Source organism: Desmodus rotundus, chromosome X (genome assembly GCF_022682495.2).
Source record: "Desmodus rotundus isolate HL8 chromosome X, HLdesRot8A.1, whole genome shotgun sequence".
Lineage (NCBI taxonomy): Eukaryota > Metazoa > Chordata > Mammalia > Chiroptera > Phyllostomidae > Desmodus > Desmodus rotundus.
In genome coordinates, this window is record NC_071400.1 from 26,407,965 (window position 1) to 26,468,912 (window position 60,948).

Here is a 60,948-nt window from a genome sequence, read left to right on the forward strand (position 1 = left end):
CCACAGTATTCAATATGTGGACAAATATTCAATATGGATAAAACCTCCCTTTTTTGGAGGCAGGTGCTTGAAAGGACTTTCATTCATAATGAGGTCAAATAAATGGCAGGTTTCAAGGCTCTTTTTTAAATTAAACAATTTTTTTTATTGTTGCTCAATTACAGTTGTCTGCATTTTCTTACAGGTTAACAGCCTTGCTTGAAGGCAATGCTGCGGGCTACAAATGGAAACCATTTGTGATTCCTAGAAATGGAATTAATTCGTAGGTCAAAGGGTACATGCATTTTAAATTTGGGTGGATAGTACACATTGCATTCCAAAGCATCTGTATATCCCTCTCAACGCCATGAGATTATGGTCAAAGCAAAAATTTTGGTTGCGATGTTGCAAGAAATGGTTGGACCCAGCTACCATGTTGAATTTACTGCTAGCTCTGGGTAGTTTAAATGATTCAAGAATCACTCTTCATTACATAATGTGAAAGTAAGTGGTGACCCCTGAGTGCTAATATAAAGGCAGCTGAAGAACTTTTGAAAACTCTAGATAAGCTGATTGTGAAGGAAAATTACTTGCCAGAGCAAATATTTAATATGGATGAAAACTTCCTATTCTGGAAACCGATACCTGAAAGGACTTTGATCTGTAAGGAGACCAAGTTAACGCCAAGTTTCAAGGGTTTTAAGGGCAGGATAACAGTCCTGTTCTAGAGCAATGTTGCAGCCTACAAATTGAAACCCTTTATGATCTGGTACAGTGAGAACCCCTTCAAGCACATCAATAAACACACGTTGTCCGTGTACTACAGGAGCAGTAAGAAGTCATGGATGACCCAGGTCCTCTTGCTAGATGCCGTCCTGAATTGCTATGCCGGCAAAATGGACAAGTGTTCATTGGAAAATAACACACCTTTTGAAATTTTGTTGATAGGGCTCCTGAACATTTTCTTTTCACTGCTGATCTTCATCCCAATATGAAAGTGATATTTCTCCCTCCAAACACTACCTCTTTGATCCAATAAATGGGTCAAGGAGTCATAGCAGCTTTTAAGGAGGACCTTTGCCTGGGCTATTGCTGTAACTGAGGAAGACACTGATGCAATTCTGGAAGGATTACAACATCTATGGCTGCATCAAGGACCTTGTTTGGGCTTGGGGTGATGTCAACAAAGAGTGTGTGGATGGCATGTGGAAGGAGACACACAACAGGTTCGTCCATGACTTTAAAGGAATTTCCAAGGATGAGGTTGCAAATCTCAACTCAGCTGTGGGTGAGATGGCAAACAACTTAACCTGGGTGTGGATCAGGATGACACTGAGCAGCTCCTAGAGGTGGGGCCTGAGGAACTGACTAATGAGGAGTTCTTGGAACTGGAACTGGAACACATAGCTGAAGAAGAGGCAAGAGAAAAAGAAACTGCAGAAGAAAAAGAAGAACCCCAAGAAAACTCACAGTGCAGGATTTAGTAGAAGCTTTGGCAGACTTCAACAAGCTCCTGAAACAGTTTGAAAACATGGACCCCCATACTGAAAGGTTATCATTAATGTTCACGAGACAGCATCTGGTTACAAGGAAATCTATGATGAAGAGAAAAAAAGAACAAACCACCACGGACATATTTTTGAAAAGAGTGACACCGCCTCAAGAAGAGCCTCATATGGGTCCTTCAGGAGGTGGTTCAGAGGCATAGCGACTATTGGAGGTGACAGCTCCACGTGTGTTATTGCCCCTGAAGAACTGTCCATGGAACAAGACGTGGAGGCGGAAGACCAATGTATTTTTTAAAGATTTTATTTATTGCAACAGCATGGATGAAACTGGAGAGCATTATGCTAAGTGAAATAAGCCAGGAAGTGAGGGACAAGTACCATATGATCTCACCTTTAACTGGAACATAAGCAATAGAAGAAAAAAGCAAACAAAATATAACCAGAGACATTGAAGTTAAGAACAATCTAACAATAGCCAGGGCGGGGGTGGGGGGTGGGGGCGGGGATAGTGGGAAGAGGGTATTACAGGAACTACTATAAAGGACACATGGACAAAACCAAGGGGGAGGGTGGAGAGGGGGGAGGGAGGTGGGTTCACCTGGGGTGGGGTAGAGGGATGGGGAGAAAAGGCATACAACTGTAATTGCATAACAATAAAAAAAAAAAAAAAAGATTTTATTTATTTATTTGTTGTTTACTTACTTATAGAGAGAGGGGAAGGGAGAAGAAAAAGAGAAAGATCAATGACACAGAAACATCAATTGGTTGCCTCTCACATCCCTACCAGGAACCAAAGCACAACCGAGGCGTGTGCCCTGATTGGGAATCAGACTGGCGACCTTTCGCTTTGCGGGACGACGCCCAACCAACTGAGTCATGCCGGTCAGTGTGGAAGACCGAAACTGATGGCCTGACTTTGTATAGGCCTGGGCTAGTGAGTGTTTTTGTCTTAGTTTTTAACAATAATGTTTAACAAATAATAATAAACAAATAGCAATAAACCTTTTACGATAAGGATACAAAGAAAATATTTTGTACAGCTGCACAATGTGTTTGTGTTCTAAGTTAAGTGTTATTACAAAAGAGTAGAAAAAGTTAAAAAAGTAAAAATTTATCAAAAAGATTACAACAGTAAGCTAAGGTTAATTTATTATTGAAAAAAGGAAAAATGTTTTAAAATAAATTTAGTGTAACCTGAATGTACAGTGTTTATAAAGTCTACAGTAGTGTACAGTAGTTCTAGGCCTTCATATTTATTCACTGCTCACTCACTGACTCACCCAGAGCAACTTCCAGTCCTGCTAGCTCTACTAATGGTAAGCACTCTATACAGCTGTGCCATTTTTTATTTTTATACCATATCTTTACTGTGTCTTTTCTATATTTAGATATATGTAGACGCACAAGTATTTACCATTGTGTTACAATTGCCTACAGTATTCAGAGCAGTAAGATTCTGTACAGGTTTGTAGCTTAGGAGCAATAGACTTTACCATATAACGTAAGTGTATTGTAGACTATCCCACCTAGGTCCGTGTAAGTATACCCTATGATGTTCACACAACAGCGAAATTACCTAAGAGTGCATTTCTCAGGATGCATCACCATCATTTAAACGATGCATGACCATATATATGTCACAAATGATGGAGAGGTGACATTTCAGCTGTATGATTATTTAAAATGGTTCCCAGTGAATTATGTCTCCCTGGGTTCATGTCCCTTTGCAATGTGATTCTGCAGTTACCCTTATCTAGTTTCCTTCTCCTTGAAACAGGGCTAATCGTGTAATTGCTTAGACCAACAAAATGCAACAGAAATGATATCGTGGAATTGCCAAGCCTAGGTAGGTCTTAAGAGAGCTAGAAGTTTTTGCCTTAGCTCTTGGAACCCAGTTGCCATGGTACAAGGCCCAGACTATCCTGCTGGAAAGAGAGGCCCTGGAAGATCAGAGACCACAGGGAGAGAAAAAGCCAGGTGTGACAGTGTCCCAGCTGAGCCCAGTCCCCAGACTGGCTGACTACAGCCCCATGAGAGAGCCCAAGTGCAACCAGCAGAAGTGTCCAGCCAACCCACTGAATCTCGAGAAATAATAAATCAAGTTGTTTTTAAGCCACTCAGTTTTGGGGGAGTTTGTGTTAGCAATAGGTAAGTGAGAAAAACTGGCAATGGAAAGGTGAAGAGGGATTCTCCAGGAAGATAACGGAAGAAAGTGCTTTTCAGTCACAGTGAATATTATGAGTAATGGCACAAATGAGTGGAAGTGCACAACCTATCTCAGGAAGGGAAAGTGGTATTGTGTGGTTAAAGGAAAAAGCAAAACATAAAAAACAAAAAAAGAAAGAAAGAAACAAGTAAAACAGGAACAGAATCACAGAATTGGAGATCACATAAAAGGTTATCAGTGGGGGAGTGGGAGGGGAAGGGGGGGAAAGGTACAGAGAATAAGTAGCATAAATGGTAGGTAGAAAATAGACAGGGGGAGGGTAAGAATAGTATAGGAAGTGTAGAAGCCAAAGAACTTATATGTATGACCCATGGACCTGAACTAAGGGGAGGAATGGGAGTGGGAGGGGGGTGCAGGGCAGAGGGGAATAAAGGGGGGGAAATGGGACAACTGTAATGGCATAAACAGTCAAGTATATTTAAAAAATGAAAAGAAAAACAGGAGGTACAGGAGTAAGTTGGATCTAAGTCTAGAAGGGAAAAGTGTTGTAACCAGTTGTAATCTAATGCTGAGCTTTGACTATCTCACATCTCAGAGCATCACACAGCAATTGTGCTTCTCTTGTATTGTTCCTTTCCTTTGTGAACTGCTTTCTCCCAGACCTCCTCAAAGAAATTATTCGGTCATTATCTAGTTTCCTTCAATGGCACCATGTAGAGAGTGCTAAGAAGCACTTTCAGCAATTAGCTGCCTGTTTAGTGCCTTTCATTTTTGTGAAGCTAGCTTAGCTGTTCATTTATTAAAGAAGCAAACATTTATTGAGTTCTTAGCATATGTCAGGCACTTGGGATTCAGAAAAAGTAAACCACAGTTCTTACCTTATAGAAGTTTATAGTTTATTTGGTAAAACTGACAGGCAGTAGGAAATGACAATACAGCATGCTTCGTTCCAGAAAGGAAGTAAAGGTTTATATATACTGTATTTACAGAGACAATTGCCATTAAGATCCTTTATTTGCTTCTGAAATGCTAGACTCCAGGTTTTCGAATGGCCATGAAATTGCGATTGGTTTGATGCAACCAGCTTTGCTTACAGACTCCCTGGAAAATTGATTGTCAATGGAAATTTTGTTTCAAAAAGGCAACTTATATGTGGCCAGGTTCCCTTTTTAGCTCCCATGGAATATTTTTCTGAAATCTTCGTTTTTAAGTTCTTAGTAACTATTTTCCCTTGATGTTCTTCTTATAGCTTAGGACGAGTTCTATGTTTTATACTTTTTGTCATTCATATGTAATTTCTCAGCTGTTTGGAGGTCTTGGAATTAGTTCTGTGCTAATACTTGCAGCCTCTGGATCTGAAGCTCCTCGTGTCTTCTTTTCCCCTTTTTGCTTTCAATATTTCTTTTCAAGTCCCTCCACCCAGTCTTTCTTCTAGCTCGTTAGAAATTACTATATTGCCCTTTAATTCTTTCATAGTGTATCTAGGTGACAGTTCCATTTTGCCTGCGTGCCTTTGAAAACCTCTAGGAGGGCAGCCCTTCCCTGTCTCCTGTGTTTTCCTCAACGTGGTAACATCGAGCCTGTCTCTGCTAAGTTATGAGTTCTCTGCTATTCCACTCTGGCACTGACATCCCTACCTCAGCCTCCAGGAATTATTTTCCTTCTTGTTTGGATGATATCCTTCAAGTCTTTGTGAGGATGGAAAATATCCTGTTGAGCCTTCAGGATGTTGTTTGCAAGAATGCTGTTATTTGCCAGGAATATTCGTCCAGTAGTTGGATTTTCAGCAGATGTATTATTCATTATCGTTTAGTCACACCTAGTCTTGCTTATTATACCAATAGGATACTAGGCAGAGATTTGACTTTGACCTGGAATTCTTCTCAGTTCTATGTCGAGGTGTTTGTTAGTTTGATTCTATACGAATTACCTCATTATTGACTCACACAGAATAATGTACTTGGAGAAGGTTTTAATACTCAAACAGATTGGCTGAGCTGGTTTTTCCTTTTATTCCCTCAGGAAAATAATTATCTAACAGAGAATACCAGTGGCTACAACTAGAGTCTCTCTCATCTCACTTTGGTCCTATCTACTGCCCCCTTTTTGGGTTCAAAATATATATACAAAACCTAGACTTTTCTTCATTTCTTCATTTTCAAAAATATCTTTATCTATAATGTTTGCTGTCACTTGATATTCTTAATGGAAAAATTTAACCTTTATGAGATTTATTTATTTCTCAAAGCATATCTGAACCAGCCATTTTATAGTGATGGCACCTGGCTTGAGGCAAATTTCTGCCAAAAATCAGCATGATTTTTCCACCCTTATTCATAAAAATACAATTATATAATAAGATAATTAAATAGGCACTAGGAAGTATAGTTATTTGTTTTGAAAGTTTATCTCTTAGACCAACATTTAAAAGAAATAAACAAATATTGTACAATTCAGAATCTTTTAATACTAATTTATAACCTAAAACCTTTACATGGAATGTTAAGTTGTAATCAGAAACCTTTTTTTTTTTCTTCTTTTCTGATTTATCAAACTTTGGTTCTGGGTCACTGAATCCTCAGAGGACAGCTCACCTCTCAGGGTCCAGCTTTCTTCTCTTTGTCTCAGCCATGGGTAGTTTTTCTCCTTAACTGTGCTATTTGAGTGAGGCCTAGAGAAGTCCTAGTTAACTTTTTTAAAAATTGAAAATGTTATTGAGATAATTGTGGATTTGCATATAGTTGTAAGAAATAACACAGAGAGATCCCCTGTACACATCGCCCCGTTCCCCCAATGGTAAACTACAGTATTATATCACAACCAGAATATTGACATTGATACAGTCCACTGGTGTTACTCATATTTCCCCCACTTTATAAGATTTCATTTATTTATTTATTTTCGGAGAGAAGGGAAAGAAGAGAGAAAGAAAGGGAAAGAAATATCAATGTGTGCGAGATACATCGATCAGTTGCCACCCGCAGACCCCTAACTAGAGACCTGCACCCACAACCTAGGCGTGTGCCCTGACTGGGAATCGAACAGGTGACCTTCGGGTTCACAGGCCAGCATACAGTCCACTGAGCCACACTAGCCAGGGCCATATTTTCCCCACTTGATTGTACTAATTTGTGTGTGCATGCACACACATGTGTATTTTGATTTATATACAATTTTGTTACTCTTGTAGATTCTTGTATCGACTGCCAATCAAGATACAGAGCACTTCCAACACCTCGAGGATTCTGATTTGCCCTTTTATTACCACACCCGCCTCCCTCTGACCTTCCTCCCTAATCCTTGGCACCCACTCATCTGTCCTCCATTTCTTAAATTCTGTCATTTGAAAAGTTATATAAGTAGATGCTTTTCAAAAGTTTTCTGCACTTAAGAGTAAGAAATATATGCAGTGCTACAGGATTTTAAGAGGAATAAAAGCCCTCTTTGTATTTTTTTTTTACTCCATTTGAAGGAAAATATTTCCTACCAGCAAAATAAAAGGGTAAAATTGATGCACTCTCCGGATATTTTATTCTGGTAAAGTTCTAGTGTACTGATGGTAACTGACACCCCTCAGAAAAGGGCTCTGCTTCAGGTAATGGTTTCTGTGAAAGGAATCTCTGCCCCCCCAGGTAGTACAGACGGAATTTACACAGTTGGGGGGAACAAAAGAAAGCTTTTACCAGAGATTCATATGTTGAAATCGTCACACATATTGATAAATGACAGAATTCAAATGGAGCTTAAGAAAAAATTGATTTATACTCAGTCTCATGTTCTATTTCATCTTCCATCTTGGTACCAAACATTCAGAAAAAATGTGCTTTTCCTTGAACATAAAAAAGGCACGATAGATCCAAGGTCATTAGGATATATAAGCTTGACCTTGTCTTTCCTGTGATGGGGAGGGATGCCACATTCTGTTGCTTCCTTCTCAAACAGCAAAAGGATTTTGTGGGAAGGTTGCCAGATTAGGGGTCAATGGTTCTTTTCTCACATGTGTCTCAATCAACTTTGTTGTTCTAGGTTTCCCCTTACACCCAGACAGACTCTGATGTTGTCACAACATCTCGCTGGCATCTGACTCCTGTTTTTTGGCTTGCCCAATCCCAGCCCCTTTCTTCCCCCCACTCAACAGCTGAACATTTGGATTTCAGCATCTCCTTTCCTCTCCTGCTGTGGAGTCATCTAAAGAATTTCACCTGCTGTGTTTCCAAAAGGCCAATTAAAATAGGGGAGAGAGGAGGAGGGAAAGAAGAGGAATAACAAGCACAAAGAAGAAATTACCAAGTATTAAGCAAAGCAAAGGAGGAGTTCCTGTTAGATTTCAGGGAAGCCATTGAGCTGATGTTTTACAATCTTCCATGGCTGTCATCAGAGAGGAGATGAGTGAGCTGACTGAAGAGGAAAAATGGAGAAATGAAGGTATACAGTGATCTGGAAAACTAAACTCCCCAAAAGGAAAGACTTTAAGAATCCTAAAGCGAAAGGATTAGTGGCCCTTACTAGTACTGTGGGCTGCATTCAGTTTTAAAGGCAACTGGTATCAGTAGCTAAATAATGTAGTAGTAACTTAAAAACAAGGAAAACTTACTTGAGCTGTATCATTTTGGAAGCTTATTAAAGAGTGAGTAGAGGAAGTCAGTCTGAGAGATTCACTGCAGTGTGTAATTATGCACTTTGAAAGTATGGTTCATCCATGGATCTCAAAGTACATTACCAAGTTCAATTATTTTTCATAACACCTCTGTGAGACCATTATTTCCTACAGGCAGATGAAAAAACAGACAGAAGGGTTACCAGGCCCCTTCAATCACACCATGAATCACCTGCTGACTTGCTCCCATTTATGATTTGTCATTTGATTTAATTGACCATTCCAAATGAAGAGGGAATGCTTGAGCTGGGCTTTGAGTGAATTTTGGCTTCAATTTTTTTGTTGTTGTTTCAAAGCAAGGGAGGCGAAATTCCTTAAAAATGGAATGCTGTTCAAAGAGTTATTATTTACTGGAATGTGTATGGAAATATATTAAAATATTATTTGAAGGGGGGAGGGGTGGGGAGAAAATACAGACAACTGTAATTGAACAACAATAAAATTATTTTAAAAATAAAATAAAATATTATTTGAGACATATGCCAGACAAACATGCAAGTCCTTCATTAAGTGGCTCCATCATTAATCTTGCATGGAAAACAACAGATATATCATACACAATCATCAAGTTTTGGTATCTAGAATGGCCTTCACCAATCTCTTTAGCTTTGATTGCACCACTTTCACGAAACCTACTCCAATTATTGGGTCACACCCTCATTTGTCTTTCTGTGTCCCACTAATAATGATAGTGTATACCACACAATCTAGCACTGTATCACACTGTATTTATACTCTTTTTATTTATTTATTTATTTATGTAATTGTTTATGCTATTACAGTTTGTCCCACTTTTTCTCCCTTCGCCCCCCTCCATCCAGCCCACCCCCCACTTCCATAGTCAGTCCCCTCGCCGTTGTCCATATCCTTCATATATGGGTCCCTCATGTTGTTCTTTGACTAATCGCTTCACCTTCTTTCAACCAGTCCCCACCACCCCCGAGCCTCTTACGACTGCCAGTCTGTTCCATGTTTCCATGCCTCTGGTTCTATTTTGTTTGTTAGTTTATTTTGTTCATCAGGTTCCTCTTATAAGTGACATCACACAGTACTTTGTCTTTCACTGACTGGCTTATTTCACTTAGCCTCCAGATCCATCCATGCTGTCACAAAAGGTAGTTTCTTCTTTCTTTCTGCTTGTAGTATTCCATTGTGTGAATGCACCACAGTTTTTTAATCCGTTCATCTACTGATGGGCACTTAGGCTGTTTCTAAATCTTACTTATTGTAAACAGTGCTGCTATGAACATTGGGGTACATAAGTTCTTTTTAGTGTTTCAGGATTCTTAGGGTATAATCCCAGCAGTGGAATAGCTAGGACAAAAGGCAGTTCCATTTTTAGTTTTCTGAGGAAACTCCATACTGCTTTCCTCAGTGGCTGCACCAGTCTGCATTCCCACTAGCAGTGCACTGGGGTTCCCTTTTCTCCACATCCTCACCAGCACTTGTTGTTTGTTGATTTATTAATAATGATAGCCATTTTGGCAGGTGTGAGGTGATCTCATTGTGGTTTTAATTTGCATCTCTCTGATCATTAGTGATGTTGAGCATTTTTTCATATGTATATTGGCCATTTGTATGACCTCCTTGGAGAAGTGTCTATTCAGCTCCTTTGCCCGTGGGTTTTTTTTTTTTTTTTTTTTTTTTTTTTTTTTTTTAAGGATTTTATTTATTTACCCAGCCTGCAAACCAGGCAGGTGCCCTGACCAGGAATCGAACCAGCGACCTTTTGGTTTGGAGGCCAATGCTCAACCCACTGAGTCACACCAGCCAGGTCTGCCCATGTTTTTTTAAATTGATTGTTTTTCTTCGTGATGTTGAGTTGCATAAGTTATTTGTCTATTTTGGAGATTAAACCCTTGTCCAATATATCGTTAGCAAATATGTTCTTCTACACAGTCGTGTCCCTTTTCATTTTTTTGATGGTTTCTTTAGCTGTGTAGAAGTTTTTTAATTTGATGAGTGCCATTTGTTTTTTCTCCCCCCCCTTTATTTCCCTTGCCCTAGGAGATATATGGCAAAAATATTGCTATGGGAGATATCTGAAATTTTACTGCGTACGTTTTCCTTTAGTATTTTTATGGTATCGTGACTTATATTTAAGTCTTTTGTCCATTTTTAGTTCATTCTGCAGTATGGTGTAAGTAGGTGGTCTACTTTCATTTTTTTGCCTGTACCAGTCTAGTTCTCCCAACACCATTTATTGAAGAGGCTATCTTTACTCCATTGTATATTCTTGCCTCCTTTGTCAAATGTTAATTGACCATAAAGACATGGGTTTATTTCTGTTCCATTGATCTATGTGTCTGTTCTTATGCCAGTACCAGGCTGTTTTGATTACAGTGGCCTTGCAGTATAGTTTGATATCAGATATTGTGGTCCCTCCTACTTTCCTTTTCTTTGTCCAGATTGGTGAGGCTATTTGGGGTCTTTTTTGGTTCCAAATAAATTTTTGGAATATTTGTTCTAGATCAGTGAAATATGCCATTGGTATCTTTTTTTAAATTATATTTTATTGATTTTCTTATTGCAGTTGTTCTGATTTTTTCCCCTTTGTCCTTCTCCACCCAGCATCGCCCACTCCCTCAGACAATCCCCCCACCATTGTTCATGTCCATGGGTTATGCATTTAAGTTCTTTGGCTACTCCATTTCCTGTACTGTACTTTACATCCCCATGGCTATTCTGTAACTACCTATTTGTACTTCTTAATCCTCTCACCTCTTTACCCATTTCCCTTACACCCCTCTTCCATCCACCATTGGTATGTTAATAGGAATTGTGTTGAATCTATAGACTGCTTTAGGTAGTATGGACATTTTAATGATGGTAATTCTTCCAATCCATGAACAGGGTATATGCTTCTATTTATTTGTATCTTCCTCAATTTCCTTCTTCAGTGTCCTATAGTTTTCCAAGTACAGGCCTTTTAACTCCTTTGTTCAATTTATTCCAGGTACTTGATTTTATTATTTTTTTTTGTTGCAGTAGTAAATGGGTTGTTTTCTTAGTTTGTCTTTCTGATAGTTTATTATTGGTGTATAAAAATCCTCATTTCATTTTATTTTTTAAATGATGCAGTGATAACAAATGACCCCTGAATTATGTTTAGAATGGTGGAATAGTGATTAAACCTCTTACTGTGAACAAGACTATATACTTCAGGAGGACCCAGCCTGAACCTCATTTGTTTTCTATCATTATCCCCCAGAACTTCTGAGTACACTGCAAGCACTCAATACACATTGTTAGTATGATTTAATAGGATTAAGAGATATTGGCGGAGACCATCAATGAAGTGAAACAAGGTTTCATTAAACTCATTAAACAGGTGGCTTCACTTCAATATATATTTCAAAGAAAAAGGAACCTATGTGAGACACATATACAGAGTTTGGCACAAATAACACCCCTTTTTATTACAAAATCTTTTCTTACAAAATCATAAGAATGTAATTCTGTAACATACAATATCACATTCAAGCACACCATAGGACATTTTAGGTGAAATGTTCAAATTAAAACTATAAATTATTACACCCATATTATTACCCAACTCAAGCAGGCATTACTTCTGCCGAACCTTGTATTCCATCGAGCCCCAGCAAAGGCTTGGAACTGATGATGGTTGCCTGATGAATGAATATCCTATCCCTTAACCCCTAACACACCTCACAAAACCTGCTTTAGAAGATTAACCTATTAGTTTCCTGCTAGAAATTCAAAACCCATCGTATCAGCTTGAATTTTTCTAATCTGTATGGGGAAAGAGACCAAATTTATCCTCATTGTGTACCCAAGGAGAAAGAGCTCTCAAGGATTCTCAATAAATGACTTCAGACCTCTCATTGAAAACTTCCATTTCAGTTTCTCAAACTTTCTTGATTCTGAGCTCTGCTCATGCTTGTCTCCTAGGCAGAAGTCCCTTCCTCCACCTCCTTGACTACTTCAAGGGCTCCCTCCTCCGCAAAAATTTCCCCCAGACCCTCCCCCAAACAGTTTGAATTAGATACAGTTCCTGTTGCCCTTCAGCGCAATGTGACGGAATGGACTCCCTAGCATCTAGCACAGAGCCTGGAACATAATAGGATTTTAATGTTTGTTCATAAAATGAATATTTTTTAGAAAATCAATATTGATTCCAAATTGTATTTGTTAATGCACAACTTTGAGATGAGGTTTTCCTACTTTATTCATTTATTAATTTCTTCACTCATTCCTTCATTCATGCATTTTAGAAATGAAAAAAATTAACTCAGTGCTTATTAATGGGCTAGACAGCATGCTCATCATTGAGGACATAGTGATTAGGAATAAAAATTTTAAAAAATTAAAAAAAAAAAAGGAAGATATGGTTCCTGACCTCCAAGGTTTGCCTTGGCAATGTAGTGAAACATTCTCTTTCTCTTCCCCTGGCTTGTGTGGCTCAGTGGATTGGGTGCTGGCCTGCAAACTGAAAGGTCACCAGTTCGATTCCCAGTCAGGGAACATTCCTGGATTGTAGTCCAGGTCCCCAGTTGGGGGCCTGCAAGAGGCAGCCATGTATCTCTCACACATTGATGTTTCTCTCCCTCTCTTTGTCCCTCCTTTCCCCTCTCTCTAAAAGAGTAAATAAATAAAATCTTTTAAAAATGTTCTCTTTCTCAGTTTCAAATTCTTGAGACCAAAAACATAGTTATAAATTTTGGTGTTTTAGAATTACTTTAACTTTTAAATTCTATTTGAGTAGACATGCTAAGAACCACATATAACTACTTATTTCTTCTACTTGGTTTTGTGGTTTGGTGTCATATAGCCAGGCAGGTCTTGCCATCCATAAAAGAACCTGGACTTGGACATATATACTCTAAGTTCAGACAGTAAGGCAGCCAATTTAGCTAATTCATGCCAAAAATTACCTAGAAACATTTTCACTGCCTATAAGAATAGCTTGACTTGCGATTCACCGTATGATTTAGGTGAGTCACATAACCTCTATGTCTGGGGATTCTCAGCGGTAAATTACAGGGATGCTAGGAATATAATGAATGAGAGACACAATGGCATAGTGCAAGTGTACCGGACCAATTATTTTATCATCCCTAAATTGATCTATTTTATATATCCTTATTTTCACATGTTAGGAAATAGAGCTAACTTGATTGCCGAAGTAAATCTATTTGAGGGACACATGAATGGCAGGGTTTATGAACACAATTTGCACAATTGTACACAGCAACAATTTCACAATGATCTCTGTACCATTACCCATATACTTTGGATTTAAACACAAGGAGTAATCATGCAGAGAGTGGAAGGCAAAGAAATAATGTATATAAAGGTTTTCGAGATCCATGGAAATGGTCAAGAAGCTGTATAAATGAATTTCATCATTATGCATCCATGATTAATCAGATACTGGTCCATGACTATTTCATTTTGTGTGAAACTAACCCCTAATCAGTCCAGTAAACCCTAATTAGAGAAATGATTCCTTGAGCTTATATGGAGGGTTTATACTTTTTGAAGCTCTTTCATGTACATTTACTAGTATAATCCTTGCAACAATCCACTGAGGTAGGTGGAGCAGGGTTTAGTATCCTCATGTATTAATATTTTTGTTACACTTCACTTCATATAACTTACTAAATACAGATTTAAACTCAAATACTTAATATAGGTCTTTTTACTTAATTCTTACAGATCACATAAGAACATAATGTATCTGGAAAGTTCACAGTATAAAACCAAGAAAGGTATAAGTACAGTAAAGTACATTCTTTCACATAATCAAATAACAAACAAACAAACAAAAATCTTCTTGAAAAAGAAACAGGTTTTTCCAGATGAGTTGGGCCATTCTCTTAATGATTAACACAGACTTTTGTTAAATTTCTACTAGGAAATCCATACAGAATGTTTATTTAATGAAAAATAAAACGATTTTTAGCAAGTTTTTCTTCACATCAGAATAATTTTATGGGGAGAAACTTGGAGTCTTTTATTTTTAATATAAGTTCCTCTAAAACATCATGTGTTCATGAACATGTCCATGTTTTTTCCTCAGTACAATTGTCAGTAATCTGGCAGAAGCGGAACCTAATCACTGCCAAACAAAATTCCAATATTTAATGAGAAAATATATTTTTGATGCTTTAGCCAAAAATGCAAAACTCCTTATATAAGCCAGTGGAATTAAAAAGTAATCCTTAGTACCTAGTAACAGAATAAAGCTAAAGAAATACAACACACAGACTTAAAGAAATTAACTCTGAAAATTAAATTTTATGTAATACATATCTATAATTTTGTATGTAGAATATATTTAACTCAGAATTAAATTTTATGTAACCGATGAATATCTGCAATTTTGTATATAAAATATATTTTTGGAACAGTAAAGTTTATTGAAACAAGAATTATGTTTTGTAGCATGATCATTGCTTTTTCTTAAAGATATTAAAGACAGAGAGAGGGGAAGGGTGGGGGTGAGAGAGGGAGAGAAACATTGATTGGCTGCCTTGCACGCCCCCAACTCTGGCACCTGGCCCACAACCCAGGCTTGTGCTCTGACTGGGGGAATAGAATCAAAGGAATCGCCCCTGACGGTGACACTTTGAGTCACAGGCTGGCTCTCAAACCACTGAGCCACAGCAGCCAGGGCAACACAATCATTGTTGAAATACTATTACCTCAATTAATCATACCCTACTCTTTCTTTTTGCAAATTTAAATTCTTCTGGGAGGGTGTGGGTTGAGGTGGAAGAGGGTATAAGGGGGGTAAATGGTAATGGGAAAAAATACAATGAAAATAAACTATTAAAAATTCTCTGGGAAATTAAAAGGAAAATCAAAGTTTCATTTCTATTAGGTGCTTATTCTTTGTTTTGAACTAATATTTTTCCAATATTTATTCATAAGCCTAAAGTTAACAAGTATAGGCCCATGAAAATATTTCTTGGGCTGTCATTAATTATAGTGTATATAGGGTCTTGGAAATCTCAAATTAAACAGTAAGATTGGAAAAAATTCTAAGCAGACCAGCCCTATACAAAGCCAAATGGCCAGTTATGAAGTATTGTATTTGTTATAAGCAAATAGTGGTTTGCAAGAAAAGAAAACTAAGTCCACTAACTTTCATCTAGCCTTAACTACCTTAAGAGTTTTGTCTTGGTGTCCCTGGCCAGGTGGCTCAGTTGGTTAAAGCATCATTCTGATACACCAAGGATGTGAGTTCAATCACTGGTCAGGACACACACAAGAAGCAACAACGAATGCACACATAAGCGGAACAACAAACTGACATTTCTCTCTCTCTCTCTCCCCCACTCACTCCCTTTCTCTCTGTCTCTCTACAGTCAATCAATAAAAATTGTTTTTAAATCTTCCATTAAAAAATGTTTTATTTTGGTAACAGAGACCAATATTGACCTATGAGTGCGGATTTATGCAACTCTGAAGGGCTTTTAGAGACCACTTCACGAGTTTTCTTTGGGTCTTTTGTGGCACAATTACTTAAAAATTTCAGACCTAAAAAAGTATTCAGAACTGTTACTTATTATGAATTAGACAGGTTAACTCCTTCTAACTCTTAAATTCTATCATTGTCGCTTAACTGTTCACATTTCACTGAAGCTTTAGCTCTTTCTTGAAGTGCAGGTCTCTTCTGTTAACAACATCAATTGATTGTTACTTCACTAGGAGTTATGAATCTTCAAATAGTTAATCGTTTTCTTCTTTAGAAATTATATTTTATTGATTATGCTGTTACAATTTTCCCAATTTTCTCCCTTTGACCCCCTCTATCCAGCATCCCCATTTCCTCAGGCAAACTCCACACCATTATTCATGTCCACAGGTGATGCGTACAAGTTCTTTGGTTACTCCATTCCCTATCCTTTACTTTACAGTCCCATGGCTATTCTGTAACTACCTATTTGTACTTCTTGTGGGAACTACCCTGTAGGTAGCTAACTGCCTAACTGCTTTTCTCCTGCTGCTTTTAAGGTTCTCTCTTTAACCTTTGGCATTTTAATTATAACGTGTCTTGGAGTGGGTCTCTTTGCATGCATCTTGTTTGGGACTCTGTGCTTCCTGGCCTTGCATGTCTATTTCCTTCACCAAATTACAGAATTTTTCTTTCATTATTTTTTCAAATAGATTGCCAATTTCTTGTTCTCTTCTCCTGGCACCCATATGATGCAAATGTTGAAATGCCTGAAGTTATCCCAGAGGCTGCTTACACTAAACTCGGTTTTTTTGGATTCTTTTCTGTTCTTGTTGTGTTCGTTGCTTGTTTTTTGGTTCCTTATGTCCCAAATCATCGATTTGATTCTTGGCTTCATCCCCTCTACTGTTGTTCCCTTGTAAATTGGTCTTTATTTTAACTAGTGTATCCTTTATTTCTGACTTGATCTTATTTATGCTGCTGAGGTCCTAAGTTCCTTGAGCATCCTTATAACCAGTGTTTTGAACTCTGCATCTGATAGATTGCTTACCTCCATTTTGTTTAGTTCTTTTTCTGGAATTTTGATCTGTTCTTTCATTTAGGCCGTGTTTGTCTCCTCATTTTGGCAGTCTCCCTGTGTTTGTTCCTATGTATTAAGTAGAGCTGGTATGACTACCTGTCTTGGTAGTGTGGCCTAATGTAGCAGGTGTCCTGTAGGGTCCAGTGGCACAGCCTCCCGTCACCCATGATGGGTGCTCGAGGTGTGCCCTTTGTGTGGGCTGAGGACACCCTCCTCTTGTAGTTGAGCCTTGATTGCTATTGGCAGGTCAACGGGAGGGATTTACCCAGGCCAGTTAGCTGCAAGGACTGGCTGTGACCACTAACCACCACCCTCCATGGAGGATCAGCTGTGTAGGGGCAGGGTGGTGGTATTCGAACGTGGTCTGTATCTGTCCACTGGGTGCACTGGTCCTGGAGTTTCCCAGGTGGTGCAGGCCAAGGTCAGCCCCAACCTGTGTTTTGCCTGAGGCCACCCTGCCTGGGCTATAAAGCAATCTGAGATGGCTGCTCCTTGTGCTGGGCTTGCAGATTCCCAGGCAAAGCCAAGCTGTGAATCTAGGCTGGCTGCTGCTAGTGGGGGCCTGGGGCTCACTAAGGCCAGCTGTTGCTTGTTTGAGAGAATTTAGGAAGTTGTGAAGCATGAGCCAAGACCAGCAATCCGTATGGAAAAGCTGGGCCCATAAATTAGGTGGGACGGAGTCACTGGGGTCTCCAGGGTGGGAGTGTTAGCCAGGTTGATGGAGTCTCAGACATGGCACCAGCCTGCTGGCTGCATGGCTCTGTGAGGGAAGGGTTCAGAAAACAGACAATGGCCTCTACTTGCCTGTCTGGGAGAATGCCACCCCTCACCTTCCACCTTGATGCCTGACACTTCAGTTCTCCCCCTGTATGCTATTGGTGCCTTTCAAGCTGCTACCCTGGTGCTGGAGCTCAGAGGGACTGAGTCTCAGTAAGTCCATGAGTGGGTTCAAGAACTTCTTGGGACTCCAGTAGTTTCTTCAACTGACTCAATCCCTACTGGTTTTTGCAGCCAGAGGTTGTGGGGGCTTATTTTCCTGGCACTAGAACCCTGGGCTGGGGAGCCTGGGATTCCTCACTCCTGATATCCCTCCCAAATTTTTATCCACCACACGTGGATGTGGTATCAGCCTGGTCTACATCTGTGCCCCTCCTACCAGTCTGGATGGATGTGGTTCCTTCAATTCTGTAGTTGTCACACTTCCATTGAACTTGAGTCCTGAGGGTTCTGAATGATGGTTGTTTTACATTTTAGCTGTAATTTTGATGTGGTTGTGTGAGGAGGTGAGCTGTGTTTACCTGTGCCCCGATCTTGAGTGTAAGTTCAAATAGTTACCCTTTCATTGCTTGACTGGAGTATAGTTTAATGACAGTGAGCAATGTGGGGCTATTCTGAACTTAGCAGTGAAAGGTCTGAAGATTGATTTTTGTTACAAAATTCAGAGACTGTACACAAGAAAGTTTGTTGAAAAGCAGAATCAGATGGGATCTTCAGGGTGCTTTATTTTATGCCTTCATGTTTAGCTAGCAGGAGAAAAGATGGGACTGGATAAGCAATGAGTGATAAGGACAGAAAGATAGGATGACAGTCATCTCCAGAGAGCAATTTAATTGGCAGGTTTCAGCCATTTATTTATTTGTGGATTCAGACCCCATACCACATTCCACTGGTTTTCAAACTAGCCTGCATCAAAACCTGCTAGAGTAAAAAACAGTTGCAAGGTCACACCCGTTTCTGATTCAGCAAGTTTGAGATGGAGCCCAATGATTTGCACTTTTAACAAATCCCCAACTGACACAGATGCTGCTGGTCCCGACTGCACTTTGAGAACCAACCAGTAGGTATCCTTACACCATTCAGTTCTCCTAACTTTTAATAAGTACATACATTCTACGGTCTATAAGCAGACCACAAATGAAATAGTGAGAAGACAGTTTAAAAGTAACTTTAAATAGTATCAGTTTTGAGGAGGTATATTTACCCTAATAAAGGGAATAAAGTTGATTTTAGTTTTAGATGTCCACTTAAATTCAGTAATAATAGTGAGTTGAAATTCACATTTATGTTAAAAAAAAACCCTTCTAATCTGGTATAGGTACATTAAGGTAATTCAGGAGAAATGACGTAACATCTAGGATTTGCTCTCAAGTACGCCAGCAAAAGTAAAGAGGGAGGGGCGTCCTAAATGAAACAATATTGATATTTGTTGGAACTCAATGATGAGTACCATGGGGTTTACTACACTTTCTACTTTTGTGTTAGAAAATTTCTGTGAGAAAGCTTTGAAAATTTACATCTTCGTCGATATTCATTGAAAATATAGTTGACATGTAAGAAGAAATGTGAACTGCATTTAAAACAAAGTCCTTATGGTAATCCCGGAAACAGTGATAACATAGTCACCGTAATAGACTAGGCCTGAAATGCAACTCCTAATTTGGAAATCCCCGTTGTGGGCAGAAATGGGTAGGATAAATAGCTACATGAAATACCTACATTTAAACTCTCTGCCTTTATGGTTCCTTTATCCCCTCCCTTTTTATGCTATCAGATTGCTTGCAGCTTCTGAAAGTCTCTGGGTCATTGCCTCCATAGACCCACAAAATCCTTCTCTGCCACCTGCCTCAAAGGGGCAGTGGCTTTTAGGTCCCCTGCTTGTTCACACTTTGTAATGGTGACTGTATTGTCTTGGGACAACCAAGCCCATCTTTGTGGGGAGGGAAGTGTTAACTATGGTTCATATTTTTATGCATTTTAAAAACCAACTTTTCATGCACTTACAGAATTCTCTAAATTATCATGAAAACAGATGTCTTCTTTAAAAAAAAAGATGACTTGATGTGTACCTTAATACCTGGCTGAATGGCATAAGGTGTATAAAGGAGGTTACATTTTAGTATTTTTAGGAGGGCTATTTTTTTTCTGGAAAAGTACAACATATTACAAGGTAATAAGATAACATTTTAAAGAATAGTACTTTATTGAATACGTCTTATTCACAGAAAAATAAGCTTTAATCTATGACTGCCAGATTATGCAGCGGAAAGTAATTTTCTTCGTTTTCCATACCGATGGAAAGATTTCTACTAAATGAAAAAAAAAAGCCATAAAATTGTATTCACAAATATAGTACTCTATCTCAAAACATTTCACACGATTATTCACAACACTAATACAATGACATATCAATCAACCATTCATTCTCTCAGGTTAGATAAAGTAGAACAGCAATGGAAAAATGCAAAATCTTCTAACAAAAATTGCATAAAAGCCTTTGTTACATCAAATAAGAAATGCAAATTTGTAACTAAGCACAGACAAAATGACAATATATACTTATACAGTAATTTTAAATGTTACATTAGTGATACACACTAAGAATGCAGTAAATGCAAAAAAATTCTATACACATATCTGCAAACTTTAGACTCCAAAATAGAATCTTACCACCAAACGTTAATGTAGTATTACAAGTTGAAGATATATGTATTCAAGATTGTCCTATAGTATTAGCGATAAAGTGTCATTTAATACGTAGTGAAAGTTATGGTATAAAAGAAAGAATAGTTGAAAAATAAAGTTTTTAGACTTCCCAGGAGAAGTAGCTTGAAGTTTTTCACCTTCAAACTAAGTCCCAATCTGGGCTGCCACTAATTAGCTATATAGCTTTGAACAAATCACTTCACCTTTGAGCCTTAGTTACCTCATCTGTAAAATGAGGGGGATGAATTAGATGCTCTCTAAGGTCACTTCTAGCTTTGATGCCCTATAATTCTATTATGCTGCCAGTGAAATTCACATCGTGCTAAGTATATGACTCGAATTGAAACTGATTATGAAGGTGGGAATAAGCTAATCATTTCTGATAGGAAAGCTCAACTAAATTTGAGTTTTTTCAAAAAATTAAATATTTTCAAGGACTTAACCTATTTATTTATTGTAATTTACCTGTTAACTATGAGGAACACCAAAAAAGATGAGTAAGAGTCACTGAAATAGTTACCTAAATTTTAGCCCACATTTCCAGAGTCAGGGCAAACCGGAAGGGTAGCAGAGTATTAGGAAGGGGACTAGTATTTATAGCAGGTATTTTACATACCTTATCCTGAACTCTCACAAATGTAAGATAGGCTTTAATCTCATATCACAGATGAAGAAATGGCTATCTCTTTTTTAAAAAGTAGATTTCACTAAAAATAACTACATCTGTCCAAGGTTCCCTCCCGTTTTCTTGTTTCTCTAATGGAAATGATACACAACCAATCCCATTTCTCCCACCCCTTCACCCTCTCCTCCCATATTCAACATCTGAGCAACCAGGAAATAAAACAATGACTTGGATCTAAAGGGTACAATACATGCAAATAATGCTGTGGTGGTAATCACCCATTCAGAGAGTTCAAAATACCAATTTTGTCCACTAAAATGAAAACAAGAAAAACAACTATCAAAATTTAAATATTAGAACAACAAAAACACAGGAGATCCCAATACACAGGGCCGTATCACATTATATACACTTGCTACACCCACCCTACTTCATCTTAGACCCTAACCAAAGGGGAAAAAAGCAAAACCACACACACATAAAAACAAATCTAGCAAAAAAGGTGATACAAAGCCATTAATTAATAAACTGGAATTTATAAACACTAACCCCATTTCTCAAAAATTAAGATAAAGCTTTTGATAACACACTAAATTGTTATGAATAAAGATAACTATTTATTACAAATAACTTGACTCTTCACATGACTAAATGTAGTAAAATAGGTGGTGACTTTGAAATCTTCATACACAAAAGGAGTATCTACATGTAGATACTGAAAACTACTCTGAGAAGGGGAGGCAGAGATTTGGGTCTGCTTATATTCTTGACCTTGCAAGTGATCATTTCTTGCACAATTAGGGAGAATCCAGTGCTTTTTAAAGTGGGAACACAAACACTGGTTAAGTCTTAACAAAGTTTGGTTAAAAGTTGGAGTGCTGAGTGATTTAAGAACCTGAAGCAACAGCATTTCTAAACAACTCTTAAAATAAACTTGTTAGTCACATCAGCTTCATGCATTAAATTTCACAAGTCATGGGGAGAAAAAAGGTCTTGCTTAATTCTAAACACATAAGTTTTAAAGAGTTTTAATGAACTGAGGCTCCCAGAACAGGAAAGGCCTTATGTTAAAACAATCCAGTCCTTGGCCAACAACTACATTGAACTAACTACCTGACTTGGAGCTGATGTGTCCTGGAAAACACATTTTTAAAAACTTTAACACTTTTCTCCCCTTGTAATTTCAATTTAAAGTTTAAACTGTATATGCAAATTTTAACTTAATAAATATATAATGGTAAAACAAAATAGGACAGTCGTTATTTTTAAAATCCTCATTTAAATTTGCAATGCTTTAAATGAATATCACTTAAAGTAATAATCAACAGAGGTTAGAAGAACATGACAATACTCTCTCTTAGAAAATACAACAATAATTGTAATTTTTAAGTCTTCATCTCAAGCTTTTCTCTGCAGTAAAATGCTTCACTCATCTCTACAACAGGTCGTTGTGAGAATCTTGTAATTAAAGCCTGGGTAGGCCCTGGCTAATGTGGCTCAGTGGATTGAGCGCCAGCCTGCAAACATAAAGGTCACTAGTTCGATTCCCAGTCAGGACACATGCCTGGGTTGCGGGCCAGGTCCCCAGTTGGGGGAGCACGAGAGGTAACCACACATTGATGTTTCTCTCTTTCTCCCTCCCTTCCCCTCTCTAAAAAAAAATAATAATAAATATAATCTTTTTAAAAAAAGCCTGGGTGGGTATTCTATGAAGGATTTTTAAACTTTCATTTTTTATCTATATTGATTTTTATTCAAGTTTTATTTTGTCTTTAATATTTAAAGAAATATTCTTCTTTCCTTGTCAATAGTTTATAATTTCCAAGAGGTTTTTAAGGATCTTGAGACAACATTTATTTCAGACTTATCTACTACTATTGCTAGTCAAGAGAACAAAAAATGTTAAGTAAAGACACGACATTTTGTCTTATATACATCTTAATCATTCTAACAGCAAAAACTTACACGAAACTTTACAATATAAGATTATGAGAATCTCAATATGGAAAGCTTTCACTACAACTACAAGCAGTGTACAAACATGCTTCTACTTTTACCTACATAAGCTGACAGATGTTTAAAATACTGGGTTAACAAACATCTTTTAGTAAAGTGACTTAGGCAGGCTTAAACTAGCAAGGATTAAGGATGAATCCTTACTAATTAATTGGAAGATCTGAGACATATTTTATATTTCATTTTACAAAATCAGGAATATTTATTTTGAAACAAGAGAAGAAGACATGGTCTACCTGTCAGAAAACTACCACTCAGAAATACTTTTCATCCACAAAGCAGGACAAACATAAAGACATTTAAATTTCACATTGATACCAAAAAAGGTTAACTGTCCTGCCTTCTTGGATTAGAAAAACTAAAGCTGAGCATCAAGTAGTTTTGCAGGCATTTGAACATGCCTAAGCCTTTAAATCAGTAAAATACTTTCTAAAAATTCTGATTACAAAAGTAACACATACTTACAAAAATTCAAACAGAACAAAATGAAAAAAAGTAGAAAGTGAAAGGCCCCTGTAAAGCCCCTCTGGGACCCACCCCCACCCCCTCAAGAGAAACCACATTTAACAGTTTGGTACCTATCTTTTCTAATCTTTTGTTCTATACATATATAAAACGCACACAACCTTCATTTGGCTCATTCGATACATGTAGGCTAGATGGCATTCTATCATTAAATAGCCTTTTAACAATGGCAAAATCATTGTGTAAAATCATCCACCCAAGTATGTATGTATAATTTTAAAAGAAAATAGACGAAATCTAAAGCATAAAGACTAACATCTAAAAATAATGTCTATCTTTCCACCAGTGTGGAACAGTTCACTCCTTTTTCACATAAAACAAATTATGTGATTGGTGAGATTAACTCTAATCTCCACATTTACACAGAATACTCCACCTGCTAGGCCTATCTGAAAAGAATGAAAAACTTAGTTGATTAATTCACTTACATTTAGAAGCTAAGTCAGTGTACTACAAATTCACATTGTGATCGGTTACAATATGATGATTCTTAGTCAAGGGTTTCAATTAATAGAAAAAAAAGAGAAAGGAGAGATAATATAGCGAATATCCTGAAAATCCAGAAATTCAAATTTTAGATTGCCAACTATAACACTGCAGTTTACAATTTTTCTTCTTGGGAGCAAATGCTAATGAATTCAATGCTGATTACTTAAATTTGGTTCACATCACACATTCAATCAGAGTAATAGGAACATAATACATCTAACTGTAGAGTTAGATTAAGACATAAAAATTTTTTGCTTGAAAGTAATGACTGTGTAGCACATGGGACATTTATCAACGGCTTCAGCACATTGTTTACAAGTGACCAGATGTCCGCAAGGAATAAACACTATAGCAATATTTCTATCCATGCAGATTTTGCAAAGCTTCTCCTCTTGCAGGAGCCTTAGCTGCTCTTCAGTACTAATCTCTGTACAAAGAGAAAAGAAATTAGTTAATTGTAGACTTTCTTAGTTGTTTAAATTCATTGAAACGATTTGAACCCCTACTATGTGCCAGACACTAATCAAGTATTATTGGGAGACAGGATGACTCACACATGGCCTCTGCTCTTAAATAGCTTGAATGCTAGTAGGAGAAGGAGGTGAGCTGAGGCAATAAAGGCAAGCACAAAATACACAGTGGTAAGTGCTCTAATAACGGTATGTACGAAGTGCTTGGGGACGAGATGAGAGGACAAGTTCTTCTGTTCAGACTAGCTGGGGAAAGCTTCATGGCTTGGCAGCTTCTGGGTGGGGGGAGCAGGGAAGTGGAGGAATGACATTTAAATCGGCCAGCAACTTGCCAGGCAGACAAGCAAGGGTTAGGTAAAAGAAATACTGCACAGAAAGGGTATGTATGGCTTATTCCGGAAATGGGGGGATAGATTGGAGGGACATTTCTGAAGTGGGACAAGTAGGATTTGGTGACTGACTGGATGTGAGGGATGAGAAACAAACAAGAAATATAGTTGATTTCAATATTTCTAGTGTGGCTGACAAAGGGATGGTGATGCCAACAGGAAATATAAAAGGAGGTACAGGCCTGGGCTTTTTAAGATACTTTTGAGGTGTTTGCAGGGCATCTATATAAAAATGTCCAGTAGGCAACTGGAGAGTCAAGTCTTGAGGTCAGGAGTCAGCATTACAGAGACTTGGGTGTCTTCAGCATATGGACGGTACTCAAATACTTGCTTAATTCAGCCTTTCCCAAACTAGGTTTTGTGAAATATTAACAAATATGCCACAAAAACCATGTTTTGTGGTCCTATATAACTGTAATGACAACATCAACAGTAGCAGCAGTTAACAGTAATATAACACTTATTTCCACGTGCCAGGCACTATTCCAAACACATTACATACTTTAACAATCTTGTGATCATTGTATACCAGTGATTTCTAAATCTGGCCTCACATGAGAATTACTCGGGGCATTTGCAACAATAGATTCCTAGGCCTCATTCACTGAATCTAAAATATTTGGGGTTGAGCCCACTGGCATTTGGGAACCACTGCTTTCAATTTCAGGGCAGTCTAATGCAGTGTATGGCCCCTCTTAGAAACTTGTAATGCATTTCCCTATTTAATAATAGAGCTCCTTTTTCATGGCATCCCTTTTAAACTCCTGGGGAACACTATCATGAAAAGAGGTTTGGGAAACAGTGGTTTAATTTTACTCAACCAATACTTACTAGACACCTGAATTGGTTCTAGGCACTAGAGATACAACAATTAGATATATATAGACCTCAGCCCCCAAATCATTCATAGACAAGTAAGGGACACAAGTAGCCAGGAAATTATAGTAGAGTGTGATGATAAAGGTAGTTAGAATGTGTTAGGAAGAACACAAGAAGGGTGTAAGTGTGTGCATGTATGAACACATAAAGGGAAAGCCTCCTAGAGGAATAAACTAGGGAGAGAGAGAAGGCCTTGGGGGATGGGGGCAGTGGGAGGAGGGTGTTCTAGGTAGAGGAAACAGCATGAGTAGGCTCCAAGGAGAGACACAGAACAGGGCCTACATGTCCACAGGTAAGGTTTGGGAACAGAATTAGAAGGGGAAACAGCATGAAATGAGGCTACAGAAGAGGTTAGGAGAAGCCTGATCCTGAAGTATTTGGCAACCCATGTAGAGGAGTTTGAAATTGATTCTCAGGGCCTTAGGAGCCAGTAAAGGGTTTTAACCTAGAGAGAGAGAGGTTCAGATTTGTGCTAAAGAAAGGCTTTCCTGACTAGGGGCGTAAGAAAGGATTGTTTATCTCCTGTTTCTTAACAGGCAACCTCCTGGGCATACTGGAAACTATAGGCCCAAACATGGAACTTACCAGAGACAAGAACATAAAGCACCTAGGCTCAAGAAGCTTGTCTAATGGGCAGGGAAAAAAAAAGGAAAGCAGTTCCAAAGTAACGTTACAAGTGCTCTAAGAGTACTGAGTAGAGAAGTGGGAGCTCTGAACTCTGCTATGGGTCCTGGGGAAAACTTCAAAGATGTGACCTCTGAGCTGAGCCTTGAAGGATGAGTTAGGTCACAAGTTGGATTTAGGGAATGGGGGAGAGGGCAAAGGGGGATAAAACCAGGTATACAAACAGGAAAAAGGCATTCAGGACAAAGGAAACAACTTAAGTAAAGGGATAGCATTATAAACGGACTTATGTCATATAAAAGCAAGAATGAAATGCATTTTCTTGCTATTGTCACAACCTGCGACAAGCAGCCTGAGTTCAACCAGAAGAATATGAAAGAGCAGAGCCACCTGATTAAGGAAAAGCACTGAGATGACGGGCTTTCTGCTGCCACTCGGAAGCAAAGGGGCTCGGAGATCAGGCAGCAGAAGCACAAAACGGCAAATGAGGAGAAACCCGAGCAGCTTGGTGGCTTCGTGTCCAACCCTCTTGCCCTTTACCTATGTGCCTGGAACCAGTCCCACCGTGCTCGTGTTTCCTCCTGTAGTGCTCCAAGGCCCCAGCACTGATGGCATTCCCTTTGCCTTGAGTGTATACTGGGTCTCTTTTGCTCTTCCTTCCCCACAGATAGCCTCTGTTCCTATGGACCATTCCTGGGGGGTGAAGGGGTTACCCCTTCCCAGTGTGTTTTAGTCCTGTGGGGTTTACCCCAAAGTATTCAAAGTAGCTTTGTAGTTTAAAAATGGGAGGAAAACAATAAAGTAATTTATACATTACTTTTGGATGTGATGCTCCAGTGAGTAGAAAAGAACAATGGGCCAGATACCCAGAGTAGTCGGTTTTAGAGAGACAGACAGCAGAATGCTGTGTACCCGGGGCTGGCAGGAAGGGGAACGGGGAGTTGCTGTTTAATGGGTATAGAGTTTCAGTTCTGCAGATGAAAAGGGTTCTGGACACTGTGTGCACAACAGAGAATGTACTTAACGCTACTGAACTGTAAACTTAAAAATGGTTCAGATGGTAAATGTTGTTATGTGTATTGTACCACAACTTTTTAAATTAAAAAAGTAACATTGGACCAGAAGTCCAGAAACCTGAATTTCACTCCCAACTGTCTGAGTGATCTTGGGCAACGACACAACTGCACTTCAGTTTTCTCACTGAAGTAATGAAAGTTATATAATCTTTAAGGTTTCTCTTGGTTCTGATTGTTTGAGATTCCTTATACAGACCATGACGGAATGAAATGTCATGCCTACCAAACTCTGATATCAACTCTACTGTTTCTACCTTATTTCAGCACTGCCTAGAGCCCCTTAGTTGAGATGGTGATGCCCCCCCCACCCCGACTAATAGTCTACCTCTGGTAATACTTCACTCTAGCCTTAACTGTTCATTTCATTTAAGTGTGATCATATTATGTTACGGACTAAATGTCTATCTCCCCAAAACTCGTATTTTGAAGCCCTAACACCCAATGTGACGGTACTTAGAGACAGGGCCTTTGGGAGCTAATTAGGTTTAGATGAGGTCATGAGGGTGCGGCTTCAGGATGGGATTGACGTCTTTACAATTAAAAAAAAAAAAAAAGGAAGAGAAACCAGAGCGTTCTCTCTCAGCCAGGTAAGGACACAGCGAAGGTAGCCGTCTGCAAGCCTGGAAGAAGTTCTCATCAGGGACCCTATCTGCCTGCATCTAGATCTCGGACTTCCCAGCCTCCAGATCTGTGAGAAATAAAATGTCTGTTGTTAAAGCCACCCTGTCTATGGTGTTCCGTTCTATCAGTCCAAGGAGACTAACATACAATATTAAAGTTTTTTAAAAAGTCCTTATCTGTTAGATACTTATTGAAGTATTTAAGGTAAATGATATGTAGGATGTTTAGGATTTACTGTGAAATGCTATAGCAAAAAACCCCACAAACATTGGGGGAAGACATGAAACAAGATTTCAAAAGTGCTGGGAATTACTGAAGCTGGCTGATGGGAGTACATCAGGGTTCGTTATAGTGTCCTTTCCACTTCTGAAGATGTTTGACATTTTTCATAATAAAATGTTACAAAATGTTTATCCTCAGGGGGATGTTAGAGGAGGGAAATTAATGGGTCACAAAGTCATATAAGATACTATCCATAATGAAGCACTGTTAGGTGTCTCTTGCTGTTTAAAACCAGCCAGACATACCTTTCTGCAAGGAAGTCTGACTTGATTCATCTTGTGTGTTGTCTTTCTGCACACTCACTAGATCTGCAACCAGAGCCTCAAGTGATTTATAGTTGCTCCTAGATGTCTGAATTTTTTCCTCCATTATTTTCTTAATATCCCTGAAATTGAACCCCATTCGTATAGCTTCATGCACCATAGGATTCTGGAGGATGGTATCATCTGAAATGAAAATCGGTGAGGAAGAAGAACACAGATGAAACAATTATTTTCATTAACACAACTCAACACAAAGTTTAGTTAAAAAAAAAATTAAGCAGCAAGAAAAAAACTCCCCAACAAACCAAAGCTGCTCTGAACAGAAGATTTTGAAATATTTAAGGCACTGAAGGATCCCTTTCAGAATTTTACAATAATTGAAAATGGAATATTTTGCAGCACTATGAATTGAGATTAGATGCTTTAAATGCTTCATGAAATAGTGGAAGATAAAGTAAAACAGGTAAGAAAAGTGTTAAATGCTTAAAAAATCTGGACATTTTTCAAATCAGATGTTCTCATTAACAACCGACCTAAGGTACTTAAAGAGCAGATGTCTTCTTTACTGAGTCCCTAGCAATTACTTTGAAAAAATAATGGGAAATAGGGGGAACTCCTGGTGGACTTTGAAAGTATCAGTTTCCTATTTCTCAGACTTAGTTTCTATAGATAAGGGGGGTGAACTAGATAAGGCAAGGGGACAAACCAAAACTCACTGTAGTGATGCTCAAAGTAGTGTACAGTTATGTAAGAAAGTGCTAAAGAGGAAATTCATACCCACTCATTCATCAATTCTACTCGTGGATATTAAAAATGATGCACATATCTACCAAAGACATACATAAGAATATTCATAGGAGCATTATTTGTAACAGCCCCAAACTGGAAATTCAAATGTCCATCATCAGGCGAATGGCTCACAGTACATTATGCTATATTTGAACACTACGCAGCAAGAAAGAAGAATGCACTACCGGCACAGACAACAGATGATGAGTCTCACAGAGTAAAATGTCATCATAATGATGACCGAGACACAAAACGCTACATACTGTATGACTGCATTTATAAGATGTTCAAATCCAACCTATGGTAATCGAAGTCAGAATATAACTTGGGGGTGGATATTGATCAGGACATGTAGGGATTTAATTGTAAGAAACAGTATGGTAATGAAAGGTATTTTCTAAGTAGGGAAGTAACTTAAGACTTGTGTTTGACAAAAATTCTGTCGGGAGGTTAGAGTGCAAATAAAAGTCCAGTTAGGAGGCTGCTACGATAGCCTGGCTGAGAAAGAAGGGCAGGAGCCACGGCAGAACCAGTAGATTTTAGACAATATTAAAAAGGTGGAATTTATCAGACCTGGTGATTAATTAAATGTAGTGAAATTAAGGAAAACAAAGAGCTTATAATGATGCAAATGATGGGGCAACTTTGTGAATTGTGATACTATTAACTAACACGGGTGGGGGCGGGGGGGGGGATAGAGCAGGGCTCAATTTGTCTGAGTGGTTTTCAAAAGAGAAGCTGAATTCAAGCTGTTTTTGAGATTTCTAGGTGGAGATGTCCAGAAGTCAGCCACTCCCAATTTTTTGCTGGCTCCTTCTGCCCACCTGGTTAGATACTGATGGTTCCCTCATGTGATCTCTCTCTCTCTTTTCTTAACAATCTCTCTGGATACTTTCCCTACTACCCCAATTTCACTCCCATTTATATGAGTTCCAGGTTTTCACATTCACCTGCTTGGATATCCTGCAGGTACCTGAAGGTCGATTTGCTGAAAACCAAAAGCAAGAACAACAGGATATCCACATGAAAAAGAACTAAGTATGCTGCTACCTCGTATTATTTACAAAAATTAACTCAAAATGAATCAAAGACCTGAATGTAAGAGCTAAAACCATAAAACTCTTAGAGGAAAACATAGGTGACCCTGGATTGGACAATGGTTTCTTAGATATAACTTCACAGCATAAGCAACAAAAAAACCAGATAAATTTGACTTTGTCAAATTAGGAACTTATGTGCTTTAAAGAACACCAACAGGAAAGTGAAAAGACAACCTACAAGATGGGAGAAAATGTCTACAAATCATATACCTGATAAGGGACTTACATATAAAAAGAACTAGAATGTATAAAGAACTCTTACAATTCAATAGTAAAAATACAAATAACCCAACCAAAAAATGGGCAAAGGAGATGAACAGACATTTTTCCAAAGAAGACATACAAATGGCCACTAAGCAGGTGAAAAATGTCCAACATCACTAGCCATCTGGGAAACACACACACACACACACAAATGATGAGATACCACTGCACACCCACAGGATGGCTGCAATAAAAAGACAAATAATTACAAGTGTTCACAAGGATGTGGAGAAACAAACTGGAACCCTCACACATTGCTGGTGGGAATGTGAAATGGTGTTGCCACTTTAGAAAACTGTCTGGCAGTTTACCGAAAGGTTAAACGTAAGAGTTACCATATGGCCAGGCAACTCCATCCCTAAAAATATACCCAAGACAATTAAAAACATATGCCTACACAAGAACTTGTACATAAATGTTCATAGCAGCATCAGCTATGTCCACCAACTGACAAATGAATAAACAAGATGTACTATGCATGCAAAGAAATAGTTTTCCACCATAAAAAAGAAATACTCATATATGACTGCTACAAAATGGATGAACCTCAAGGCCGTTATGATTCCATTTAATACGAAATAACCAGAATAGGCAAACTCATACAGACAGAAGTAGATTAGTGGTTGCTTGGGGCTGGGGATGTGGGGGGCAGCAATGGGGGATGACTGCTAACGGGTATGGGGTTTCTTGTTGGGGTTACGATAACGTTCGGTAGTTAAGTAGTAGGGATGGTCGCACAACCTTGTGAATATATTAAAAACACCAAAATCTATACTTTATAATGGTGAAAATTTTGCTAAATAAATTTTTATCTCAATTAAAAAACATTAATCCCAAACCAAGAATCTTATTAGTCATAAAAAGAATAGTATGCATCGTAAAGATGATTATCAAGAAATGTTACAGATTCTTTGTTTCTGAATAATTTCAAAAATACAGGCTAGAATAAATCATTTCTTAAACTCCATTATTTATTCCCATTACAAAAGCCTTATGAAAGTGGCTCTCCTCAAGCATATTTATAAATACATATAGTATTCTCTTGCTATGAATATAGAAAGTGGGGAATCACCAGACATATTCTAAATTAAACTTTCTACTATTTTTGAAACATGATGCCTCAGTTGAGAATGAGAGCTGTAGTACAATGCAGGATTCAGAAGACCTTGTTTACAGTCCTAGCTCCACCAATGATTTGTACTCTAACTGCGAACAGGTCATTTAACCTCTCTGACTCTGTTTCTTCATCTGAAAAGTGGGGATAACAACATCTTCTTCCCTGAACATACTACCTTTCTCTGCCCACTTTCTGGTTTTTAAAGATGTCTATGATGAATAAATAATCTTTGTAATAAAACTTCTACCTCTCTGTGAAGTAATAAGAGATACACAAACCCAACTGTACCCCTCTGTGAAGATGGGAAAGGCCCAAAGATGGCACAGAATAAATAAGCAGGTAGGTCAGGGCTGAGCATGGTGATGACACATTAGCAGAGCACTGGATTAATGGCCCTGGGTAACTGAAGCAGCGCCCGAAGTGGTGGTGTGCAGCCTGTAGCTGCTCCTCCCAAGCCTGGAAAAGCTAGCTGTCCAATTTCCATAGGAATGTTCTGTATATATAAATATCCTACTGAAATCTATAGGCACTTCATTACTTCTTAAATTTATAGCAAGTCTCATCTCAAACAAATACACCTTGGTGTACCTGAAAGAATATGTTTAACTTTCTACCTTATAAATAACAAGTATAAGTTGGTAATGAAATTAAAAGTATATCACAATAAGCATATTTACCAATTTTTTTAGTTAGTGATGGTGTTTTCTCATCATTTCTTCCCTAAAATAGAAATATAAATTGTAAGTTAAAATTCTTTTTGGTAGAAGGCAATTATCTCAATATGAAAAGTTACGGTAACCACAAATTAAAAATTGGCTTTATTCCAACTCAACATATGAATATACACAAGAGGTACAGCCCAATGAAGCTAGAAGGAAGTTAGAAGGTCATCTAACCCAACCCATTCACTTTACAGACAAGAGGCTGACATTCAGGGAGTTTAAACAACTTGATTGAGGCAATTTAGTTGATGGCAGAACCATAATGGCGACTGTGCTCTCCCAGAGTTGTACTCACAAGTAGTTTACAACTATTTATGAGTACAAAACACAACATACAAAAGTCAAATTTCAGAAGCCCGAGAGATTATTTTTGTTCTTCAAGCCCATTTTTTTGCCTATAGTGATATTAAATCAGTTTATCTTAATCCCCTTTCACCAACTTGCTTCAGGTTAAGAACAACAAGCACTTTTCAAGATCTCCCTTTTATTGCTCACCATACATTATTAATTTAAAACACACCACTGTGAATTTTACACCAAGAAATCATTGTAAAACACAGTATCTGAAAATACACATTCTACAATATTTGACTTACCACAGACTCTTCAAGTAAGTGGGTTAAATGAATATTGTTTACGTATTCTTGTCCCTTCTCTTCTAACAGATATTTACACCTAAACAAGAAGGTTAAACTTTAGTAGCTGGAAAATTAGCCAAGTGTATGATATCATCATCATCTTAATTCCATGAACTTACTTTTCAGTATTTCTAAGGAGCCACAAAATGCTCCCTTTGTTATACTACTTATTGTGGGTTCTCTTGTATCCATTGTAAAAAAGCCTATTTCCAACAACTAAACTATACATTCCTAATTTGGTGTTTAGAAATGGAATCCTCTGAATGTCATAAATACAATATACAAGTAATGAATGTTTTTGTCACCAGAGAAGGCTTAGGTGTTTTTTTTTTCCTATGAAGTAGGTGACCCCATTTTTATAAACCTGGTGTGAATTTCAAGGCTTGGGAAGGCAAAAATAGTTGAGGTGAAAAGCTATTCAAGTCCTCCCACTGCACACTGTCCAACTTGGTTGTTATTGAATGAACATTTAAATACCTTACCCTGGAAACCACTTAGCATGTTCTTCCCAAGGGTCTTCACTAGGCTTCCAATCACTTAGACCTCCTCCACAATAAAAGCACTTGACTCTATCACCTTCACCTAAGAAAACACACAAGTAAAAATACATGTATTTTATACAATTAGAAGCTTACACAAAAATACCCTTTTTTTAACACCATGAAATTAAGCATTTCTAAGTTACATAAAAATTTATAGGTTAAAAAATACTGGGGTGGGGTGGAGGGATGGGGAGAAAAGGCATACAACTGTAATTGAATAACAATAAAAATTTTAAAAAAAGAGAAGAAGAAGAAAAAAACCCATTCACTCTGGGGGGGTTGGGGGCCATGGGATCTAGCAAAAAAGAAAAGGAACTCATGGACACGGAAGATGGGGGTGATTGGGAGGAGGGGAAGGGTGGAGGTAGAAGAGAGTGTAAGGGGGATAAATAGTAATGGAAAAAGACAAAAAAAATAAACTATTAAAAATACATTCAAACTCTAAGTAATAGATATGATCATTTGAGGAGGAAATACACATTAAATTCACTGATTCAACTTGAGGTATTTCACAGAACAAAAATAAAACTGCCCAATTTTAATGCAGAAAATTACAATTGTTACATTCTTTTAAAAAATACCTCATTTGGGGCCCAAAGTTTACTTTTTCAAATTGTGAAACTTTAATAATAAAGTTTAATGCATAATGAAATTACAAGATAAGTTTCTCTAAGGGTACAGCTACACAACACCAAAACCTATATGATACTATGTAAGTAAATTTTTAAATAATTGATACTGTTCTTCCTGCCGTGCCCACGGTAGTACATTCGAAAAGTGCTCACTTGAAGCAAAAAGGCATTATACAGGGCAGCTTTCAAATACACAGTCTCTGTACAAAAGGCAGATATTAATTTTAATCAGCCAAACTAAACTCTTTAATATTAACTTTTCTTATTTTCTTAAGAGGTGTAGAGAAAATGCATTTAATGTATGTATTGAGCACAAACAGTAGGCATGTAATAAATTATAGTTAGTATTACTATCCAACCCATTCTTTTATCAGGGATACCTATCATCTTTTGCATGTTATCCTTCTCCGAAAAACAATTACATGAAGATAAACGTGACTCTTAATATAGTACTCCTTTTCATATAAATTCAGTGGTCACGTTACACATTCAACATATGGGTTAACAGAATTAGTGATATAATCATGCCACTCTACACCTAAATATTTAACAGTTGAGGGGGGCTAAAGGAATCGATTTACTTTTTAGGAGCCCTGGGACAGTTGGAAAGTTATTTATTAGCCTGATTTTATAATAAGGTTTACCTAAAGCATAAAATCCAGCTCTTGAAAGCTGCTCCTTGTTAACAGAGTACATCCACATCCCAAAAGTACTGATCCGTGCTTCATAATCTGCCATGGCTGGATTTCTTGGAGAATTTGCTGAATTTGGGAAATTCCTATCAGAACTCGGGATATCAGATTCACTTCGAATATTAACATTCCGGCCCAAAACAAAGAAGCAATTAGGAAAATGTCGCCTGTGTTCTGACCATGCGCGATCACGAGGTTCCCAATTCTTTAGTTTTCCACCACAACAAAAGCACTGCACTTGATCATCAACACCTGTATAGTAGAGCCCAGCACTAGCTAACTCTCTTGGGGTTAAATGGGCATAATCTGGCCAGTGCTGAAATGACTTTAATCTAGCTTCTTCACTACACATGGCAGGGTACCTCGGGTAGATGGTGTCAGACAGATCTACAACCTGTCCAGTTCTCAAAAGATAGTCTGCGTGAGTCTCAGACGGCCTGTCTAAAACAAAATGGTTTCTGTTCCCCAGACAGTTATCGGCTTTGTACTGACCATTCTGAATACCGGAATTTGTAGGTTGCGCAGCATTATTTTCAAAATAAAAGCTCTTGATAAATCTGCAATTTGGGGATACTTTCCTGTGTCTTCCAACTGCTGAGTCTCCATATTGCCATCTATCTACTGCTGCGTGACAACTAAAGCACCGCACGGTGTCTCCTTCACCAGTGTACAGAAAACCAGCTCGTGCTAGCGTTGATGCTGAAACAGGACTACTACTTGGAAAATTAGCAAAAGTTTTTAATCTATTAAACTCTTCTACAAATTCTTCATCTTTATCGATGTCTGCAGGTACACAAGTTTTAGATCCTTCAAAACAGTTAAGAGTCATCTTCTCTTGAAAATAGGACTTGTCCACCTTTTCTAAAAAGAGAACATTACATTAGGAAATCCAAAATGTAAAACACAGGCAATCACTTTTGATATTAGGAACTAAGAAATTACTCACTGATGACATAAAATCACACAATCTCTAAGAAACATTCTAATTCTAAATACTTGAGTTCAAGTCTTAAAGTTAAAACTAGCAATTTTGTTTTCTCTTTTAGAGGAAAGTAATACTTAAGCAAGTAGAACAGAACTATTCATTTTAAGTGCTTATTTTACATAAATATAGAAACTGTGATGCAGAATATATTAAAATTAACCATGTGAAATCATTAATTAGGAAAACCATGAAAGCAGCATAAAATATGCAGATTCTTAAAGCCTATGCATAATTGTTATAATGGATCATTATATATTCAAGGCATCAAAGTTCAGTTTCTACAAAATTTTTAAAAGGAATGTTCAGAATGCTAATGAATTAATTTTTAATATTTCTTTACTTTTTTGTTTAACAAAAGATAAGTTATTCACAATATTGGCTCCAATGGGTTATTCAAGAACATCAAAAGTTTCTGATTTTCATGTGTAAACAAAGAGGCCATTTTTTGGCTGGAATCGGATCATTTCAGCTGTATTAACACTGCCCTCTAGGTGGTGGCTCAGGAGGAATACGAAGTATGAGTAGTTGCTTTTGCTACCAACTTCCCATGGTTAAGGAACTATCTACACAAATGTTAAGTACTACTGCAGCCTCATTAGACCTGGCAAATTATAGCTGTGTAACATTTAACCCAATTAAAAAAAAAACTCAAAGGAAGTAGTTGGGTTATGAGAAATATGACCCGTTATTTATCCTCCTAACCTGGACACTTTTGAAAGTGAAAAATGATGCTACTAACAACTACCCTGGGACAACAGGAGTAAATCAGGGAGGCAACCCTGATTCTCAGAATCTCACACAGTTCCTAACACTGTATGTACTCTGCACATGCTTGTGAAATGCAAAATAATAGTCACAACGACGCTGCTTCTACTTCTTCTGTGCATTGATTGATTTCTTGGGAAGAATAACCAGCTCTTTTGGCATTATGTTGGCACAATATGTCTTGGAACATCACCTCTCTTAGAATACTAGGGGCTCAACACAAGGCTTCTGTCTTGCAGGCTGGCAATGGTTATCACTATTTCTGGGCCTTGTCAATTTATAATGGTATTAATTCATATATACCTCAATAGCCAAGTTATAGCTGCATACAATAATTTTTGGAAGATCGTCTCCATGACTTTTGATTATTACTTCTCAGATATCCGAAAACATTCTGACACTAGCTTCAAGGCCCTCTGTTGAATTAGCATAAACTGGATGACAAGAACCAAGATTCAAAGAAACCAAGGCTGGATGATAGCCTAACGAAATAAATTTTTTCAAAAAGATTTTATTTACTTAGTTTTACAGAGAGGAGGAGGGAGGAAAACATTGACATGCAATAAATATCAATCAGTTGCTGCTTGCACACCCCCAATCAGGGACCTGGCCTGCAAGCCAGGCATGTGCCCTGATTGGGCATCGAACCAGTGACCTTTCGGTTTGCAGGCCAGCGCTCAGTCCACTGAGCCACATCAGCCAGGTGTAATGAGATAAAATTTAACAGAGATATGTGTAAAGTTTTACATTCTGATTTTAAAAATCTGTTGCACAAATAAAGAAGATGGAAACCTGGTTGGAAAGAAGTCACATGAAGGCGAAGCAGATTAAAATCTTGGGATTTTAGTTAATTACCAATTCACTATGAGCCAACATTACATGACTGATAAAAAAACTTAAAGCAACTCCAGGCTGCATTAATGTCCATATGTGCAACATCCAGAGCCAATTCAGCTACACTTTGTCTATTATTTTAAGTTCTGAACAAATTTAGAAGGGACGTTAACAAAGTGTAATGTCCCTAAAGAGCAATCCAGATGATGAAAATGGTGTCCAATGAGCAATAGTTGGAGGGGCAGAGAGTGGTTATCTCAAAAGGAAAAAAAATTGTGAGGGGAGGGGTATAGAGGACATAATAACTATGTTTAGATATCTAAGACATTGTCTCATAGAAAAAGGATCCAAATTCTGTGAAGCTTGAGAGAATTAAAATCAAGAAATATAACTATAGGCTGTAGACTTTAATACAAGGATGAACAGTTAAAATAATCAATAGCAGTACAGCCCTGACTGGTGTGGCTCAGTGGGTTGGGCATCATCCCGCAAAGCAAAAGGTCGCTGGTTTGATTCCCAGTCAAAGCACATGCCTGGGCTGCGGGTTTGGTCCCCAGTTGGGGCACATAAGAGAGGCAATCAATCTGTATTTCTCAGATCAATGTTTCTTTCCCTCTTTCTCTCTCCCTTCCCTTCTATCTAAAAGTAAATTTAAAAAATCATCTTTAAAAAATAGCACTGCAAAATGAACTGGGTTGCCTTGTAGAATATGAGTTCCTCCCACCACTGGAAGGTACTTCAGCATGGACTATGAGCAAGTATTATTAAACATTTCTAAGTCTATAATTACCCTGAAGAATTAATGCTCAATACAATCCATATGAAAATTACCTGCTGAGATGTTTTACTCCTCAGTTCAATCAAAACAGAAGTATAAAATCAACAATCTATTCTCATTTCACAATAGTGTACATTTTGCATGGCTTAAGCAGCCACCTTATTTCAGATATTATATAACACTCCATCATTCAATACTAGCAGGAGAATCTGTTTGAAGCTTTCAAGTGGAGACCTCATCTTCCCGGGGGTTATTCCTAAACAAACAATTTAAATTTCACCGTTTTGAAAAGCAGGTATCTATTCAGAAGCCCTCAACTGAACAACACATATACATTATCAGAGTGAAAGCTTTTGAAGAAGGGTGAAAAAATTAAAATTACCAGCCCTGGCTGGTGTGGCTCAGTGGATTGAGTGCTGGCCTGTGAACCAGAAGATTGTGGGTTTGATCCCCAGTCAGGGCACATGCCTGGGTTGCGGGCCAGGTTCCCCATTTGGGGGCATGTGAGAGGCAACCAATTGATGTATCTCTCCCACATTGATCTATCTCCCTCCCTCCTCCTTTTTCTCCCCCTCCCTCCCTTCCTCTCTCTATAGGAAGTAAATAAATAAAATCTTTAAAAAAAAAATGAAATTACCAGAGAGGTTAAGAGTAGAAGGGAGAAAGATGACTGACAAAAGACAGAAAACTTGGGTTTGGAGGGAGGCACCAAAAGAAAGGGTAAGAGGACTTTAAAAAAAATAGTTTACCATATGATCTTACCTATAAGTGGAACCTAATCAACAAAACAAACAAGCAAACAAAATAGACCCAGAGAAATTGAGATTAAGAACAAACTGACAGTAACCAGAGAGGAGGTGGGAGGGGAGGGGGAAGGGTCATCAAGGAGCATGTGTAAAGGACACATGGACAAAACCAAAGGGGGTTAGGATTAAGGGTAGGAAGTGGGGAGAGTGGTGGGGGCACTCTAGAAAATGGAGACAACTGTACTTGAACAATAATAAAAATGTAAAAAAATAAAAGAAAACAAAACAACAAAATAGTTTAAGTGAAATGAAGGCAGGGAAGACGATGTTTAGCAAGTAAGTATATATGGAGCGCAGGAATTGGGAATACAGAAGAAAATAGTGTATGGATATTGGAGAAAGGTGATAAAAAGGCCCATGGATGTAAAAATGTCTGAATGCAATAAAGTATGCTGAGATATTAAGGCTTCTTTGTGAAAGCATATTCAGGCTTTGTAGTGGGTAAGCAGAAAGGTAAGAAGGCACAGAGAAAAGACAGTCAAAGGAAGCCTTAATATAGACAGGCTAGACAGTCAGAAATACTGAGGGAAACAGTGCTTGGGGAAAAAATGGCACTACGGTAGCAAACATTGGCAAAACAAAGAATCAGGAAGTAGTGTTGTTAATATGAGGGGTATGGAAGATTTCAAGATGTGAGATGTGTTTAAAGTATACATATACATACAGCCTAGTCAACTAGGTAAAGAGAGCCGTGGGCAGAGGCCAAGGAGAGGAGGTTGACTACTTATCCAGCAATAATAAGGGAATACAGGAAGTTGGAGGACAGAGAAAAACACACACAAAAGACCTACCTACCTGGTATCTGAATACAATACAAAAGTTTGTTTCCCCAGGTTTTTATTATTAAATACATGAAACAAAAGCTATTTTAATGGGAAAGAATATAAAATAGGATGTACATTAGATTGCCACTGCATGAAAACATACACTCATGGACAAGACCTGAAAGGTAATTTTTTAAATCCTCACCAGGGGACATGCTTATTGATTTTAGAGAGAGAGGAAGGGAGGGAGAGAGAGAGGGAGAGAAACATTGCTTGGTTGCCTCTCATATATGCCCCAACTGGAGACCAAACCCTCAACCATTCAGTTTACAGGACAACGCTCCAACCAACTGAGCTACACTGGCCAGGGGGGAAAGGGTTTTTTTACACTGGTCTGCATACATTTTTAAAAATACTTTATTTACATTTAGAGGGAGGGAGAAAGAGAGGGAAAGAAATATTGATTGGTTGCCTCTCACATGCCCTCAGCTGGGGACCTTGCCCACAATGCAGGTATGTTCCCTGACTGGGAATTGAACTGGCGACCTTTGGGTTCAGAGGCCAGTGCTCTATCTTCCTCCCTCTCTAAAAATAAGTAAATAAAATCTTTAAAATAAAAAAGGAAGCAACAGACAACAGTGCCTTTGATACAAACAGGCTAAAGAACTAAAATGTTTTAACCAATGCACTGTGTTCTGTCAAGCACAGAAAAAAGCCACATCCAGTCACTGGTATGCCCTAAGACTTTATACCTGTTTTCTATTACAGATGTTGATATTCACCCAGAAACACATCGTAGGGTTAGTTCATCTTTGAACACAACACCGAACACTCCCTAGCACTCTATAGCTGGAATGGTTTCAGTCTATAAGGAGATACCACATGGCTTAGAAAAGGTCCCAGGGATCTCTTTACATCCTAGCTTGTTTCAGGAGGTCTGGCTCGCAGGACAAGTCTATTGGCTGTTAATGATGATGAAGAAGTTTCAGGGTAGAGTTTTGATCAAGTAACAGACTCGATGATTGCAAACAGCTGCAACCTTGTCAAACAGCAAGACAAATCAGGAGAATAATATTAGGAACAGTAGGACTTCTGGCAGCTCCAGCAAATCGACTGATAGTAGCCTTCTAGGCCATCTACAGCAGACTGAGTTGAACATTGAGCCAAAGGATGAAGAAAGTGACGGAGCTGACATTATTATTGAAGATAATGGTGTCCGCCACAGAAGATTCCTACCCTGGAATAGCTGACACAAATAGAACAAACTCAGTTTTGAGTCTGGACAGAAAGGTTTTATTCCTTCTAATTCAGTGAGTTTAGAATCCCTAGCAAGTGGTGTAAACAGAGAATTTGGAACATGTTCCAGATTAAAAAATAATTCTTAGAACATGGAAAAATTATAACACGAGGAAAAAAATCGATGAAATGTTTTCTGAGTGAGGCTGGCACAGCACTTGTAAATTTGGCTAGTTTAAGAGCTTTTAAACCTCTGCTCCAATGCTCTGGAATAGGCACGAGAACAATAATATTGCAAGTTAAAATATTATAAAAATAAATAGAAGTAGAAAGTAGATTAGTGATTACCTAAACTGGGGGATGAGGGGAAATGGGGAGCACCTGCAAATGGTTATTGACTTTCTTTCTGGAGTAATGAGAACATTCTGAATTAGGTGTAGTGATGTTTGCACAACTCTGCGAATATACTAAAAACCAATGAAATGAACACTTTCAAGGTAACTTTATGGTATATGAATTCGACCTTGATAAAGCTGTTTAAATGTTATTAAAATAATAGCTTGGTAATTGGTAATTGTTAGCATGTTCTTTGATAGACCAGAAGTAATTTTAAGTCTAAAACAAAGGAACATTTGCAAATGAAGTTATATGCTTTGATATGGAAAGCTAGATGTCACAGTAGATTTTCAGAACTAGGCGAGAGTACCAAATCACTTGTTTGAAGTGGTTAAATATTTAACCTGTTGCAAAGATCCCAGTTAAGTCTTCCTTTAACTACATTCTTTAAATTCTAATGTGAAGTGTGCCCTGGTTGGTGCGGCTCATTGGATTGAGTGATGGCCTGCAAGCCGAGGGGTCATTGGTTTGATTCCTGGTCAGGGCACATGCCTGGGTTGCTGGCCAGGTTCCTGGTTGGGGATGTGGGAGGCAACTGATCGATGTTATCTCTCTTACACTGATGTTTCTCTCCCTCTCTTTCTCCCTCATTTCCCTTCCCTCTAAAAGTAAATAAATAAAATATTTTAAAAGAAAAAAGGTTTAGACCATGTGAAGGAGACAACTGATGTTCCAAGAGGATTAAAAAAAGTACTTAAAAAAAAAAAGAATTATGCAAGCAATACAAGTCTATTAGCTCCCACTATAGTACTACTATCATGCTGACTGAATCATTATGTAATTAAATAGAGGCATCTGTTTAAAACTCAGAAAATGTTGTTTTTAGAATCTGATCTATGACATATTTGCTGATTCTTCCACTCAAAACCCCAGAATGACCACTCATTGTGTTCCCATGCTATCCTCTACATAATTTGCTGATGACCCAAGTATACTAGATTTAATACTTTCTGTAGGTGTCTGTGTGTCTGTGTGTGTGTACATATGTTATTAGAATGTAGGTCCTTTATGACAGGGCTCTGTTTTTATCACATTTGTATTCCCAATGCCTACAGCAATGCACAACACACAGTGACAATAAATAATGGGCAACAGAAAAATTGTTGAACCACTGCTATTAAGCTATTGCCATTATTATTCCACATCCCAAGCACTACCTCCCCTGGACTCTTGAAATCACTGTGAGTACTACAAACTGTTAATATGCCACTGTGCCTAGGAAATGTGACCAAAATACAGGGTCCAGCAGAAGGCCTGCTTGAGTGTGGTTGGTAGGGCAATAATATTGGAGTAATAATTTATAGTTTTAATTTGAACATTTCACCTAAAATGTCACATGGTATGCTTGAATGTGATATTGTTATGTTACAGAATTACGTGCTTATGATTTTATTAATAAAAAGGGGCATTATTTGTGCTGGACCCTGTAGAAAATACATGCATACCAGGTAAGCAGTATAATTCGTCAGTGATAAAAAGCCCATACTAATATGTTTCAAAAATATTATAGGACTCATAAAATTTTTCATAGTAACATCATAAAAATTTTATATGTTAACCAAAAAACACCATTGTAATTTAAAATTTATGTTAAGATTCGCTCTTTGCTCAAATATTACAAGTTTTTCTCATCGGTAGCTTTTTCCTCTATAGAGGATCCAACAGAGATCTTGTTAATAAGTAAGCAGCATTCTCCCTGACCCAATGTAGGTCAATCTCTCTTTTAATTATCTTAAAGCATTAGCTAATTAGTTCCCTGTTTAGAAATAGCATTTTGATTTACAATGCTGTAGTATCTAGGAAATATATCCATGCAAATGTGACATAGTATAAAAAAGCTGAATTTTTAAAATGATATGCTCTAACCAAAAATGGAATTTCATTTTTCGCATTCAGCTTTTATACTATAATACATTTACATAAAAATTCAACCTTTAATCAAGTTGTTCATTTATACTATACTAAAACTCTTCAAATGAAGCATATTTTCTTACAACTTTAAGTTAAATGGACAATAAAACAGTTGTGAGGTTAATTCAATCAGATCAAAAATACTTTCCCTAAACTTAAGCACGGGAGTCATTCAAACAACTGAATGGCATTAATGAGCACCTAGCCCATAAATTCAGTCAATAACATAAGCTTACTAATACTACTGTATACAATGTATGCTTGATTATCAAACCTACTTCTGTAGATACCTGAAAGGGCATACTGAGAACCAACAAAAGAAATATCAATTACATGTTCACTTAATTTAGAAAGTCATAGTAATACTTGAATTTGAGCACAGACCTACAATCTTTGACAAATTATTCATTATAATTAACTCCACAGGTATAGTTCCCACAGAATAAACATACAGTAAAGCATTCCCTCATCTATGCTTCAACAAATATTGGGACTGTGTTCCCCTAAAAGAATGTTTTGCATGAAGAATACACAGATTTGGGGCTCAAGAATTCACTCAAGACCACAAAAGGGCTCAAAATCACTATTATTCCCTCTTCCATTTCACTGAAAACTGTTCAGAACTTAGGACAATTTATGTCCTAAGTGCTCATTAATCAGCAGTCTGGCTCAAAAACATACCATGTACACTCTAAACGGTAGATCCATGACATAGATTAATACTATTTATGCTTATTCAGAGCTCAGATCAAAACCTTTCCTCCCTGGCCAGATGGCTCAGCTGGTTGGGGCATCATCCCACACACTGAAAGGCTGCAGGTTTGATTCCTGGTTGGGGCGTACAGGAAGCAAAGGATCAATGTTTCTCTCTATCTGGTTTCCTCTCTCCCTAAGATCAGTGAACACATCCTCTGGTGAGGACTAAAAAAAACAAAACAAACAAAACAAAAAAAAACTTTGCTAAAATCAGAGTAGGCCAAAAATCTCAATATGGAAACCAACATAATCTTTAATACAAATCGTTTTCCTTTTTAAAAGAGAGGGATTAGCCCTGGCTGGTGTGGTTCAGTAGATTTGAGTGCAGGCCTAGGAACCAAAGGGTCGCCGGTTCAATTCCTAGTCGGGGCACATTCCTGGGTTGCAGGCCAGGTCCCCAGTATGGGATGCGTGAGAGGCCACCACACATTGATGTTTCTCTCCCTCTCTTTCTCCTTCCCTTCCCCTCTCTCTAAAAATAAATAAATAAAATCTTTAAAAAAAAAAGAGAGGGGTTAGAAAAATCCTACTACCCAGGTTGTGAACACTTTAGTATATTTATCCTTTTAAGAACCTTTTCTGTGTGCATGACCACATGCACATTATAAAAACTTTGAAAGAGGATTTATTATACACGGTATTTTATAACTTGCTTTTTTCCATTTAATAATATATAATAAACATCTTCCCACATCAATTTTAATGTGGAGTAGAAACATTATTTTCAGTGGACGACAAGTACCTGGCTGTATGAATATATCATCACCAAATCCATACTGCTTAACATTAATTTTAGATGTATATTGTTTAAGAGACAATACTCACATGATCAATTCAAGAGGTGCAAAAGTTGCATCCATTCCTCCCCTGTACCTTAAACCTCTGGTTCCCTTCCTAGAAGCAATCACTCTTACCAGTTTTCTGTGTATTCCTCCACAGATGGTCTATGAATATAAAAGCATGTATGAGCACTTTAAAAAACAAATGTTAACATTTTATATGCAGGTATGTACCTTCATTGCTGGACATTTAAAAAGCTAGCAATATTTCACTATTATACTTTTGTATACTACTGTATAAATACTATATAATTTTTACTATTATTAAAATGTCGGAATTAATGTCCTATCTAAACTTGTTTATGTCATTATTTGCTTTTAACATTCATATTAAATGATGTCAAACAGGAGTGTCTTAGCATGACCACTTTTTAATCTATCAAGAAAAAGTGGTGAATAATAATGACCAACAAACATATACAAAAATGTTAAATCTCTGCCTCACAGGAAAGATCCTTGGAGAGACCACAGGGTCCTAGAATGTACACAAACCCACCCATCTGGGAATCAGCATCAGGAGGGCCCAATTTGCTTGTGGGTATTGAGGGAAGTGACTGAAAGCCAGCCCAGAGCCAAGTAAGCAGCATTGTTCCCTCTTGGACCCCTCCAGCACATACAGTGCCACAACGCAGCCATGTGGGTTGCCCCCCACCCCTGGCGAATACCTACGACTACGCCCCTAACAGGCAGGCAGAGACAAAACAACAACAAAACAAAACAAAAAAACACAGATCAAAGCTCCAAAAATAGAACTAGGTGATGAAGGGATAGCCAACCTATCGATGCACATTTCAGAACACTGGTAATCAGGATGCTCACAGAAATGGCTGAGTATGGTCAGAAAAAGAGGAAGAAGTGAAGGCTATGCAAAGTGAAATAAAGAAAAATATACAAGGAACCAACAGTGAAGGGAAGGAAATCGGGACTCAAATTAATGATTTGGAGAAAGAAGAAATAAACATTCAACCAGACAGAATGAAGAAACAAGAATTCAAAAAAATGAGGAGAGGCTTAGGAACCTCTGGGATACCTTTAAACATTCCAACATCTGAATCATAGGGGTGCCAGGAGCAGAAGAGGGAGAGCAAAAAATGGAAAACTTATTTGAAAAAATAATGAAGGAGAACTTTCCCAGTCTTTCAAAGGAAACAGACTTCCAGGAAGTTCAGGAAGCTCAGAGTTCCAAACAAATTGGACCCAAGGAAGCACACACCAAGGCACATCACGATTACATCACTTAAGATTAAATATAAGGAAAGAATCTTAAAAGCAGCAAGAGAAAAGGAGACAGTTACTTATAAAGGAGTTCCCTAAGATTATCAGCTGATTTCTCAAAAGAAACCTTGCAGGCAAGAAGGGGCTGGAAAGAGGTATTCAAAGTCATGAAAGGCAAGGACCTCCATCCAAGATTACTCTATCCAGCAAAGCTATCATTTAGAATGGAAAGGCAGATAAAGTGCTTCCCAGATAAGGTCAAGTTAAAGGAGTTCATCATCACCAAGCCCTTATTACATGAAATGTTAAAAGGACTTATCTAGGAAAAAGAAGATGATCAAAACTATGAACAGTAAAATGACAACAAACTCACAACAATCAACAACTGAACCTAAAAACAAAACAAAACAAAAAAACAAAGCAAACAACTAGAATAGGAACAGAACCACAGAAATGGAGATCACATGGAGGGTTATCATTGGAGAGAGGGCAGGGAAAAAAGGTACAGGGAATAAGAAGTATAATTGGTAGGTACAAAATAGACAGGGGGAGGTTAAGAACAGTATAGGAAATGGAGAAGCCAAAGAACTTATATATATGGCCCATGGACATGAACTCAGGAGGGGGGAAATGCTAGATGGAAGGGGGGGTGGGTACAGGGCGGAGTGGAATTAAAAGGAGAAAAAAATGGGACAACAGTAATAGCATAATCAAAAAAATATATTAAAAAAAGAAAAAGCTGGTTACAAAATAATATTGTGCAGTATAATCCCAGTGAAAAATATATAAAGGTTTAGGCTAAATTATGCATTAAAATTCTACTGTGATTATCTCTTCATAGCAGGATTACTGATTTTTATTATTGTTTTTCTTAATTTTCTATATTTTATCCAGCAAATATACTAGATTCGAACAATAATAAAAAGCAGTTTGGCCCTCACTGGTGTGGTTCAGTGGGTTGAGCGTCAGCCTGTGAACTAAAAGGTTGACAGTTTGATTCCCATCAGGGCACAAGCCTGGGTTGCAGGCCGGGTCTCCAGTTGGGAGCACCCAAGAGGCAACTGATCAGTGTTTCCCTCCTTTTCTCCCTCCCTTCTCCTCTCTTAAAAAAAATGAATAAAATCTTTAAGAAAGAAAAACAATTAAAGAAAAACAAAAGCAGCTGGGCTCTTGATTAGTCAGGCCACTTAAAATCCTGTCCAGAAGACTGGGGGCATTATTTTGGCTATTTTCCATGTGGCAATGTGGAAACTTCATCTGTGAAAACATTGTCCCAGTAAACTATCAATATCAGGGCCTGGTACTGCAAAATCTTGGCTTTTCATTCACAGAAAATAATTTTATGACGTATAAAAAGGAGAAGAAAGGGTATGTTCTTGGTCATTAATTTTTGCCTATTCTGAGAATTTTTGCCAGTTTGCTACTTTGTAATATTTCTGTTAAATAACTGCCTCCGAGCAACCCTGATGAAAACAGAGAAATATTAAATTGATGTCAACACTGTCAATGAGCAGGTTTAAAAAAAGAAGGATACAGTCAACTCTTGATAAAAGCAGTAATCACAGAGGTTGGCCATGTACAAATGTCTTTTGGTCCAGTTCTTGGGTGGCAGTATATCACCAACAGAGGGCTGAGAAACACAGGTGATACCTGATTGAGACTTACTGCTAACTTGAGTTGCAAACAAAAGGGCTTTGTTGAAAAATGTTTCTGAGTGATGTCTATTGCTGGATTTCTGACCTGTTCACTCACTGCCTTGTAAAAATAATTAATTTGGAGCCTAGTAAGTAGAAAAGAGGATCCCCTGATCTTTGGCCAAAAGTTTTCCTAAAATAATTTTTACAAAAGGGCAGCTCAAATCAAGTACACTGCAAAGTAAAGCCACTATATTTTATAGACACCCACAAGGAAAACCTGTTCACCATAATTATGTGCTAAACAGGATAACAGAAATCACTTTCTTTCTTTCTTTTCTTTTTGAGAGAGAGGGGAAAGAACATCGATTGGTTGCCTCTTGCACGTGCCCCAACTGGGGATCCAACCTGCAACCCAGGCATGTGCCCCAACGGGAAGTCAAACCTGCGACCTTTAGGTTTACAGGATGACACTCCAACCAACTAAGCCACACCAGCCAGGGCAACTCGTTCATTTTAAAAATAAGGAAACTAAAGCACAAGGAAATTTTTACGATTTTTATTTATCAATTTTTAGAGAGGGAGGGAGAGAAACATCAATTTGTTGTTCCACTTACTCATGCGTTCATTGGCTGATTCTTGTATGTGCCCTGACTGGAGATGGACTCCCCAACCTTGGTGTATCTAGATGATACTCTAACCAACTGAGCCCATCAGGAAGTTAAATATTTGACTAAGACCATACAGTTGATTAGTGGCACAGAACTGGAACTTACTCTACTTGATATTTGTCCAGATAACTTACCCTGACAGAATGATTAGGATGCAGTACTTAAAAATCAGATGGTTCCACAAGTGTCGTGATGAGGTCCTTTTTTAAAAAAAAAGATTTTATTTATTTACTGTTGGAGAGAGAGGAAGGGTGGGAGAAAGAGAGGAAGAGAAACATCAATGTGTGGTTGCCCCTCACACGCCCCCCATTGGGGACCTGGCCCGCAACCCAGGCATGTGCCCTGAGACCGGGAATCGAACTAGCAACCCTTTGGTTCACAGACCACACTCAATCCACATTGAGCGACACCAGCCAGGGCATGATGAGGTCCTTTTAATGGATGACTGGGTGAGTGGGAAATAGTGAGACTAGATATTTCTCAGAATTAAGTATTCTCTTCCATGATCATGTTGGGATCTCAAGCAAGTACTGAAATAAGTTCTTGATAAACGCCAACATCTTATCTTTTTTCCTCAGTAAAAATATTTAATTCTATCTGAAAGCTACTCTGCTGCCCACAAGCAAACATTTAACAGTTTTGTCTTCTGTCTGTATTTGAATTAAAGATACGACACAAAAGTCCTGAGTAGATCAGTTGGTTAGAGCGCCATCCCAATATGCTAAGGTTGTGGGTTCAATCCCAGGTCAGAGAACATACAAGAATCAACCAATCAATACATAGATAGGTGGAACAGATTGATGTTTCTCTCTAAAAAATCAATAAATTAATTTTTTAAAAGGACACAAAGTAAACTTTGCCACAATAAGTGATTACCAGCCAAATTAAAACAGTACAAAATATTTAATGAGTGCCCACATATACTAAACACTTACCTACATATTTTCATTTCCCCCCATCCCATCTTTTAACTACAGGTAAATGTAGTTAACTACTGTCTCTAACCTACTAAAACATGCTGAATTGAAACTAAAAATTTCTAATCCTTCTTCTTTTAACACAAGGGCAAAATTTAAGCATGAACTTGTAATTTAACAGCCCACCCTCTTTTTTTTTCTGCCATGTTACCTCTGATAATAACTAAAATTTTACAATTTAGAATGCCTTCATATGTGGTATCTAATTCAACCTATACAACATAACACCCATTTGAAATATGGGGAAACTGTGGTTTTCTGGCTGGTTGTTACTCATCAAAGATCCTATGACCAGTAAATAGCAGTCAAAAATTAAACCCAGTCATTATGACCAATATAGGTCTAAGGAAATTACTGTAAGGGTTACTGGCAGAAGGGGCAGTCCGGTGAGGTAACACAAAATAAAATGTTAGGGTCCTTGCCCTTTCAAGAGTTGAAAAATTAGCTGGAGCCATACACAGAAAAGTAAATTGCATGCCAATATATGCTGATAGGCCTATGTTTTCAGGTCAACAAAATTATTTCAGGAATAAGTATAAAAGTTCAAACAATATTCAAGTATTTAGAGATATACCAGAGAATGCACAGTGGCGCCAGCTTTACCCCATTTAGGAAATCAGCCTTAACTCAGTTGTTCTGTCTGATCATCTGAGTTCAAGCTATTCCCAGTCTATACAGGAGAGGGGAAGAGGGGAAGCAGAGTTTGCCACTCCAAAATACGCCTTTTTGAAATATCAATTATTTTAAGCTGCTTATTTTTAAGAAGCAAAAGGCTTAGAAAGAACCTTTGACCCTCCCTCTTAGCAGCCTAAAGGAATGCAGATAGAAAACATGCTTAAAGGAACTGTCACCTTAGCATAATATAATACAAGTGTGGCAGAGAGGAACCTGCAAAGTCCGGAGACTCCCCATTGTTTCTGGCTGGCATGACAAGAATTTATTTACATATTGCATGTTTGCTTTTTCTCATTTAACTGTGAATTGCCTACTTTTCCCTTGAAGTCCCAGATCCCTGCCTCCCTCTGTCCAATTTGTCCTGGGGTCTCATATCCTTACAGAGCCTCCATATGTACATACCTAATAAATCTGGTTGTTTTCTTTTTTTAATCTGTCTTATGTCAATTTGATTTCAAACCAGCCAGAAGAACTCAGAAGGGTAGAGGAAAATTCTTTTTCCTCGCCCGAACAAGTAAACCGCACTTTTATCATGGCCCAAATACTTGAAAGCACATTTTTATAAAAGCACATCATGTTAAGTGAGTCACATGTACCCTTAACAAAGATTGGGTACCAATCATACTAAAATCCAAAATCAAATCCCAAAATGTATCAAATAGCAGAGCTACATCTATACCAGTGGTGTCCAGCCTGCAGCCACATGCGGCCCAGGATGGGTATGAATGCAGCCCAACACAAAATTGTAAATTTACAAAAAAACCTTTTTTTGCTCATCAGTTTTCATTGGTGTTTGTATATTTAATGTGTGGCCCAAGACAACTCTTCTTCCAGTGTGGCACAGAGATGCCAAAAGTTTGGACATCCTGACTATACCATAATTAAAAATAAAAGTCTTCCCTTGCTGGTGTGACTCAGTGGATTGAGCGCCGGCCTGTGAACCAAAAACGGTCACTGGTTCGATTCCCAGTCAGGGCACATGCCTGTGCTGTGGGCCAGATCCCCAGTCAGGGGCGTGTGAGAGGCAACCACACACTGATGTTTCTCTCCCTTCCTCTCTGTCTAAATATAAATAAATAAAATCTTTAATAGAAAATAATAAAAGTCTATGCCAAGTCCTACAAAATGAACATAAATATGATTTTATCACAGAAAGGACAACCTACTATTAAGTTATATACCAAACAGATAAATCATGTAGTTCTTATGGTAGATATAATAACTAATGCACAACTACTTTGCTTAATTTCTCAGAAGACAGGCCTTTCTTTTAGATTACCTGGAGCACCTGGAAAGTTCAAAGTTTTCCTTTTTCATCTAACACATTTCTTGGTAACAAGCAAGAGTATTCAGTCAACATTTTCTTTTACCAGGCACCTACTTACTGCATGTCAGCCACTGCCAAAACATTGATATTAAAGTTTAGCTCAAAGTAGAAGGTGTTCAAGGTGTGTTCGTTGTATTATCTCAGCCTAAAAATAGTTTCATGAAGTGCTATCTCACCATTTCTCACCTCACCTCCTCAATGCACTCCAAAAATACCAAATTGGTTAATTCTGATCAAAGCAATACCATCAAGAAATATGTTTAACAGATCTTTATCTTATGAAATACAGTATGCAATGGAAGAAAAGCATGAGCACTGGAATCAGAGAAATGTGGATTCGAATCCTACCTCTGCAACTCAACAGCTATTTGCAGCTTGGGCAAGTTATGGAACCCTTCTGAACTTCTACAAGTTTTCTCTCCTCTGTGCTATAATCCCAGAATATCAAATTCAGAAGCCCAGTTTCTCCCTCTTCAACCTATTATATACCCACCCTACGAAATCAAACTAAAACAGGTCAGCTTTTTAACACAATAATGATACATGTATCACATATACCTCCAACAAATTAAACCTAAGTACTTAGCATGTGATATTGTAAAATTCATGAAAGTATAAACCATAAATTATTAGGAAATGCATCTCCACCTTGTTCTTAATTTCTTGTCCCTTTATTTGAGATATTTATTCCAAACAGATTTGGGATTGTTATATGGAATTTTTTTTCCTTCATAAAATGTGAGACAATTAGGTTTTTTTTAAAAAAAACTACTATAATGGGTTTTGAATCTTTGAATCAACCAGCTCAAACCTGTTACTCTACAGATGAAGGAAATGTGGCATAGAATAATATGCTGAATAAATAAAAACTACATTTTGAAAGACTTCATAACAAAGGAAATATTCAATACAGAATACTGAAAGGATTAAAACAATCTATATACAATATAATCCTAAATGAAAAAATAAGTAAATATAAAAGAATATGGGTTATACTTAATTATCTGTATATTACCCCAAATCTCATAAATTTTCTATAAGAAACACATTATTATAACATATAATATTCTAAATACTCTCTTCAGATTTTGAACTAAATGAAACACATACATGAAAAACAGTTATGAAAAAGGAAATACGGAGGCACTGAGATTTGGTGACTTGCTCACAATTGCACAGCTAATTGGAAACAAAGCCAAGACAAGAAACCCAGTCATCCACACCAGGGTTTTCCCCACTGTACCACATGGCCTCTAGGATACAAAACTAACATTTGTTCAATATCGCTTTCTTATTTTACCAGTGTTTGTTTCCTGAAAAGTACTAACACAATGAACTTAAACTGTGCTACAGATTACATTTTATAATACTATTACCAGATTAGAGCAGAGATTAAGTTTGAGAATTAACAGCTAATGGTAATCTTCCAGTCTCAAAACAACAAGGGCATCTACGTTGCCATATTCACCTTTGTAACCCTACCACACAGTACAACGACTGGCACAGAATAGGTGCTCAATAAATGGTTTTCTTTTTACATAAACCATAGCTTTCTCTTTCTGTTAGCACTAGCTACCAGACTTAAATGAGACAAAAAAAAAAAAAAAAAAAAAAAAAAAAAACCCAAACAATGAAATACATAATTTCACATTCGGGGTCTTTAAGCATTTATAATATAAACAAAGGATTCATTAAACAAATTAATGGTAACAACAAATGTAAGGGGAATGTTTCCAGTACTAAAATATTTCAAGCACTATACAAATTAATGGTGCATTCATTTCAAGAATTCTTATCTACAGAAATGAGCCTCAATAACTTTTAGTCACCATTACTTTGTCTACACAGTGAGTCATCAAACGCACTAAAAAGCAGTAAAATTACAGGTATAGTACAAGGGACACTGGACTGGGACCTGGATCCTGGTCCAAGCTCTGCTAATAATAATATGTAACCTGGGGCAATTCACTACTTCTTCTTTGAGGCTTGATTAACCTATTCATAAAAACAAAGAGCTGAACTACTAATCACCAGGGATGTTTCCAGTCTTAATTTTCAAATGATTCTTATCCACAAAGATTCTACATTCAGATTTTTTCATTGTGTCAAATTTGATATACTGAATGTTAGTTTGCTACATTATTTGATTCAAAAGCTTAGCATATTTTCATGTAATCTTCTTAACCAGTCACCCCAATAAATTCAATAAAAGTTTTTAAAAGGTCAGCACATTTTGTAAAAATATTTAAAGTCTAGTAACATATAATTTTTACCATTTTACATTAGAAAAAATAGGAGAAAACCAAAGAAGAAATGTGAGCATGCTTTGCCAGCTGGTCTGACATGAAGCACACTGGATCTTATAATACAAACCACTAGTACATAAAAAAAGACAATAACCTCCAAACCACTGATAAATACATTTATGTATATAAATATATATACACAATTGACATATACTTATACTGATATACATATATGTGTATTAACTTTAAAACTTGATTTTAATTATAAAACCAACACTTGTTTATCATAAGAAATTCAAACAGTACATGAGGCCACATGTGAAGTGCAAAGTAAAAAGCCTCCCACCTTCTCCATCCTCCGTTAGGTTAACCACTGTTAACATTTTTATATTATCCTTTAAGAAGTTACCTGAGCTGGCAGAGGAGAGCAATAGGGGAAAAATGGGGACAACTGTAACTGAACAACAAAAAAATTTGAAAAAAAAAAAGTTACCACAGCGTATTGAAGTATACATGTGTGCCTGTGTGTATACGTAAATCTTTTAAACCTAAATTTTTGCCACTTCTTGAATGACGAGAGAGAAAATGTCTCAAGCACCAGCTTCATAAGCATGTTAAAAATACTGATAGTAGTAGCAGAGTTGTATGGCGCAAAGTGGTATATGCTTCAGAAACGTGCTCTCAACGGAAAGTATTTCATTTTCCTGCTAGGAGGCGGCTCAAGTGTAGCAGTTGCGCAGAAAAAGTGGTTAGCAAAGGGGCAGGCAACCCGGGTTCTAATTTAGTACTCGAGTAGCCTTAGGCAACCCATGAAATCTTCCTGTGCCTTAGTTACTGTTTTTGTAAACGGCTGGACTAAGATCCCTTCCAACTCTAAAATGTTATAATTCTAAGATGGCCGTCTGTAACTGTTCTCTTGAACTGGTTGTAACAATGTTAAGTAAAAAAAGAGAAATACTATAGTGACCTCCAGTCTTACCAAAGTAAATAATTTTTATGCATCGTTAACAATCAAGATATAGTTGTTACAGAACTAGCGACATTATATTTGAAAGCAAAGTAGATTATTAAATCGGATAGGTTTTTACAAAGCTTTGATTGACATTTTCCTTTTTTTTTTTGAGGAGGAGGAGGAGGGCCGTGGCTTAGTTTCAGTAATAACCAACCACTCCGCTCAAAAAGAAAATAATTAAGTGTATTTCAGACTCAAAATAGTGGAACTGAAAGTTAGACTGAATTTTGTTTCACTTACAGAATATGCTGGGGACATGACTAGGGCAGCAAAGGTTGGAAAGAATTACTAGCTAATTTCCTCTTCTGGAAGCTCTTTGGCTCCCATTCTTTCTGTTTCACACGCCCTCCTCGCCCACACTCCACCCAGCTCCATACATGCCACAGGCATCAGATGCGGGTGTCGGAGGGGTCCCTTTGATCACTAAAAAAAGTTCTGTGACTCGATTTACTTTAGAGGTCACGGGGTTCAGGCTGGCACCCACTCGCCCACGCCGTCCTACGATAGTCCCGGAAACCTGGGCCGAGAGCCCCGACCTGCCATCCCCAGCGGGCAAGGGCTGCCTTCCCGCCTTCCCCCGTAGCGCGGCCCGACGGGGGGAGGGGAGGGGAGAAAAGAAAAGGGGAGGAGAGCGAGAAGGAAGCCCGCGCGGGCAGTACCCACCGTGCCAGGAGAGCCGGCCCGGATCACCCGCGGCGCCCCGCGCGGTCCCGAGGGGAGGGTCCTGGAGGAGGGGCGGCCCAAGCCCCAATCTCGAAATGCCAACTCCACTGAGCGGACGACCGGGCCTAAAAGGAAACGGAAGTCCCTTCGTCTCCCTCACTTGCGCCCACCAGACCGTCCATCCCCCGGAGAAATCCCGAGGGACTCGGGGGGGGCGGCTCAAAGTGGCACCGGACGCAGACCGCCCGTCTCACCGCCCCGGAGCCGCCACTGGGGCCCCTGCAGTCTCCTTCCCGCCACCCCCGCCGCGGAGGCCAGCCTCCCGCCCCGCAAACCCCTCCTTCTTCCCCCTCCGCCATTTTCGAATTTACCCCTAGGGCCCGGGCGTCCCTCGCGGAGCGCTGCGTCCACCCGGGGTGCCGCGGTGGTCCTGCCACTTCCTAAGGCGGGAAGGGGACCGCCAGGACAAACGAAGCCCTCTCCCCATCCCCCCCCACCCCCCAAGTTCGAAACCCGAACCTGGCGAGCGGGCGCGCATGCGCACCGCTCAGTCTCCGCCCCCAGCTCAAGTGTTTCCTCTTTCAGCTTGGAGGTGTTTTTTTTCCCACGGTTTTTACCTGCTGGTTATTGAGGCTGAGGAGTAGGGAAATAGAAGTTGAAGGATGGAAAGAGAGCGAACATGCTGAATTCTTACTGTAGACCAGGCACTGTGGGAGCCATATAACGTGTTCTTTGTTGTAATTTTAACAACCATGTAAGGTAGGCACTGTCTCATTAAACCCATTTTACAGAGAAAATTGAGGCCCAGAAAGGATAACTACCCCAGTAGCACACAGGTAATAAATGAGAGAACTAAGATTGCAATATGATTTCTGTCCAAGGAGGGAAGGATGAAGGGAAAAGAAAGGAGGACAATTAATGGGAGCAGGAAGGGGATTGGGAAGATGAAGGGAAAAAATGAAGGCCCTGACTGGTGTAGCTCAGTGAATTGAGCGCGGACCTGCGAACCAAAGGGCCGCCGGTTGCATTCCCAGTCAGGACACATGCCTGGGTTGCTGGCCAGGTCCCCAGTTGGCGGCATGTGAGGGGCAACCACACACTTATGTTTCTCTCCCTGTCTTTCTCCTTCCCTTCCCCTCTCTCTAAATAAATAAATAAAATCTTTAAAAAAATGAATGAGCATAGAAAGCACAGAGAAGGGAAGCAAAGGAAATCTGTGTACATAAAATCTGATTATATCCTAGATTTATTTCACATATGCTGTAGGATTGTGAGACCAAAAGATGAACTCAATTCAGGTGAACTCGTTTCAGAAACTTGGGCTCCCTTAGAGGCTAGTGTAGTGAGATGAAAGATTTTGAATGAGAAGTATTCATTTCACGGGGAAGATCTTAAGTATCACCTGCATCTTTAAATGAGGCTGCCCTTCATGAAAAGGGAAGTTGGAGGGAGTAAAGACTTCTTTTTGGTTCAGAGGCATTTGCTAAGATAGTATGTCCTCTGACCTTCTCCCACTGTCACAGCTCTGGGAATCTCACATCTGACTTACTGTAACAATAGTAATTGCAAGCAAATATTTATTTCATTTAATTCTCACAGCAACTTCATAAAATATGCAACTATCATTATTCCCATGTTACAGTTGAAGATACTGAGGGTTTGAAAGAAAGTGAAGGGATTAGCTAAAGAACATATGTGCATAACCCATAAATATAGACAACAGTGTGGTGATGGCCAGGGAGAGTGGGGCGGGCTCTGGGTGGAGGTGGCCAAAGGGGGGGGAAATGGGAACAGCTCTAATAATGTCAACAAGAAACAATAAAGAAAAAAAGATATTGACATTTAGAGAGGTTAGGTAACTTGCACAAAGTCATCCTGCTAGTATGTGTGGGAGCAGAAACTGATTCAAAACTAGAGCTGTCTGATTATAGACATGTCCAATCATTACTGTCTCCTAACTGACCTCTATCCCTAGTCTACTCCCCCTCAATCCAGTCTGCACAAGGCCATTTGAGTTAAACTGTTCAATATGGCCTCCAGGATAATGGTAAAACTACTTGACTTCATGTTCACTCTCTCCTTGGTCATCCTACCTATCGTCAAAAAAAATGGAAGTATTTACTGTGCACCTGCCCATCCCCAGATTTCCTGCCTCTTCTGTTAATTTGCTCAAACTGTTCCTTGTTCCAGGTGAAAAGACCGCCCCTACACAAAGCCTTCTTGAATTTCCTTAGCCGAAGGTCATATCTTCCTCCTCTGAACCCTCTTGTCAGTTGAAATTCTGTTTTTGGTTTTGTTAGCATCTTTTAAAATTTGTGGTTAAATGTATATAACATAAAATTTACCATTTGAACTATTTTTAAGTGTAGAGTTCAGTGGCATTATGTACATTCACCACCCACCTCCAGAAGTTTTTCATCTTACTTGGCACTTGAATTTGTATCTTTGTTATGGAGCACAGTGCTTTCTGCCTACAGTGTAGCTACTGTGTACATGCTTTATCTTACCTATGTTGTAAGAGAATTTAACCCATTTTTATATAACCCATTTTATAACCCATAACCCATGGGTTATAACCCATTTTTAACCCATTTTTATAATCCCTCCCAAACTCCTGGAATCATCTTTAATTGCACTCCTCTATCCCACATCCAATCCATGAACAAATCCTGCCATCTCAATTTTCAAAATATAGCCAGAATATCACCAACTCTCATCAACACTACTACACCCCTAGTTCACTCTCTCTTGGACTGTAAAAGCTTCTTCACCAGTTTCCCAGATTAACTTTCTTGCCCCTTTCTGGTCTATTCACACAGAAGCCAGAGTTATCCTAATAAGTCAGATCATTATCAAATGTTGGCTCAAATCCCTTCAATGACTCCCTATTTCATTCAGAGTAAAAGGCACAGATTTACAACAGCCTTTGTAGACTGATGTAAGCCAGTCTACAAAGGCTGTTGTAGGCAACCACCAAGATGATCTCCAGTGGTCTTTACCTCTTGTTTTTCACACCTTTGGGTAGTTATCTTCTACAATAGGCCAGAGCTTACCTGTATAACCAATAGAATATAGTGGAAGTGATGGTGTGTGACTTATAATGCTAGGTCATAAAAGGCACTGTGGTTTTTGCCTTGCTCTCTGTTAGATTGGTTGCTCTGGGGGAAGCCAAATGTCATGTCATGAGGATACTCAAACAGCATGTGAAAAGGCCCACACAGGGAAAAACTGGGTCCTGCCCTTCCTTCTCCACATCTCTTTCTCCCCCACCCACAACAAACACCAACTTACCAACCATGTGAGTGAACCACCTTGGAAGAGAATTCTTCAGGCCCAGACTTCAGACAACTGCAACCTCTTGAGATTCAGAGCCAGAGCCACCCAGCCAAGACACTCTTTAATTCCTGTGTATTGTTGTTTAAAATTTTAGGGCAATTTGTTACCTAGCATTAGATAACTGATACAAAGGTCCTACACAATAGGCATTCTTCTTACCTTTCTATCCTTATCTCCTACTACTTTTTCTCCTGTTCCTTTAGCTTCCCTGCCTTTGGGCCTTTGCACTTGCTGTTTACTCTGCCTGGAACACTTCCCCCACATACCTCTTTCACCTCCTTCAAAACTTTGCTTGTCACCTTTCAATAAGGCCTACCATGATCAATCTACTTAAAATTTCAATTTCTCCTCCTATCACTCCCAGTCATCTTTCCCTGCTGTCCTTTTCCATGTTCCATAACATCTATCATATTCTAAAATAATATATGGTTCTCTTATTTATTATGTTTATCTATTATGTATCTCCTCCCTCTCACTACTCCTAGAATATAAGTTCCAAGAGAACAGGAATCTTTGTTCAATGACCTATTCCAAGTGCTTAAAACAGTGTCTGGCACAATGTAGATACTCGAAAGGCATTTACTGAATGTGTGAATAAAAATTGCATAAGAACTCCAGACCCTCAGTAAACACTTGTTGGGTATAGTGTCAGTTGGGAGATGTGGACAGCAAAGGCAGGTATACCTGAGATACAGTGTCTAGGTTTTATATGTAGGAACACATAGAGGTATAAAATTAAAAGAACAAAATCTATGGAGAGGCTACTCTTACCTGTACAAGGATTTTTTTGTAACTGTTTTTGGTTGAGAAGAAGGAATATTTACAGAGGGAGAGAAGAGAGATATATTAACTTGAACCATATGAAATTGCCAATGTTCCATCATTGTCAAATGTCCCAAGCAGCAATTTAATGTGGGTCAACCTAATATGAGAAAGGAAAATTGATGGCATAAAAACTCAAAGGAAATGAGAAAGAAATGAGATCAAGCCTGAATAGTGGCATTAGCCTTGAATAGAAAAAAGGACACTCTTCAGAAGCCAAAGGGCATGCAGTGTAGATAAGTAGAAACTTTGAGGGGGGCCACCATATCTCAATGGCAACTGGATTATTTGGAAAGTAAAATGTGTGGTTATGTGCTGAGAGGAACAGCAGAAGTTTAGCATTAAAACAATTTTTTGCAAAAGCATTTATAAGTGAAAGCCCAAATAAATAAAAGAGATAAAGAGCAGAGTTGGTCTGAGTGAAGGAAGGTGTGGTGAGTCCTGATTTGTACACCTTGTCCTTGGAACCATAAGTCTTCAAAAATCCAATACTCCAACAATAATATCAAGGTCAGGATATTGTCATGGTGTGTCTGGAGTAGGATGGAGGTGAAATCTACTGGAGGTGAGGTCTAGGAGAGGGGCTAGCATGTTGGAGGGGTCATTACAAAGGAGGTAGTGGGATGTGTTTAGAGAGGAAGACTGAACCAAAAGCCACAGATGTCAATGGGTGTGAGGAGTGTCTTGAATATAGATAGATGATAATAGTTAGCAATTACTGACACTGTCTTCAGTGCTTGGCAAAGTTTATCTCTCATAATCCTTTTAGTAGCCCTATGAGCTCAGTGTTATTTTTATTCTTGTCTTGACTCAGAATCTAGAATGGTGCCTGGCATATAGTAGGTCCTTGAGCCAGATCTAACCCTGCAATGGCTTCTCACTTTGTAGAGGCAGGCACAATGCACTGCGGAAGCCCAGAGGAGGGTTCCACACTGTGAGGAGGGTGGATTAGGACAAGTTCCACCAAGACTTCAGTCTTAAAGGACAACCAAGAGTTAGCTAGGTGAAGCAGTGGGAGCAAGGCATTTTAAGCAGACATGTCATCATGTACTAACAGAAATGAAACAAAACAGCATGCATTCGGGAAATGGAAGTTAATGTCTTATGGCTGGAGTGTAGCTGCTAACATTTATTGAATGTTTTTATGTTCATACTGTGTTGAATGCATTTTATAGATGATCACATTTAATCATCATGCCACTCCAAGGATAAGAAAACTGGGGATAGGAGGATACAAGATGATC

General features: G+C 38.3%; 1 protein-coding gene and 1 pseudogene across 5 annotated transcripts; one reads left to right on the top strand and one right to left on the bottom strand.

The window, feature by feature from the left end:
- Positions 1 to 19,774: 19,774 nt before the first annotated feature.
- Positions 19,775 to 56,064, bottom strand: XIAP (X-linked inhibitor of apoptosis). Of its 5 annotated transcripts, XM_053917111.1 has the most exons (10): positions 55,918 to 56,064; positions 55,547 to 55,671; positions 48,781 to 48,846; positions 45,113 to 45,231; positions 35,009 to 35,917; positions 33,673 to 33,772; positions 33,149 to 33,227; positions 32,508 to 32,550; positions 28,543 to 28,743; positions 19,775 to 24,383 (listed from the first exon to the last, which is right to left on the bottom strand). In XM_053917111.1, exons 5-10 carry the CDS (start codon positions 35,883 to 35,885, stop codon positions 24,190 to 24,192), a joined length of 1,494 nt encoding a protein of 497 aa, XP_053773086.1. In that variant the 5' UTR covers positions 35,886 to 35,917; positions 45,113 to 45,231; positions 48,781 to 48,846; positions 55,547 to 55,671; positions 55,918 to 56,064; the 3' UTR covers positions 19,775 to 24,189. The 5 variants fall into 5 exon arrangements, with proteins under 5 accessions (XP_053773086.1, XP_053773087.1, XP_053773088.1 ...); XM_053917112.1 differs by lacking the exon at positions 48,781 to 48,846; XM_053917113.1 differs by lacking the exon at positions 45,113 to 45,231.
- Positions 40,496 to 42,019, top strand: LOC112310546 (partitioning defective 6 homolog beta-like; annotated as a pseudogene).
- Positions 56,065 to 60,948: the final 4,884 nt, after the last annotated feature.

Bases quoted from the DNA above. Each gene is read 5' to 3' on its own strand.
- XIAP (XM_053917114.1), bottom strand. From the start codon at position 35,885: ATGACTCTTAACTGTTTTGAAGGATCTAAAACTTGTGTACCTGCAGAC. The intron at 33,228-33,672 runs GTAAGGTATTTA...CTTCTTGTTTAG, and splicing joins CATGCTAAGTGGTTTCCAGG to GTGTAAATATCTGTTAGAAG. The intron at 24,384-28,542 runs GTATGTCTGGCT...CTCTTTGTACAG, and splicing joins TCAGACTTCCTTGCAGAAAG to AGATTAGTACTGAAGAGCAG.